The 72,089-nt window shown below is 42.3% G+C and overlaps 1 protein-coding gene across 1 annotated transcript; it reads right to left on the bottom strand.

Annotated features, from left to right (window-relative positions):
- Positions 1-47,353: 47,353 nt before the first annotated feature.
- LOC133887514 (ethylene-responsive transcription factor ERF022-like) lies at positions 47,354-48,131 on the bottom strand. The gene has a single exon (XM_062327493.1). The coding sequence runs from the start codon at positions 47,938-47,940 to the stop codon at positions 47,377-47,379; it is 564 nt and encodes a 187-aa protein (XP_062183477.1). The 5' UTR covers positions 47,941-48,131; the 3' UTR covers positions 47,354-47,376.
- Between the last annotated feature and the right edge of the window lie 23,958 nt (positions 48,132-72,089).

Here is a 72,089-nt window from a genome sequence, read left to right as displayed (position 1 = left end):
GATGGGTTGCTAGATTCACCCTCTCTTGACCCTCACATTTGATGACTTTGAGCTTTCTAGTGATGGCCCTTAGCCAGCCATCAGCCTCCAAGGGGTCTTCGGCACTATAAAAAGTTGGAGGTTTGATTCTCATGAACTTTTCCATCTTGTTCTGAGGTCCATACCCTTGGTTGTTGTTCCCTACTTGTGCTATGGCCTCCAGTAGGCGGGTTTGATTGGCCATCAATACCACTAGGTCATTCTCTTGTGGTGGGGGCAGTGGGGTTTCTTGACTACTGTGGCGGTTTTGGTGGACTTCCTGGCTAGATTGAGAGTTGACGACACTGTCTCTTCCTCTAGCTTGGCCCATAGCAACTCTCCCTCTGGATCCAATCGCACTTCTTGTTTCAGATCTAACCTCAGGGGTCACAACGATGATAGCCCCCTGACATTGTTGCCGAAGGTGAGATGATTGCCTGGATGATTCCATCTGTTCTCTGTAGATAAGAGAGGAAGCAAGAGCTGAGATGCAGCTAAAAGATAAGGGCAAACAGTATAAAAGCAAGGACAATCCTTGCCAATCACACAATCAAGAACCAACAAGGATCAACACCAAACACAAGCACCAGCAACATGTATTAAACAAACCTAGGACTATCTCTGTTAGGTCACTAGAACAAAAGTTTTTCGTTTTACAACGACAAAACCATGCTCACAGAGCATCTAACTACAAGGTTATTTGCAATAAAAGCTACAAAAGGATCTACTCCTACTACTAAGTAGCCACGGTGTGTCGTCATCACGCGTCATCTGTGGACCTGTCAGTGGCGTTGCCAGTGGCTAACTCAACAGGTGAGAGGGTCCCTGCTGGTGTCGGGGTGGAAGTGGGGTCGAAGATCCTGTCTTTGTCGTTATCACTGTCGTGATCACTAACGAGCTCACGCTCGCTAGGGTCCTCTTCCTCTGAGTCGTCGATGAGTATCACCATGTCTCCATCCTGAATTGGCTTGGTGGGCATTAATCATCCACTAGCTGCTAGAACTGGTGAGGGGCGAATCATGCTGTCTGCTATAGCTACTGCTATATGTGCTGGTAGGAGGGTACACCTGAAAGGATGATGTGCTCGGTCCGACTCGCAGGTAAACTAAAAGTGCACTTCCTAGCAGTTGTTCGGACTTGGGAACCATTCATGGCATTCTATCTATTATGATCCCTATGATGCGCCCTTACCACCTTTTGCCATCCTTCACGGTTCCTTACAGTGGTGTTTTTAGCGGCTACTGCCTGGACTTTGATCTGATCTAGCATCACATGGAGGGCTCTCCCGAGTCTCTAACTCCTTTGCCCTCTGGCGACAATCCTGGAACAACTGATAGGTCTCATTGTGCATGTGCTCCAAGGCATGGAGGTACTATGCCGTGACATCCATGGTGGTGTCGTCCTCCTCTTCCTCCTGTCCTGCATCCTCCATGGCAGTTAGGCGTGCACACCGAGCAGCTCTCTACCCAACGGCAGCTGGAAAGTTCCTCATAGGAGTATGTGCCACCTCCCTGACACGTCTCCTGCATAGGTGCTGATGTGTTTTGTAGGCTACCAACTAGTACATGTCATGGTACCATACTCCAATGGTGCTAACATGCCATGGTTGCCAGCTGGGGCATCTCAAATAGTCAAAGATTTGTAGCAAGACCCGACACTTCTGGGATCCATTCTTGTCATACTCATGCCCGGTGTACTCTGGGCGTTGGGTATATCCCAGGCGACAACAAGCTTCCCACAACAACATGGAAATGCCCTTCACTCGTAGACATCGCACTTTGTTCTAGTCTTCATCTTCCATATGCCGGGAAAAAGAGGACAGCTTAGAACCAACATAAAAGAGGTTTCAAAAAGCAAAAAATAGAAGATAAGTACAGAAACAATTTTGATAACATAGCTTTTTTGGAAACTAAACGTACACTAGCAAGTTTATCCTAAGGTTACATCCTACATCCAAGCATGGCACTAATACCGCTCCTGTAAGGACCCCAAACCCGGGTTCTCCTGTGCCTCCAGTATCAGTCCTTTGATTAAGTAGCTGATACGCACAATATAAAAGTTGTAATATCACAGTCAAACTTCATACATAGTTATTAAGGTTATAGATTACAAAAGGTTATAACCCATACTGTATATTGCAAACTTGGCCGAGAGGCCAACAAGACACAGCGAAAATCAAAATCCCAAACCACAAGCAGCTTAGGGTGCGGACAAAACTCTAGGACTATTCTTCATCCTTGCCTTCACCTCCGACGAAGTTAGCATCGGCTTCCTCAACTGAATGAAAGCAAGAATGAGTATGGAAGATACTCAACAAGTCCTATACTACTTCAAGGTGTTTGATAGATGCATAAAGGGGTAATTCAAGGATAAGGCTTTACGGTTTAGTTTTAAGCGTAAAGTAGTTTATACAGGTATCCAAATGCATCATCTATGATTGACTTTTAAACAATTTAAAAAGTTCAAAACCAGGTAACAAGCTATATCTAGGGGGTTTCTCGGTCCTGGGAGGGGCTATGTCTCACTCTGTAGTCCCTATCATCTCATCTGGTGTACCTCTAGTAACACAGCTTCTGGTAGATTGAGCCAGGAACCTCATCACACGGACATCTAGTCCACACACTTACTAATCAAAACACATGTGCCTGGAGTCTAGTTGAAAAGATTCTGCTTTCGCATGTCCATGATCTTGGATATGGCTATTCCAATAGATTTATACTCTGTAGAGGTTGTATAACTTTACCCATACAATATGCTCAGCCTCCAACTGTTGCAAGCAGAGGAGCAAATCATATCGAGATACTCCAATCACCTTTCCTACTGGGCTTCTCTACGAGATTTACCCCCAAGCGCCAGAGTCCATGTACTGAAGGCCAGTCCCCTTTTTAAGCCTAGGCCGGTAATAGCAACCTCCCAGAAGGACAGATGGCCACTTGACTGCTCGCTTCTCTTAGCCTCCTAGTATGTTGCCCAACTCAGTCCAATGAAGGAAAGTCAATTCCTACTCATTCAAGATGCATGGTTGCATGGGGGTTGCTAAGGCATGGCTACGAAATTACTCGATCCTTAAATGACCAGGGCAGGTATCTTCCAGCAACGAATACCACAAAGGTAACTCAAGCCTACAAGAGCATCCTCATCCAGAGTACTACTATATCTGCGCCTGCCAAAGCAGTTTTCACCCATGTTTACACAACTCCCACCAGATCCCACATGACATTAAGGATTTCACAACCAGCACGGAATTCATAACCATCAAGGATCCATGGTATATGAGTTATCATCAATAACTATAAATCTTATCTCCGAGGGGATGTGTTTTAAAAGCGACGTTGTAGCATCTAGGCCCCTAGGTAAGTGGTAAGTGTTTCCGTGATTAATGACAACCGTATCATTGTGACTAACAATTTATTTTGAAGAGAATCAAAAATTCAGTTCACATTGATAATTGGGTATTCTTGGTCCCCAAGGCGATTATGTGGGCGATCAAAGGACTTGTGCACCAAGATTAAGGATCTTCTAGTTCTAAGTGTCACAAAGGAGATGAAGGACACTTAAAGGAGTCTTTTAACCATACTATAAAGAGGGGCTAAGAGTAGTAGCTTGACCTAGTGAGTCTAGACTTGGTTTGATGCACACTTATAAAATTCTAGCACTAGATAGCTCATAGAAGCCCATGATTGACATGTCGAGAAGCTAGAGCTCAAGAAAGTTTGAATTGGTTGAGCTCAGAGAAAACTTACTTCATCGAATGATCCGATCTATGTGAAGTGATGTCACCAGGGCATACTGTTATCTCAAGACAAAAAACACTCTATATGCACCGGATGCTCTGACGAAGAAAGTGATGTAATCATCGGATGATTTTCACGTGTGCAAAATTGTTAGAAGTGTTACACCGGATAGTCTAGTTATAGTGTAGTGAGAGCACCGATCTATTTTCAGCAGAAGGGGGATTGCCAGGAAAAAATAAAGTTCAACTCACCAGATTATCCCATGATGCAATGATGACTGCACTAGACTAACTATTCCAGAGGCGATTCCAAGACAAGAATCTAAATCACAGTTCACCAGATGATCCGGTGAAGGTGGTGTTTACACCGGACCAATTCTTGCATAGAACAGTTTTTTGGTGGCAAAAGAAACTTCAATCACCGAATGGATCGGTGAGGGCAAGAATGAATCATTGGAGTAATATTTCCAAAGTGGGTTGTTTTGGTTGGAATGAATGAGTTCTACTCACCAGATAGTCCGGTGATAGACATATATGTACACCAGAGCTTTTCTACCACAGAAGATTTTAAGGACAAAAGAAGTTTAACCCACTGGTGATGGCAATGAAATCATCACCGAAGCATATTTTCTAGAGAGGGTTGCAACGGGAAAATTTGGCTAGTTTGTACACACAGGATGGTCCGGTGTTGGGTCGATGTTCACTAGATGATGTCATCAGACTATTTCTCAGCAGTAATAGCTAATAACAGCTGGAACAGTGAAAATGAAAGTTTGTACTCATCGGATTGTCTGATGTGAGTAAGGAGATACTCACCGGATCATCCGATGTGAACAGAAAAAGTGGGTCGTTAGGCAATGGCTATAATTTGGATCTCTGGCCTATAAATACCCCTCCACTTGGTTTCATTTCTCTCTCTTGCATCCCAGAGGAGTTCATACATTGTGTGTGTCATCAAGAAGCAAGAGAGAGCATTTGAGTTGATTTCTATGTCCCTAATTGAAGATTATGGACATCATTAGTGCTTAGAGAGTAGCAAGTGTGCATCTAGCTGTAGTCTAGGCTTGATCTTGGTCAAGTAAAGCTATTGGTTTGTTACTCTTGGTGGTTGGCAACACCTAGCCGGTCTTTGGTGATTGGTGGTGTCTTGGTGAGCTCTTAGAGTTCTAGTGGGAGCCCTGAGAAGAGCTATGTACTTGGTTTGATGCCTGCCAATCCAGAGATAAAGAAGTGGCAATCATGAGGGAGCACTTGAGTCTTGGTGACTCAAGGGGGAGCAATATCCTTGGTGCATGCTCCAACGAGGATTAGGGGGAGTGCCAACTCCTCAATACCTTGAGAAAAAAAATCTGGTGTTCTCTTGTCCATTTATTTACTATTCTGCAATTTATTTTGAGTATTTACATTCTTACAAGCTTTCAATTCTGCATTTTCTCATTATCTTTGCTTGCTTGTTCGTATAGTCGTATTTCTTTTCATCTAGGCTAAGGTTCTTATTTAGTCTAGTTTTTGGTAGAAGTTTTTAAATTGCCCAATTCACCCCTTCTTGGGCCATTCGATTCTTTCAGACGTCTCCAAGGAGACGTATTCAATCCTAAGCATGCTAGATATCAAGATGTCGTCTATCATTAATATATATAATAACAGATAATCCTATGGTGATATATATTTTGGATGATAACATTTATGGCATGACAAGTGTTGATAGGATTAACTACTACAGGCAGTTTGTAAATGCGCAATACATAGCACATGCGATATAAGTCCAGTTTTAAGTTGATCATGTAGATTATTTGAAAACATAGGTTCAATATGATCAAGGAAATAGGACTTGACTTCTCCAGAGTTTTCTTTGAATTCTTGGTTGTAGTTGAGATCTTCCTTGCTCCTGACACTTTCCGCGCAGAACTCGTAGAAATCGTGTGCTTCTTTAATCACAGCTATGTTCAACAACTGGTTATACTAGAGAAGAATCAAATAACACCAAATAAAAATCCAAATTAGCCTTAATAGATATCACAATGTGATAGATGAGTATATCTTGATTTTAGATGAATTTTGCGATAGAATCGAGGAAATCGGAGCCAAAACGGAGAAGTTATGACTCCCAGAAGATTTATTCTAAAATTAAATCGGGAAATTATGAAATAGCACTATTTATAGGTGGGACCTGGATGGGCTGGGCTAGGCTTTGGGCTGCACAACGCTGGGCTACACAATGCTGGCTTAGCAGGCTGTAGAGCTGGGCTGGCCCACTAGGGCACGACCTTTGGTGGCTGGGCTGGCCTAGCTGGCTAGCGGTGTGCTGGGCTGAGCCATGGCCCACTCGGCGAGGTTGAGCCATGGCCCGCGGCCTTTTTCACATGTGTGCGTGCTGGCACGGAGTGAGGCTACCTTGGGGACAAAAAGGTCGGCGACGAGCGATCCCAGCTAATCCGTGCCGGAAGGCTCACCGAAGACACGCTCTCACCGGAGTTCCTCGACTAGAAGCTCATGCCGGGGACCTAGGCACTACGGGAAACACAGCTAGGAGCTCATCGACGGCCGATGGTGGCCAACCTCACACACAACACATACGCACACCGGCAACGAGCAATTGCACGACGGCGGAAACAAGAGCACGGTGGCTCACGGCTACGTGCTAAGAGGGAGAGCTCGGGCAGCTATACACTACCTATGCGGACGTGTGAGGGGACTGGGAGGCTCACCGAGCGCAAGAACAGCGATAGGCAAGGCAGTGGCTGGTGACTTGTCGTAGAGATGGTGATGGTGCTGCTTAGCTACTGGCTCGGGTGGGCTCCCGTCGGGCTTTTGGTAAACAAACAGCGGCAAAGGGACGGCGACAAGGTCCTGAGGCTCCTTGGCAGCACGTGGTTGGTGGATCAATGGTGGTGAGCTACAGTGGCATACAATGGCTTGCGCTATTTATAGGGGGAAGAGAGCTGCAGAGAGGCGGTGCGCACGCATGACGTCGGGCGGACGTCGGTGGGTAGTGTCACGGCGAGGTGGCGGACAGCGGCCACCATTTTCCCCGTGGTATGTGCGGCCTGCGTCATCCACACGCGTGCTTGGTCACGAAATTCTTGGATGCCAGGGGCTTTGGGTTGCAGGAGAGAGATAGCTGAGAGAGGGGGAAGGGAGTAAGAGCACGCAACGGGACAGGTTAGAGAAGAAAGTGGCTCGCCATCCATCACAGTGGCGAGAGACAGCGAGGAGCGGTGCAGGCTCACGCTAGAGGAGATGGAGGAAAGGCGTGGGCATGCTCGTCAGATCGCCGACACGTGGACAGCCATGCAACGCGCAGTGCGAGAGCGTGCAGGAGCAGACCAACTCAGCGCGATGCGGGATAGGCTGGGAGAGCACGCAGGAGTAGGCCGATGCAGTGTGGTGTGGGTTGAGCTGGGAGAGAGCGCGCGCGAGAGAGAGAGAGAGAGAAGGCTGGGCCGGCTGCGCTTGGGCCAAAATAGGGAGGGAGAGAGAGATTGAGCCCGGGTTAAATAGGAGAAGAGGAAGGAAAATTGGATTTGGGATTAAATTCAAATATGTGATTTGAATTTGGATTGAGATCAATTCAAATAACATATTTGAATTATGATTTGAACTTGAATTTTGAGCTTCCTAAGATGATTTGAATCAAGGGATCTAAATTGGAATAGGATTTGAGCTGAATAGAACATAAGAGAAGATTTGAAATTGAGAGATATCCAATTTCAAATCTCCACACAAGGAACCATAAAAACAATTAAACCAAAAATGCATATGCTAAATTTATTGGAACGATTAATTCAGAAATTGTCTTGATGCTATTTGGAATACTTAGTCAAATAATATATTTTAATCTATACAAACAAGTATATATACATCAAATATATATTTCCTTGGTTTTGTATTGGTTTAATAATTTGAAAAAAATTAACTTAGAGTGAAATTCGTAATTAATTTACATGCTAAAACTTAGGATGTTACATTAGGCTCCTTGAGATCCCAGTTGAGGTGCCCCACCTAGCAGTATGCGTCTAATAGGCTGGACTCAAGAATACTAGTGTGGATCAGTCCACCCTGATTGTCGTAGTTGTAAACTATAGTTCCGAAGGTGATCTCAGAGCCGACGGGAGGTGATTTAAAGATGATTGCCGCCAACTCAAAGTGGTCGTAGAAACCGGTGCTGGAGAATCCGACACGGATGCACACTTGAGACATGACCGATCCTGAAAAACAGAAGAAGGCCCCTACCTGGCGCGAATTGTCGAAGATTTGTTTCTAACAATGTGTCCGTAATTAGACCGGGGTACCTTCGATATCAGGGATCGAGTACAAAACAAGACACACGATGTAGATAGGTTCAGACCCTAGTTGGAGTAATACCTTTCATCATGTATATGTATTCTCTCGAGTACAAGAAAGGTGCCTAGACCTCTTACAAGGAGTAGATCGGATCTAAACTAAACTAAAGTTGAAGTCACCGAGTATCTCCTATGGTCGTGGTACTTGCGTCGAGTTGAGTTGTGTTGAACTGCTCTAGGTTGTCGAAGTTGTGAAGTTTTGTAGAAGTTGTCCTTTCAAGGGTCTAGGTCCCCACCTTATATAGGCCCTGGCACTGCCTCTAATCCTATTGTAATCGATGAGGAGTCCTCCATCTTTTAAATCAAGGTAAGGCAGCCGAATTCAGCATGGATACTAGTCGTACTCGAGTTGGTTAATTCGATCGAGACCTTCCTAGTATGGGCTTTCATGATCTCTGAGTATACCGGGTCTCACAGATTCGGGTCCGCAATATTCGGAGTCATTAAATATGCGAACAGTGTATCCTATCCATATATGTTGTACTCCTTATGCGTATATACCCTATAGTTAGATATTCGACAATTTCAAGAGTCTACTTTCTTACCATTGGACAGAAATGGTGACCGCATAATGAATGGAGTAGGATTTAGATAGATTCCCTCCAATGGTTAATTTTTAGGGTTGGCTCTATAAATACCTCCACCACTGTCCATTTCAGGCTACTGAAGCTCTATGAAAGACCCACACTTATCTTGGAAAGTTTCATAGTCACATTTGAGTTGGTATTAAACATCAAGGTAATTAGCACAAGATTAAGAACTTAATTAGTACTAGTTGAGTCACAGTGTGAATCTAGGTAGGTGATTAGCTTAGATTCAGATCAAGTTAGTGATTCACACTTGTTACTCTTGGTGTTTGCCTACACCTACACAACTTGGCAGAGATGAGTGGAGTGGCCGCAAGCGTTATGAGCTAGAGAAGTGGTTCATGCCAGAACAGTGAAGCGCTACCATAGTGATGATGACAGTGAGCAAGACTTATGGGTAGCCGATGGAGTGTGATGAGCTCTAATGGCAAGACTCAAGGAACAGCCGACCGGGAAGCTTAGCCCTTGAGAGGGGCTCCAACGTGGAATAGGGTGAGAGTCAACTCATCGATACCATGGGAAAAGTCGTCGTGCTGAGTTTACGCTCTCTAACTTATTTACATTTCACACTTATTTATTCGTTGTTTAGTTTCAATATTTACCTTTCTTAGAATTGTCATGTGTAATTTGTAGGATTGGAAGCTGGGTGCAAAACTTTGTTGGGTTAGAGTAGCCACACTGGATAAACCTAGAGCATGTTTAGATAAAAAAAATTAATTTATATTTATCTTGCTTCTTTTGAGCTAAATAGTTTTTAGAATCTCCAATTTAAACCCCCTTAATGCATCACCGGTCCTTACAGTAGATTTAGTTTCCACATATAAGGGACTTGAAGCTTCGAAAAATTTATGTGGTTCATTGAGTATATATGCTTTGATTGCGTGAATTTCTTACTGCAAGTAGAGAGTGATCATATTTCTCTAAGAACACGGAACCAGGAAAAACCTTACTGGTAAATAAAATTTACCGAAGGTCACTGATAAACCTGATTTCTCGGATATATCGGATTTTTCAGAGATTTATCGAATAATTTCAAACAAAATTTAAATAAACAAAATTCAAATATTACCGGTAAGTTTTTTTACTGGGGTCCAATCTTTCTGAGAATGTAGAAACATTTATGAGAGATGGTTTTAAATTCAAAATTTAGATTTGCAACCTACCTATCCGTTAGAATTTTAAGAAAAAAAAAGGAAATTAAGATAGAGAGGAAGGATTCAAACATAGGATCTCGTAAAAATAAGTGATGCACTCTACGGTGTTAATTTGAGCAGATATTTCATAACTCCATGCCAATACTATATACATTTTAATATTCAAATTGATAAAAAAATTTGCCTGGTTTGTTTTTTTACCGCTACCCACCAGTAGAACCAGTAAACCGGGTTTATCGCTACTAAAGTGAACCATGCACGGAACAAGTATGGCTTTGTTTTTTTGTTGCGGGGATCTCCAATAAGTAGCTGGCTCTTTGTGTGTGGTTTGGGCTATTGTGGTTAAGTAACAGTCATCTCTTCATCTCTTTGTCACAACCGCTTGTTCTCTCGTCACTTGTTAAACGTCGTGGAATCGACTTTGCAAGGCTTTTTGTGCGCACATAGATGCCGCTTAAGGCCATCTTTAATTATTTTCTCTTTAATATTTTGTTCTATTCCTAATTTTCCTTCTTGTTCTTATTTCTTTTATTTTTTATTATTTTTAATAATTTATCTTCGAAGTGATTTGTGCAGATAAATGATAGAGTATCCCGTAGTGAAGAGAATAATCTTGAAAATCCTTTTATAAAAACAACCGTGTAGAAAAATCAATGGAATGCTAAAAAGAAAATAAAAATTTCTTCGTGAAAGGAATATGACTCGTGAAGATAATTCATTGGAAATGGTCTAATCTAGGTCGTGTTACGGTTGTGGCTTTCTGATCTAATGCTCGTGCACGGACCTCTCACGAGGTTTTGGCGACGGATCAAAGCAGAGAAGACTGCTCGCAATTTTTATGTAGTGTTTGGTTCGTGGGATGGGGTGGGATGGAGCGGATCAATCCTGTTTTTGAGCTGTTTGGTTGGAGTTCAGTGGGATGGGATGATTCTGAATCGGAGAATATTCTTCAAAGATTCGGGACGGATCCGTTCCAGAAAAAAGACTGAACGCAGCCATCCCACTTGGGACGGGTCACTGATGGTGGGCCCGAAATATAAAATGGAGTCGTTACATCCCACCACCAAACAAACATCTGATTCCGGACCATCCCATCCCATCCCTAAAAACATGAATAGAATCATCCCATCCCACCTCGCTCTCTAACCAAACACTACCTTAGTGTCCCAAACCAAACAATGTGCAAGTACAGGCCATCCAGGTACGAGGACTGTCCGGATCTACACCCAACGGCCATGGTACGGTAGGTCACCGTGCTTCTGGGTTGCCGACCACAGTGCATACCAACAAGGCAATAACTAAAATATAGAACACATGTCACCATCGAAGAGGCACGAGAATGGCATATCAGATACAGATACTCGCACCTGAACCCAGCCACGCTCCACCCAACACAGGATCTCCGAAAAAAAAGTATATACCACTCCCTCCATTTCGTTTTACAGTGCATAATAGGATTGAGAAAAGTGTTTAGAAAATATATTTTGATTATTAATTTCTCTCACAATATATTATTAATTATTACAGAATTAATATCATATTAAAAGATATGTAAAATACAAATCTATTGACGTAACTTCTGCACACTAAGCGTATACATAATTTGACTAATTATTGATTAAAACTTATAAAATTTATTTTGTAAAATCTGAATATGCTCTGTTTAAATAAATAGAGGGAGTAGTTTGTTGCTGCCGCGCCCGGTGGAAGGCAACGCTCTGAATCTCTGATTCTCTTTTAGGTGCCCAACTTTTCCACTCCCGTTCAGTCTTTCTGTCTGTACTCCAACAACTTTCAGCAAACCATGATTCAGACGAATCTGGGCCAGCTAGCAGGGCGATCTCCGGAAGGTGACCATTGCTCTTGTTTGATTAGATCGGGAGGGTGATCAATTAGTTTAATTAGATTCGCGCTATGTCTTGGTGTCGCTCTAGCTTTGTCCCTGATGTGTTTTGGTTACGGACATCATCAGCAAGTGACGTTGCTGTCCTTGTCTCCCCCTGCTGGAGAACGAGGACGACCAAACGGGGGAGATGTCCTGTTCAGTGTCCCGTGGGTGGATCAAGTCCTTTCCTATCACCTTCCTTAGGTGAAATTTGTTCGCATTTTCCAAATCGGTGGTCAAAGGAATTTGTCTGAGAAATCTAAACATATTACTACAAAATCAGGCTTATACGTCGCTTTCTCACTGTCAGTTTCTAATGAACCGGTAGTGATATGGCATCACTGCTAGTTCGTAAGTCATATGAGAAAAATCAGTCATCGTGGCTTATAAACCGTCAGTGATAAGTATTCATTATTGTTGGTCGATGGATTGAGCCAGCAGTGATGTCCTACTCCCTCATCACAATCAGTTTAATTCACCAACTGGTAGAGATAGCATAACATCATTTCTGGCTGGTTAAATGAGCCAACAATGATGCCTCCTTTCCCATCTTCTTCAAGCTCAAGCTAATAGGTAGTTCTATTAGAACTCTCTCCCCCTCACAAACTCTTACATGGCAACACCTATTTTATTCCTTCTCTCCCTTTGATTCCCCGCCACTCAAGCTCATTTTTTATCAAGAAGAAGGTCTAGATGAGCTCTCTCTAGCTATCCAAACAAAATCCATTCTTTCCTCTCCATTTACTTATTTATCTTTTCTTTACTTTTGGGCAAATGAACCTGAATTTTTCCTAAATAGCAAGCAAGCTTCTAGCAGCCTCTTGAGCTTAAATAAGTTGAAATTTTCTTAAAACCAAAGTTGATCTTATCTCTTTTTTTATTTTAATGAATTAGAAAAATTTGCCATTATATTTAAGTATGTAGCAAGGTTCAATTGTATTTTTGATATTTTATTTAATTAGCAACCTCCAATATAGAAACTTTATGTTTAAGTATATTTATTTTTCATGTTTCCTTAATGACTCATAAATAAAGGGTTGAACAATAAAAAAAATAGGGATAGCACCAACAAATACTCATCGGGCACAAAAGCATGCAAAAGGTAGCTCCTCCAACGCAGACCAATTACCGGTAGGAGATGACAGAGGTAACTTATTTGTTGGTGATTGTAAAATTTTCTAGATTTATGAATTTGGATTTACAATAATTATATAATTGTAGATGGACAGAAGATAGATGTATGATGCAAGCTGTATGAGCGTAGAGTACAAGAACGGAGTGAATTGTTTCTTGGTACAAGCCGTGGCGCACAAGTCAAATACACAGTCTCAATACATATGTTGTCTATATGTCGATTGCAAGAATAAGAAATAGTTTTCCACCACCCACTTGATACCAAGGGGCTTTATGCCTGGCTATACTCGTTGGACCAAGCACAGTGAAGCTGCAATCGTACAGAAAGAGCAATACATTGGCAGAGAAGATGAAGACTTGTGCACCGATATGTCGGCTGACTAATACACCGATATGAAGCCTACCGGAGATACGCTGGTCAATGATGATCTATAGGAGATGTTGACCGACGTCGACTCTGACGTTGACGCCGATGATCTAGAGCAGATGTTGCACAATGAGAAGGGGAACTTCACCAATAAAAGAGAGTTTCAAAAGTTCCAGCGTATAGTAGAGGACTCTAAAACACCATTGTTCCCGAGCTGTGAGAGGGAGTACAAAAAGTTACATATTGTGCTTTCACTGCTACAATTTACCGTGCTTCCGCTGTTACAATTGGAGACAAGCAATGGGTGATCTGCTACAAGCTTCATAGAGTTGTTACTATTCTTGTAGAAATTGCTTCCAAAGGAAAATACGCTGCCAGAAAACACGTACCAGGCTAAGCAGGTTGTGTGCCCATTGGGGTTGGAAGTGTAGAAAATACATGCATATCCAAACAATTGCATGTTGTGTCACAAAGAGTATGTGGACTTGGAAGCGTGTCTCGTCTATAGTGCACCACAGTACAGGCGTGACCGTGATGATGTCGATGGTGAACAAAACAATAAAAGGCCTCCCATCAAGATGATGTGGTATTTTCCTATAGTCCCTCGTTTGATGCGTTTATTCACAAATAGAAGGCATGTCGAACTGTGCGGTGGCACGCTGAGGAGCGCAAGGATGATGGAATGCTAAGACACCCAGCTGATTCTACGCAGTGAAGAAATATTGATAGGAAATAGAAGGAGCCCTTTGCAGAAGATGTGAGAAACAAAATATTTGGGTTGAGACAGATGGGATGAATCCATTCGGCAACATGAGCAGTGGTCATAGCACTTAGCCTTTGACTCTATGTATATACAACCTTCATTCTTGGTTGTGTATAAAGCGGAATTATATTATGATACCGGTGCTGATACCAGGGCCGAGGCAACCTGGCAATGATATCGATGTCTACCTGAAACGAATAATGAAAGATCTTGTAATAATGTGGAATGATGGTGTGCAAGTATGAGATGCATACAAACGATAGAACTTCAACCAACACGCAATGATGTTTGTAACAATACAGGATTGGACAGCCCTTGGCAACCTATCGGGCTAGACTATCAAAGGATATAGTGTATGTATGCATTGTTTGCATAAAACAGAGAGCTTGTGGCTGAAGAATAGCCAAAAAAAATAGTGTACCTAGGTCATCGTAAATTTCTCACAAGGATCACCCATACCGCAACAATATGAGAGCTTTTGATGCGAAAGTTGAGACTCGATCACCTCCTAAGTATCGCACTGGGAGGTAGGTATATGAGAAGGTAAAGGGACTTAGGGTTATCTTTGGAAAGGGATGCGAGAGTACACCGGTTCTTAAATATAATCTTAGAGCTCCTATGTTCAAAATAAAATCTTTTTTTTATGATTTAGCTTATTGGCTAGATTTGGTGGTATAACATGCAATCGATGTCATACACATTGAGAAGAACGTGTGTGATAGCTTGATTGGTACGTTACTAGACATACCTGGCAAAATAAAGGATACACTCAAAGCACAGAAGGACCTGAAATATTTGAAACTAAGACAGGATCTATATCCCGAAGATATGGAAGAAGGCAACAAATATCTTGGTCTCGCTAGCTACAGTTTGAGCAAGGCAGAGAAAATTGTAATGTGCAAGTGCTTGCATGGAATCAAAGTTCCATCCGGTTACTCCGCCAACATAAAGAGACTAGTAAACATGAAAGATTTAAAATTAACTAGCATGAAGTCTCATGATTGTCATGTGATGATGACACAGATACTTTCAATTGCAATTAGAGGTATTCTGTCCCCGAATGTTCGAAACCCAATCATAAAGTTGTGTTCATTCTTCAATGCGATATCACAGAAGGCTATCGATCCGACCAAGCTAGATACGCTGCAGGAAGACATGGTCAAGACTCTATCCTAGCTTGACGCGTTGTTCCCTTCATCATTTTTTGATATCAGGGTGCATCTGATTGTTCACATTGTGAAAGAGATACGGATTCTTGGCCCCATGTTTCTGCATCAGATGTACCCTTTTGAGAGGTTCATGAGAGTTCTGAAGAAATATGTTCATAACTAAAATTGGCTAGAAGGCTACATGGTCGATGGCTGGGGAACCGAGAAGATCATTGATTTCTGTGTTGACTACATGAATCTTAAATCGATTGGTGTGCCTGTATCTCGCCATGAGAGGAGACTATAAGGGAAAGGGACAATAGGTGCAAAATCATTAAGCACTAACGATCCTGTTTCATTCATGCAAGCACATTTTGCAGTTCTACAACAATCAGTTCTAGTGGACCTATATGTCGAAGAACACCAGAAGATGCTACGCACCAGAAACCCAGGGAAGTCCGATGTTTGGATTGCATAGAGCACCGAGATTATTTTGGTGCCTGGTTACATAGATAGGCGACGTATAAGCAGATAGAGTGTGCTCAGTTCATTGTGTTGGCTCATGGACCGTCAACTACAATCCTCACATTATAAGGATATGATATAAATGGTTATAAATTTTATATGAGAGCTCAGGATAATACAAGGGCAAACCACAATAGCGGTGTCCGTATAAATACCTACGGCTACAATAGAAATAGTGAGACCTATTACAGATTCATAGAGGAGATCTAGGAGTTCAACTATGGAGTGTTAAAGGTTCTCTTTTCCAGTGCCAATGGGTGTCAGACTTCCAGGGGTTGTGAAGATCGACAAGTATGATATGACTACCGTGGACCAAAACTCGTTGGATACAGAGAAGAACCATTCGTACTTACGAATGATGTTATGCAAGTCTTCTATATAGAGGAGCCAGACCCGGCTAACAAGGAGGGGCGTCACGTGGTTCTTCAAGGAAAAAGAAGGATTATCGGAGTGGAGAATGTTGTTGATGAGGAAGACTACAATCAATTTGATATACTACCTCCTTTCGGAGAGGACGTCAATCTAGGTCCTATGGAAGATACCGACAAACCTCCCTATGTATGCTGTGATCATAATGAAGGGTGAATCGTTAAGACAAAGTAGTTAAATTATATTGATTAATATGTATGAATTTGTTTTAGATGCTATTATACCTCACTTTTGTTATGGAAGCTTCAATTTGTAGTTTACGGTGGACGGTGGAAGATGTCTTTATTATTGAGCATATTCATTTATTGATTTTTAATAATGAATTAACAATAGCACAAGTTAGCACTATTCCTATGTATTAGTATTTTTTATTTTTAATGAATTACCTATCGTTATGAGCATATTTATTTTCACTTTTTAATGATTTAAAATATTTATCAATGAAATTAAGATATAGGAAGCTGCAATTATATTTTTTAATTAATTAGCAAGCCCCAATATAGAAACTTAGGTATGAACATATTTATTTTAACATTTTATTGAATTAGAAAATTGAACCAGGAAATTTAGGTATATACAAAACTTAATTTTGGTATATAGCAGGTTTAAATTACATAAATATGTATTAGGATTTTAGGTCAACAGAATGTAATAAATATAGCTAGTACAAATTCAATCGAAATCATTTGAGTAGCGCAGCAGTTTGTTCAGTCTTATTTGGTGCAGGTCGTGGGTTCGAGTCTCTACACACGAGCGAAGTTGAAACAAAATTTTCTTTCACCCTGCGGCACCAACAGTGAAAGGGGTTTCACTGTCGGTAGACATATTGGGCCGACAGTGAAACTACATTCACAGCCGGTGGACTTATTAGGTCGGCAGTGAAAGTAGTTCCACTGCAGGTAGTTCTCTTGAGTCGACACTAAAGGTACCATTTTCACTCCTAGTGGTCATACTGAGCCAGCAATGAAAGTCCTCCCCTATAAAATGGCTCGACGCCCTATGCCCTTTAACACTTAGAAATTTTTTCCCCTTCCATGTGCCCTCCACCGAAACACCTCCCGACACCGAGGAGCCCACGCCACTAGAGGACCACGAGCCCGCACCGATTAGCCTGTGCCCGCTATCCCTATCCTCCTTGAGGTTGTTGTCCTCCTCCCCGGCACCATTCCCGTCCTCCTCGATGCCCAGCCTGTGCACCCCACCGCCTAGACCCTTGTCGTCCTGCAGGTATCGATCATTCTAAGCTTTAATTTTGTGCTGCATTTGACCGATTTGAGCTCCAAGGGGGTTCTAGTGGTGATTGTTGGGGTAACTGATCGATCATGAGGACCACATTAGCTTGAAATGTTGGATTAGAGGAGGAGAGGAGAGGGGGTTCCAGTGGTGATTGTTGGGGTAACTGAATCATCTTTCTTATTTTCAAGTTTGTTAATGTTCTATGAAATGGTATAGCATCGGTACATCATTGACATATTCGAAGAGAGAAATAATGTGTGGATATTGCTAGCTGTACAGAGAGATTGGTTTATTTAGTTGTAAAGAGAGTTCATGTGTTTAATAGAATCAATCATGTGGCAATGTAAATCAATACTGCAATGTAATTACATATGCATATGACCGATGCAATATATTGGTTGATTTAGTCCAAAAGAGAGTTCAGCATGTATGGATATAGCCAACTTTAAAGAATGTGTTTTTAATATAGACTCAGGGTTATCTGTATTGTTTCTTGTTTTTCTATGTGTGGAACATACACACGACTTGTTAGTTTCATGTTCTTCAGTAGCAAATGATTTTACCTATGCTGACACTCTATTTGATTAGGCTGTGGATAGGGTGCAGCTTTTTTCAAAGTTGTTTTAGAATTAGAATTTCTTGCTCATGAATTCTGTATACATGGTCTTTAGTGTTAGTGTGGTTTATAGTATATCATTTTTGCATATTCTCTGAAATTTACGACTGCTATGACATGATATATTGTTCATCCTGTTCTGGTTGGAATCATCATTATTTTTCTATATAAGATGATGTGACTTGTAAGATTAATTTATTAAATGTTAGTACCTTTATGCCTATTTTGCTATGTAAGATGTGACCTTTTTTGTTAAATGTGGTAGTAACGTACTCATTTACAATATTATATGTGTATGCATTCTATTTACCGACTCCTTCATTGTTATCTCGCTCTTTCGACAACCTCCTCCCTCCCTCGTCGGCTTTATCTCTACCTACCTCCTTCCTCTGCTCTTTATATGTAGAATACTCAACTGCTCATTGTCATCATATGCAGAACTCCCAGGAAGGGATGGCATACCACGCCGATCCAGCCCAGGTGCTAGAAGAAAATGTAGTACCATCGTCAAACATTGAAGAAGGTAGCCCGAGCCACTACCTCAACCTGGACCAAACAGATTCATGTGGAGGCGATGAGGTAATTGATAAGTAGATGAATGCATTTGTTCTACATATTATCGTATATGTTCCTAATAGTTTTTTCACTTATGCACAGATGCTTGATGCTTTGGAGGGTCACAATAATGAGCAATCCCAGGAACGACATCGTGTCTGAGGTCCCTCGAAGATGCCTATGGGAAGATTTCTTATCACGGGGGTCTTACCAGCATGTGAGCTAATTGCACCAGAGAGAGTTCTGGGGCCATACAAGTCAGTCTGTGGGATTGTGTTAAGGATCATGTGCCCATCAGCTATAGATTGTGGATTGGCGAACGAGGTGGTCTGCACATGGTTGCCGACTCGATCAAGAATGACATCTTGTGGCCCAAGATATTAGAGAAGTTCGACTTCCCTGAAGAGGCAGATATGGAAGTTGTTAAGCGTAAGACACTAATGATCATGGGCCTTTCATTTAAGAACTGGATGGGGACACTAAACAAAAAGTATGTGGCGAAAGGTACTATGCCAGATTTACGCAAATGGCCACAACTGGAAGATCATTGGTAAGCTTTTGCGGAGTACAAGTTGTCAGAAGAAGCACATAGGTTGAGTGACGTGAATAAAGCAAACTCGAAGAAGAACCTGTACCCCCACAAAGTCGACAGTCGTGGGTACGTGAGGAAAGAAAAACAGTGGTAACAACAGCTAAATGAACTACAAGAGAGAGGTGTCATGCCTGAGACAGAGGACTGGAAAGAACGATCGACACACTTCCTTCTTGGGAGGGGTGCTTCTTACTCGTCTAATGAAAGCTTATCCTTTATGACCTCTAAAGACCCGAAAGTGACGCAAGATCTTGCAAAAAAACTTGCAAAAGCCCACGAGCAATTTGTACAAGGTTCTTTCAAGACAGACATGGATAGAGACAAGCTAGATAGGGATAGGGACGAGCTCACCTTATCCCTAGGAAACAAGGAGAATGGTGGTCGCACATGAGGCGTTGGGGTGATGGGTTGGAAATATGGATTCCCAGGCGACGTCGACAGTTACAAGAGTAGAAAGAGATCCCAAGAAGAGCGAGATGCAGAATGAGAGGTGAAACAAGCTAGGATTATAGAAATTCTTGAACAAGCGCTAAAAAAGAAGAGGCAACATAAAGAAGAAAAAATAGCACAAGAAGTACGACAAGCCCTCATGCGTAAACGGGGTGCCATTGTGAGCGAAGAGGAACGGCCGCAGCGTCTCCTAATGTTGTGCTCTCCAGCCTGGATGGTCATTGGAGTAGTTGTGCATCCATGGGAGTTCCTAGAGCTGACTCCATCACTTATGATGTAGACCTTATCATAGCACGGACACCGTGTGAACTACACATTGGTGCTAGGAACACTACCATCAAGATGGCTTCTGGTGTAGCTCATCCCGACGGCTCCTATGAACATTTGCATGGACGTCCGATATTGGAGGGCTACACTGTCGGAGGGTTAACTCCTGTCGCAGGGATCCTGAGGAACCCCTTTTTAGAGATTCGACCGGGGGGATGATTCTGAATATGTTTGCCGGAGAAATAAATGGATATGAATGCGATGGCTGGTGGGGTGGAATGATCTGATACGGAACGAAGTAAATGCACTGGGGGTTTAGAAAGGTTCGGGCCGCACGGAGGCGTAACACCCTACTCCTGTGTTGATGCTATAAATGTCCTGAGAATGTCTCTCAGGAATGTGCTAGTTACAAGAATGTCTGTCTATCCTAGATCCTGGGGCTCCTTGTTCTTCGGTTTCTATGCTCGTACGAAGGTGTTCTTCGATCTGTGTGTATCTGTTGGCTTTGGGTGCTCTTGGACTTCTCGATCTTCTCTACTTCCTTAACTTCTTCAACCGTGCAGAGCTTGCCAGGCTTTTTCTCAGCTTGAGCGCTTGTAAGACCTTTTTTCGCTTATCTTTGTCCGTACTGCCGGCTGCTTTAAATACCCGCCGGCGGTATCGTGCCCCGAATGGGAGGGCACGAGTTCCAAGGCACCATAAATGGAAAGGGTGTCATCATAACCTCTGTGCGAAGTGACGGGGGTTGAAAACACGCCCCGCGCCCGGTCATCAGTCGCCATGATGGCACTGGCAACGGACGCCGTGGAGAGGGCCCACCGGGCAGCCACAGAGCGGCCCGGCGTGCCTACCCTGTCTTGTTCGCCTGCCACAGCAGCGCAGCAGACAGAACGCCTCGGGCCTTGCGACGCTATCCTGAGGCGCGCCGGATGGCACGGGATGGGACCCGTGCATTTAATGTCCCCACGCCCTTCTGCCAGAATATGGCAGGAACTGACACCGAGCGTGGCGGGAGCAGTTGGAGGTGACAGGCCACACGCGCTCTTAAATGCGGCATCGGGCCTTTCACCAGCTGACACCTCATCGTTGGACCCCTATGGGGGCCACTGACGGAGGGACTTTCTAGGTCGTCGGGGAACTGAGTGCTCGGGGGTCACTGTTCACCTCCCTGAGCACTCTCTCCTGAGAACGCCCTTCCTTGGTCCTTGGGGAACCGAGTGCTCAGGGGCCACTATTCATCTCCCCGAGCACTCTCTTCCGGGCATGCTTGTACGGATCCTCGTGGAACCGAGAGCTCGGGGGCCGCGGCTCGTAGCCCCGAGCACTCTCTCCCGGAACTTCCTTCAGTGGGTCCTCGGGGTACTCGGTGTGCCCGGGGGGCTACTGCTCGCAGCCCCGGGCACACCCCTCTCGGTACCTTGTTCTCCTGGTCGTCGGGGGACTTGGATCCTCGGGGGTCACTGTTTACCTCCCCGTACACTTTCTTCCCGTCACTTAGTCTTCGCAGATCATCGGGGAACCCGGGTACTCAGGGACCACTGACTGTGGCCCCGAGAACTCTCTCCCGGGACTTAGTCTTTTTTACCTTGCGGAGGTGACCCCGCGGGATGGCGCCACGTGGCGGATTGCTGGCCTGGCCTCGGGATTCGGGGACCCCTGATTCCTGATTCACCGACATACACCATAGTCGAAGTAGACGAGGTAGTTGACCAGTACCGCCATATTGAGGTGGACTACCCCACAGAGGAGGGGGCGAACACTATAGGAGAGAACGAGCACGTATTCATCGTGTGGGAGAATGTCTATATAGTGTTTTCACTAGGGACAGCTCCCAAGAATCTCTACTCTCTACTACACCCCAGGCCACCATCACCTCAAAGATCTCCCTCTCCTTAACCATATCCTAAAAGAAGTCCACCTCCTTATCCATCGCCTCGAAGAAGACCATCGCTGAAGAAGCCAACACCATCAAGAAGCCAGCCATTAGCATAGAAAACAAGATCAGGTTGCATAACATCCAAGCAGATGACATCATCTAAGAAGTCAGTGGTATCTAAGAAGTTGGTGGAATCCAAGGATGTCTATTCACTCAGTGCTGTGGAAACTGAAAAGATTGTGGACGTCAGTGTCATGTCTCATTTCCATCCTCCACCACCTCCACCGAAGCCTGTTGTGCCTGAAGATGCCTTAAATTTTTTCATGAAAATTACCAAAGCTAAACAGACGGAGGTGGCTTCAAGTAAGCTGCCAACTAACTATGAATGCATCAGTAAGAAGCAGGCTAAGAGCAAACTAGGCCCAATCATTAAGGATGCTCCAAGCAATGCAAACTTCCTGGCTGATTCAAGAATAACAGCAGAGGAACTAGCACAACTTACTGTGTGAGTGGATATATCAAAGTTGGATGTTACATGGTCATTTGAGTTGAGCAAACATTTGGTCAAACCAGATATAGAAAGAAACCTTACAGCTCAAATACATCGATTACAAAAGTGGTACTTGGAGCAGTCTAGGCAGGGTTTTCAGGCATTCCCCATAAGATACAGAGATGAATATTTTCTCAATGAGGATGGCTTCTTCTGGTTGGAATTCTTGCACTTGTATGAACTGTACAAGGAAGATATCCTCGATGTGGCTATAGTCACAGTATGGACTCTGTAAGTGACTTATGCATATAATTCATGTTATATGATCTTGTACCTTGAAACTGCATAGCTAACTTCTCTCTTTCGTAGAATAGAGATCCAAGCATATGAACAAGACTTAGATAAGAAAGTAGGATATCCTAGGCTTGTGAACTAGAAACTTGTAACGAGTAATCCAGACTTCACCGAGGACTACTTATTGAAGTGTCTACTTTATCACTGTTACAAAAGATTCATACTCTTATCCTACAGCTATAAGTACGTATTTGTGCACCAGGGTGTCCTCATTTTATGGGTAACTCGATTCTAGTACTAATTTGCTATGGTGACATATTCTGCAGTTTTCATTGGATCCTCTTTGTCATCCACCCAGACTTGAGCAAGATCATTGTCTTAGACTCACAAAAGAGAGATAAGATGACTTACCAACACCTCATCGACATGCTAAATAGGTTAACTCAATTACATCTAAGTTTAATTGGTATTCATATTCATGTATAGGGCGTACACAAGATACCGCAAAAAAGAGAGTTATCCATTTTCCATTTGGGAAACAATACGATGTAAAAACCAACTTTTCGGTACACAATCCATATTCATGTCTTGCATTTCCTACCGAATAAAAAGGTTCAATTCATTCCACTGACGAATCCTTTTCTCTTGAAGTGTATAAGGCAGCCACCCGGTAACAATATCTCTGCGTTTTATGTTCTTACTTTCATGCACACATTCAGCCTGAACGGAGACACTGTTAGGTTCAATGATCTTGAGGTATAAAATAACATATCAATGCCTTCTTTTCAATTTCTACACATGGTCAAGGACTAGTTCTTTCGATTCTTCAAACACAGCGCTCCAAACTACGCACAAGTGTGTTACAACCTGCATAAATACATACCCTTCAAGAACAGATGGCCAGGTTCTTCTTGGAACATGTCTTCAACCCAAACGGTGAGTATCATGAATCGACGCATGAGGGACCTTCAGGTGACACCGTAACTTCTAGTAGAGAGTATGCGACAAGGAGAAATACTACCAAGGGGCTTGACAATGTATTATATTTTGCCAATTAACACAATATTAATGAATAACATTAATTACTATTTATTAATGAATGATATGAATTACTATGTATGATGTGAAGTTAGTATCTTCGGACGACTCTTTGACAGAATGACCTTCCAATGATGATGTGAAGGAGGAGCAAAAAGTAGCGACCAGTAAGCGTGCCAAGAGGAGGATGAGGTTGGTCCGTCAGTTGTTCACTGCTGAGGAGCAAAAAGCAGTGTCCCATAAGCATGCCCAGGAGGAGGAGGATGAGAGGCTGGCCCATCAGCTGTACACTGAGGAGGAGCAAGAAGCAGTGTCTCGTAAGCGTGCCCAAGAGGAGGAGGACGAGAGGATAGCCCATTAGTATACTGCAGAGGAGGCCAAAGGCTCAAACCGTAGAGGCGTTCAGAGGTCGGACTTCGATGTCTTTGATACGCCGATGACCCTGTAGCATAGGTGACGCTGTGGTCGATCAGGCATGATCGGGTCCTTCGCTTGACCACCATCGCCCCCCCCCCCAACGTCCCCAGACGTACATACGCCATCAATCGTCAATACGGAGACACGGTCCTCCTCGCGGGAGAGGTAGAGGGATATTGGACTAGCTCAACTCGACCGACTTTTCAAGGGTGACCTGTGAGAACTATTATGTATATATGTGTGTTTATCGATGTCTAACTTGTAATATGTGTTTATTACTATATAATGAAGGTGCTTTTATTATTGATTTACAGTAAATATATGTATCATTGTATGCATTTATTGAGAGAGACTGAGAGATCGAGGATAGAGAGGGAGTACAGAGAGAACAGAGGGAGGGAGGATCAAGGAGGGAGGAGAGGGAAAACACTACTGACTGAAACCAGTATCACTCCCGGCTGAAGGCTTCAACCGGCAGTGATGTCTTGGGCATCACTGCCAGTCAAATCCTTCAGCCAACAGTGATAACCCTCTTTACTATTGGTCCACTAAACTGGTAGTGATAGTTCTCCATTATCATTGCCCGTTATTCACTATCGGCTCTAAAACCAGCAGTAAAGAGAGTTTTGGAGCCGGCACTGAAGGAGATTTCTACATTAGTGACACTTCATTGCACATTCCTGTGCACGACGATTGCACTATCAAACATCTACCAAATACGTGTTAAGCAACGAATAAACAAAGCTGCTCCCTCCAAACCTGCCAGTAGTCAAGTAATGTTAGGCTTAAAAAGATGGTGCAGCTTGCCTCCAAGGAAGGCAGGGTTCAAAGACTCTATGTGGGAAACCCCTTTCTAAAATTAAAAAAAGGTGCAGCTAGCCCTTGAACGATCATCAATGGTATCACCTCAAGTAATGGTGAACAGCTTACCGATCACAAATTTGTCACCTTATTGGCTTATGTTCTTGTCTTGAAGAATTTTGAAGGCTTATTGCATATTCCTTTTTTATATGCTTTCTAGATTTCAGAATATCTGTCTATCTAGGTATACGTTGTTGATTTTTCCCCTACCCATTTAATTTGTTCTAGCGATTAGCTAGTAGAGATATTATAAATGTTCTCACAAGATGCTTGTATGGTACAACTTAACTCCTCGAGAGAAAAAATCAAATAAAATTGTTGAATCCGTATGCATCGTCCGTAAAAAAGACGTCAGTTTTGTCAATAAGATCGTGCAAGGACTTTGTTTTAAAAAAAACACGATCGTGCAACTACAGGATTAATAGCTAAATAAAAAGAAAGACTCTCCATTTTTTCTACATCGTTTGATCTGTGTTGTCCATGTCTCATCTGATGGCCGTCCAAAATGCATGCAAACTTTTCAGTATCCAGATGCCTGGACGATTATTGGAGCCACAAATTTGTTTAATTTGTTGCCTATGTTTTGAGGTTCTAGTCTTGAGTCAAATTTGTTGCCTCGACTAACACGAAAATGACAAATTATATATTAACCGTCAAATGATGCTGCCAAATTCTGCTGATAACGTGACATCAGTGTAATCACTAGTCAGGTACGTGTCGAGGTGCGATGAAGTTAGCTATCACACTCATAGACGTAAGCTGCCAGTTTGACAAATCTTTCGATTCCTCGATACAAAAATATGAGATACCTTTGGTTATCCAACATGGATATATTATCATTTTAATTTATTATAGTCGATGGCGTGCAGTTTCTTCTGAATGATGCGATTTTCCAAATTATCCGATCCCTCCGCTCCGCTCACAGTTACTACCTCAAAAGAAAAAGATGATTTTGAATGTATCAACTGATCGAAATACTTCCTTAAATATGTATATGGCTGATGATGAAATGTATAACTGTTAAAGTTGCATTTGCCAACTTTACTTTGGAAGCCGATAAAAGTTGTACAGTACACTATGCTTTAACCACCGCCAATTATATATCAATTGATCAGCCAAAATAGCCATTTTTTCACAATATTTAGGGGGTGTATGGCGGGACTCTAGATTAGGATTCACGTTAGATATGGACGAAGCTTTGCTAAATAGGGTGATATTGTTTTTTAGCAGCCTGATCCATGAATCACCCATATTCCTTGTGCAATTTTTTGGAACAGCCAAAATGTTACTCCAAATGTGGATCCACCCTGGAAACCAACCAGCCCATCAATTTGAGTGAAAATTACCCATTTTTGCCATCAGTACCCCTATCAGCACTTACCCCCTCCCGACTCGCCATCATGTAGTGTCATCTCATCGTGCCTGTTCGTGGCCATTGTCAGGGCCACAAGGAGGACGCGGGGGAGGATGATGAGGAGGAGATGATCAGGAGGGCGACAACCTTGTGGGTCCCAATGCAAGAGGCAAGGTGGAACAGGGTATCGAGCGCGACATTGTCCACAGCGTAGAGGTGCAGGGTGCAGCGGATACTACTACTACATAAATCCCTATATATACCGGCCCATCAATGTTGGCCCATTAGGCCGGCAGTGATGGGGAATCACTACCGGTCCATAAGCCGCGCGGGAAAAATACAATTATCGTGGCTTACAAACTGGCAGTGATAAGGGCATCACTACCTGTTGTTGGCTTGAGCCGGCAGTGATGCCCTGCTCCATCTTCACTGTCGGTTTAATCCACCGACCAGCGGTGATAGCAGGGCATTACTCCAGCTTGTTATATGAGCCGGCAGTGATGTCTTGACTATATAAAAGTTATCATCTCCTTCCCGAAGCCCGAGCACACAATAGAGAGGAGCTCTGTTTGCTCGGTGACGGCCATTTTTGTTCACCAAGTTCTTAGTGGCTTCAAAATTTTGAAGAATTCTCATGCCCTAGGTGTTCTAAGGTATGTAACTTCATCTCCAATCTATTTCTAGTTGAATTTTATTTGCTAAATTGCTCTAGATTTTGAAAAGATGGAGATGCACCTATAGCCATGATGTTTTAAGACAATATAGATGCAATTATATCTCATTTATTATACGGAAGCTTCAATTAGTAGCTTATGGTGGAAAATGTCTTTATTATTGATTTACATTAGCTATAGGTTTGAGCATATTTATTTTTTAATTAATTTAGCAAACTCCTATATAGAAACTTTAGGTACGAACATATTTATTTTTGATTTATAATGAATTAGAAAAATTAGCCATCATATTTAGATATGTTGCAAGCTCCAATTATATTTTTATATTTTAACTAATTAGCATGCTCCTATATGAAAACTTTAGGTATGAGTGTATTTATTTTGATTTTTAATGAATTAAAAAATTTCTCCATGATATTTAGGTATGTAGAAAGATCCAATTATATGTTTTATATTTTATTTAATTAGCAAGCTCCAATATATAAACTTTATGTATGAGCATTTTTTTATTTTTACTTAATTAGTCCTACAAAAGGGTTTAATAATAAAGAAAATTTCTAGGGATAGCACCAACAAATACTCATCGGAAGCGTACGTGAAAATACAAAGTCGGCTCCTCCAACCCGGGCCAATTGCCGGTAGGAGATGATGATATAATTTATTTGTTGGTGATCGCAAAATTTTCTAGATGCTATGAATTTGGATTTACAATAATGATATAATTGTAGATGGACAGAAGATGGATGTACGATGCGAGCCGTGTGAACGCAGAGTACAAGAACGGCGTGGATTGTTTCCTAGTACAAGCCGCAGAGCACAAGTCAAATACACATTCTCAATACATGAGCTGTCCATGCGTCGATTGCAACAACAAGAAGCAGTTTTTCACCACCCAGCAGATACATTCCCACTTGATGCCAAGGGGCTTTATGCCTAGTTATACTCGTTGGACTGAGCACGGTGAAGCTGAGATTGTACAGGAATGGCAATACATTGGTAGAGAAGACGAAGACTCGTACACCGATATACCGACTGACGAATACACCGATATGCCCCCTCCTGGAGATACGTTGGTCGATGATGATCTAGAGGAGATGTTGGTCGACGCCGACGCCGATGATCTGGAGCAGATGTTGCGCGATGGGGAGGGGAACTTCACCAATGAAAGAGAGTTTCAAAAGTTCCAGCATATGGTATAGGACTCTAAAACACCGTTGGTCCCGGGCTGCGAGAGGGAGCACACAAAGTTGTGTACCGTGCTTTCACTGCTACAATTGAAGGCAAGCAACGGGTGGTCTGATACAAGCTTCACCGAGTTGTTACTGTTCTTGCAGAAATTGCTTCTAAAGGGAAATATGCTGCCAGAAAACACATACCAGGCCAAGCAGGTTGTGTGCCCATTGGAGTTGGAAGTGCAGAAAATACATGCACATCCAAATGATTGCATGTTGTACCGCAGAGAGCATGCAGACTTGGAAGCATGTCACGTCTGTGGTGCATCATGGTACAAGCGTGACCATGATGATATTGATGGTGAAGGAAAGAATAAAAGGCCTTCCATCAAGGTGATGTGGTATTTTCCTATAGTCCCCCAGTCAGAGCATTTATTCGATAACAAAAAGCATGCCGAACTGTTGTGGTGGCACGCCGAGGAGCGCAAGGATGATGGAATGCTGAGACACCCCGTTGATTCTACGTAGTGGAGAAACTTCGATAGGAAATACAAGGAGCCCTTTCCAGAATGTGTGAGGAATATAAAATTTGGATTGAGTACGGATGGGATGAATCCATTGGGCAACATGAGTAGTAGTCATAGCACTTGGCCCATGACTCTATGTATCTACAGCCTTCCTCCTTGGTTGTGTATGAAGCAGAAGTACATTATGATGCCAATGCTGATACCAGGGCCGAGGCAACCTGACAACGATATCGATGTATACCTGAAACCATTAATGGAAGATCTTGCAATACTGTGGAACGATGGTGTGCAGGTATGGGATGCATACAAACGTGAGAACTTCATCCTATGCGCAATGCTGTTTGTAACAATCCAGGATCGGCATGCCCTTGGCAACCTATGGGGCCAAACTATCAAAGGCTACTGTGCATGCGTGCATTGTTTGGATAAAACAGAGAGCTTGTGGCTGAAGAATAGCTGAAAAATGGTGTACCTAGGTCATCGTAAATTTCTTCGAAAGAATCACCTGTACCGCAGCAACAGGAGAGTTTTTGATGGGAAAGTTGAGACTTGATCATCTCCTAAGCATCGCACTAGGAGACAGGTATATGACATGGTAAAGAGACTTAGCGTTATCCTTGGAAAGGGACGCGGGAGTACAACGGTTCCAAAATCTAATCTTAGAGCTCCTATGTTCAAAAAGAAATCTATTTTTTATGACTTAGCTTATTGGCCGGATTTGGTGGTTCGACACGCAATCAATGTCATGCATATTGAAAAGAATATTTGTGATAGCTTGAGTGGTACGTTACTAGACATACCTGGTAAAACAAATGATACACTCTAAGCACAGAAGGATCTAAAATGTTTGAAACTCAGACAGGATCTACATCCCGAAGATATAAAAGAAGGCGACAAATATCTTGGTCCCACGAGCTACAGTATGAACAAACTAGCACTATTGTTATGTATTACTATTTTTTATTTTTATTGAATTACCTATAGTTATGAGCATATATTTTTTCAATTTTTAATGAATTACCTATAGTTATGAGCATATTTATTTCCAATTTATATTGAATTACCTAAGTTATGAACATATTTTATTTATTTATTTATTGTATTAGAAAATTGAACCAGGAAATTTAGGTATATATTAAACATAATTTTGGTATATAGCAAGTTCAAATTTAAATAAATATGTACTAGGATTTTAGGTCAATAGAATGTTAATAAGTATAGATAGTACAAATTAAATCGAAATCACTTGAGTAGCGCAGCGGTTTGTTCGGTCTTACTTATGCAGGTTGTGAGTTAGAGTCTCTTTGCGCACGCGCGAAACTTTGAAAAAAATTTTGCACCCCAAGCCACCAGCAGGGAAAGGGGTTTCACTACCGGTGGACATATTAGACCGGTAGTGAAACAACGTTCACTGCCGGTGAAGTTATTGGGCCGGCAGTGAATGCCCTTCCCTATATTATATTGCTCGACGCCTGCCCTATGACACTTAGAAAAATTGAGCCCTGCCTGTGCCTTCCGCGACACCGCCGCCTCCTCGACACCGCCGGCTCCTCCCCGACACTGCCGTCCCCGCCCAATCCTCCCCGATGCAGCCGTCCCCGCCGCATCCTCCCCGACTTCGCTGTCACCGGAGCCCCACTGTCCCCGTCCCCGGGCTCCACCGTCCCTATCTCGAAGCTGAGGCCGCCATCTCCGTCCCCTACATCACCGTCTCTGTCCCCTACACCGCCATCTCGCTCATGCCGCCGTCGTCCGCAGTCGCCCACCTCGTCGACCGATAGAGCAAAGGTATATCCCAGATCCTCCTTGGTATTGGGTGCCTCGCCGACCACTGTCAGTTTGGAACTTGGTATTGGGTGAACTTAGTATTGGGTGAACTACTCATGTGCATCTGACTTTGGGGAGTGCATACTTTGTAGAGCATATCGAACACACACATTCTTCAGTTAGGTAGTTCTGGGTGGAGCAAGGGTGCAGATATTTGGCATTCTGAATTTTGGAAGAAAGAATTTAAGATATGCCTTTTTGGTTGTAGGAGGTGGTGATACTTGTGCTTGGCTATTAATTAGTAGAAGGAAACCATCTAGAAAAATGAATTACTGCAATTGCATGCTTTTAGTATTAAAACAAACCCAACATGTTTAAAGAAATATTGCGCTTATATTTGCATTTATAAAGCATAGACTTACTTCTGATGCCTACAATATTGTTCAATTTATTCTATTGAAGCTACATGAGGGTTTCATAATCCAATAATGAGGCAACCATGATAATAGAAATTCTAGTTATTTCATTGAAATGTTCTTAAGAGAGAAGAGATAACATTTTTTGTATTAATAAATAACACCAGTTAATCTCCTTTATGAGACATTCAGTATAATTTTAGTCTTAAAGAATAATCATTTTGTCTCAGATACAAATCTCTTCATAGCACATGTTTTTAATTACGACTGATGTTTGCTTGATGCATGCTATTATCACATTGCCAAGCATTGCATACTACTCATGTACGCATTGCACAAGGCTGAAGTCATGCATGTAGAAAACATAGAAGAAGTACAGAGGGTGACATGGTGACAGGAAAATATATATAGTGGCGATGATGATATGGCTCGAGGATGCTTCAACATGACCTGTTTAGAGAGGAAGCATTCTTCTCAAGTCAGCATTTATGTGCCAGTCCTACTAGTTCAGATAACAGCTTCTCTCAAGACAAGATGGACGCACTATCTGAGGTTGACCTCTAGAGTTTTCTTTTATCCCAACCTAAAAGAAAACTCTTGAGGTCAACCTCAGATAGGGCGTCCAGCTCGTCTTGAGATAAACTGCTCTCTGAACTAGAAGGACTGGCACATAAATGCTGACTTGAGAAGAATGTTTTCTCTCCAAATAGGTAGTCAGTACTGAATTCCTAATAAGGCCATTTGCTAGAGCCACTGTGTTGTACTATAACATGAACACTATATTTTCTTCACAGTAAAATTTTTTGGTGTTAGTGTGGTTTGTAGGATATCAGTTTTGCATATTCTCTAAATTTTAGGGCTGTTATGACATGGTATGTTGTTCATCGTGGTCGGCAAAGTGGAGTGTTCTCCAGTTGGGAGGAATGCCACGCACAAGTTAATGGATTCAAAGGAGCATGTTACAAAGGATACAAGTCTAAACATGAAGCTGTTGTGGCATACAACAGTCAAGTCATCCAAGCCAAGCTAAAATTGGCTAACTTTGAAAATAAGAAATGTGATTTCACGTGTAAAGATGTCATAATCCTAGTTCTGGTTGTAATCATCATTATTTTTCTATATAAGATAATGTGACTTGTAAGATCAATGTGTCAACTGTTAGTACCTTTATGCCTATTTTGCTTTGTAAGATGCGACTTTTTTTTGTTAAATGTGGTCGTAACCTATCGATTCCTTCATGGTTATCTCACTCTTTCGACAACCTCCCCACCTCCCTCGTCGGCTTCTCTATCTTCCTCCTTCCTCTGCTCTTTATATGTAGAATACTCAACTGCTCGTCATCATCGTATGCAGAACTCCCAGGAAGTGATCGCATCACCAACCGCCAATCAAGGCTAAGTGTTAGAAGGAGATGTAGTGCCGCCGTCAAACATTGAAGAAGTTAGCCCGAGCCACTACCTCAACCTAGACCAAACAGATGCATGTGGAGGCGATGAGGTAATTCATAAGTAGATGAATGCATCTGTTGTACATATTATCGTATAGGTTCTCAATAGATATTTCGCTTATGCGCAGATGCTTGACGCTCTAGAGGGTCACGACAATGAGCAATCCCAATCCCAGGAGCGGCATCGTGTCCGAGGTCCCTCCAAGATGCCTACGGGATGATTTGTGATCACGGAGGTCTCACCAGCAGGGGAGCCAACTGCACCAGTGAGAGTTCTGGGGCCATACAAGTTAGTCTGTGGGATTACTGTTAAGGATCACGTGCCCATTAGCTATAGATTGTGGACTGGTGAATGAGATGATCCGCACGTGGTTCCTAATTCAATCAAGAACGACATCTTGTGGCCCAAGATATTAGAGAAGTTTGACTTACCTGAAGAGACAGATATGAAAGTAGTTAAGCATAAGACACTAATGATCATGGGCCTTTCATTTAAGAACTGGAAGGGGACACCGAACAGAATGTATGTGCAGAAAGGTACAACGCCAGAGTTCCACAAATGGCCGTAACTGGAAGATCATTGGCAAGCCTTTGCGGAGTACAAGTTGTCGGAAGAAGCACAGAGGTTGAGTGAGGTGAACAAAGCAAACTTGAAGAAGAACCTGTACCCCCACAGAGTCGGCAGTCGTGGGTACGTGAGGAAAGAAAGGCAGTGACAATAATAGCTAGATGAACTGCGAGAGAGAGGTGTCACACCTGAGACAGAGGGCTGGAGCGAACGATCGACACACTTCCTTCTTGGGAGGGGTGCTTCTTACTCGTCTGATGGAAGGTTATCCTTTACGACCACCAAAGACCTGGAAGCGACTCAAGATCTTGCAAAAAATCTTGCGGAAAACCACGAGCAGTCTTCACAAGGCTCTTTCAAGCCAAACAGGGATAGGGACGAGCTCACCTTGGCCCTGGGAAACAAGGAGCACGGTGGTCACACATGAGGCGTTGGGGTGATGGGTTGGAAATTTGGATTCCTAGGCGACGTCAATAGTTACAAGAGTCGAAAGAGATCCCAAGCAGCGCGAGATGCAGAACGAGTGGCAGAACAAGCTAGGATTATGGAAATGCTTGAACAAGCGCTAAAAAAGAAGAGGGAATATACGGAAGAAAAAATAGCACAAGCAGTGTCCCAAGCCCTCATGCGTCAACGGGGTGCCATTGTGAGCAAACAGGAATGACCAAAAGTGTCTCCTGATGGTGCGCGCTCCAGCCCCGGTGGTCGTCGGAGTAGCTGTGTGTCTACAGGAGTTCCAGAAGCTGAATCCATCACTTATCCTGTGGACCTCATCACAACACGGACACCGTGTGAACTACACATTGGTGCTAGGAACATTATCATCAAGGTGGCTTCCAGCGTGGCTTATCCCCGTGGCTCCCATGAACAATTGCACGGACGTCCGATAACGGAGGGCTATGCTATTGTCGAAGTAGATGAGGCAGTTGACCAGTACCTCCATGTTGAGGTGGACTACCCCGCAGAGGAGGGGGCAAACACTATAGGAGAGAAAAAGCACAGATTCATCGCGTGGGAGAAGGCTACATAGTTTTTCCACCAGGGATAGCTCTCGAGAACCTCTACTCTCTAGTACACCTCGGGCCGTCGTCACCTCTTAGATCTCCCTCTCCTCACCCATCTCTAAGAAGAAGTCCACCTCCTCAGCCATCGCCTCAAAGAAGTCCACTGCTCAAGAAGCCAGCACCATCAAGAACCCAGCCATTAGCTCGTAAAACACGATCAGGTTCCGCAGCATCCAAGCAGACGACATCATCTAAAAAGTTGATGGCATCTAAGAAGTTGGTGGAACCCAAGGATGTCTATTCACTCACTACTGAGGAAACCAAAAAGATTGTAGATGCCAGTGTCACGTCTCATTTTCATCCTCCACCACCTCCACCGAAGCCTGTTGTGGCTGAAGATGCCGTGAAATTTTTCACGAAAATAGCCAAAGTTAAACAGACGGGGGCGGCTTCAAGAAAACTGCCGACTAACTATGAACGCAACAGTAAGAAGTAGGCCAAGAGCAAGTCAGGCCCAATCATTAAGGATGCTCCAAGCATTGTGGACTTCCTAGCTGAATCAAGAATAATAGCAGAGGAACTAGCACGGCTTACTGCAGGAGCGGATATCCAAAAGATAGATGTTACATGGCCGTTTGAGTTAACTAAACCTTTGGTCAAACCAGATATAGAAAGAAACCTTACAACTCAAATGCGCTGATTACATCAATGGTACTTGGAGCATTACAGACAGGGTTTTCAGGCGTTCCTCGTAAGATATACAAATGATTATTTCCTAAACAGGGATGGCTCCTTCTGGGTGTATCTCAAGGACTTGTATGAATTGTATAAGGCAGATGCCCTCGACGTGGCTATAGTCAAAGTGTGGACTTTGTAAGTGACTTATGCATATATTCACGTTATATGATCTTGTACCTTGAAATTGCATAGATAACTTCTGTCTTTCGTAGAATGGAGATCCAAGCATGCGGACAAGACTTAGATAAGAAAGTAGGATTCATCAATCCTAGGCATGTGAACCAAAAACTTATAAGCGAGAATCTAGACTTCACCGAGGACTACTTATTGAAGTGTCTGCTTCACCACCAATACAAGAAATTCATACTCTTACCCTACAATTATGAGTACGTGTTTGTGCGCTAGGGCGTCCTCATTTTATGGGCAACTCGATTCTAGTACTAATTTGCTATGGTGATATATTCTGTAGTTTTCATTGGATCCTCCTTGCCATCCACCCAGACTTGAGCAAGATCATTGTCTTGGACTCACAAAAGAGAGATCAGACGACTTACCAACACCTCATCGACATGCTAAACAAGTTAACTCGATCATTTAATCTTCTTGACGATTGCATTTAAGTTTAATTGGTATTCATATTCACGTACAGGGTGTACACAAGATACCGAAAAAAGAGTATCATCTACTTTCCATTCAGGAAGCAATATGATGTAAAAACCGACTTTCTGGTACGCAGGGAATATCCATGTCTTGCATTTCCTACAGAATAAAAAGGTTCAATTCATTCCATTGATGAATCCTTCCCTCTTGAAGTGTATGAGGCAGCCAGCCGGCAATAATCTCTGCGCGTTTTATGTTGTTACTAACATGCACGCATTCAGCCCGGACAGAGACACTGTTAGGTTCAATGATCATGAGATATGAAATTAATAACATATCGATACCTTCTTTTCAATTTCTATATGTGTTCAAGGACTAATTCTTTTGATTCTTCAAACACAGCGCTCAAAACTACGCACAAATGCATTACAATATGCAGAAATACATGCCCTTCAAGAACAGATCACCGGGTTCTTCTCAAAACATATTATCAACCCAAACGGTGAGTTTCATGAACTGATCGTGCCGTCCACGCGTCACAGATCTTCAGTTGACACCATTCCTTCTAATAGAGAGTATGCGACAAGGTGGAAGGCTACCAAGGGGCTTGACAACGTATTATATTTCGCTAAATGACATGATATTAATGTATTTCATTAATTACTATTTATTAATGAATGATATGAATTACTATGTATGGTGCGAAATTGGTATCGAGAGGATGGCCTTGCAACGATGATGCGAAGGAGGAGCAAAAAGCAGCGGCCAGGAAGCGTGCCCAGGACGAGGATGAGAGGTTGGCCCGTCAGCTGTGCGTTGCGAGGAGCAAGAAGCTGCGTCCTATAAGCGTGCCCAGGAGGACGAGGACAAGAGGGTGCCCCGTCAGTGTGCTATGGAGGAGGCCGAAGGCTCAAAACGTAGAGGCATTCAGGCGTTAGACTTCGACACACCGGCGAGTCTGTAGCTTAGGGCGATGCTACGGTCGATCAGGCGTGGGCGGGTCCAATGCTCCACCACCATCGCCCCCCCCCCCCCCCCCCCGCGTCCATGGATGTACACACGCCAACAGTTGACAGTGCGGAGACGCGGTCCTCATCGCATGAGAGGAAGTAGAGGTACAGGTAGAGGGGTACTGGACTGGCTGAACTCGACCGACTTTTCAAGGGATGACCTATGAGAACTATTATGTACATATGTGTGTTTGTCGATGCCTATGACTTGAAATATGTGTTCATTACTATGTATTAATGAGGTGCATTTATTATTGATTTATATTAAATATATGTATCATTGTATGCATGTATTGAGAGAGAGACAAAGAGATCGAGGAGTGAGAGGGAGTACAGAGAGGACAAAGAGAGGGAGGAGAGGCAAAACACTACTGGCTGAATCCTTCAGCTGGTAGTGATTTCAGGTTTATCACAGCCGGCAGTGATTTCAGGTTTATCACTGCCGGCTGAATCCTTGAGCCGGTAATGATGCCTTGGGTATCACTGCCAGCTGAAGGATTCAGCCGGCAGTGATAAGAACCTTCACTGTCGGTCCACCGAGCCGGCAGTGATAGTCCATGACTATCACTGCTCGTTGCCCACTACCGGCTCCAAAACCGGCAGTGAAGGTGGTTTTGAAGCCAGCAGTGAAGGGGGTTTCTGCAGTAGTGGGAGGAGGAGCGACATGAGCTCCGCGTGCTCTCTAGCGGAGGCCACATGGAGGAGTGTGTTCCCTCTGGCCGTGGCGGTGGCCTCAAGCTCGGGGGCGGATGGGTCTGTGAGGAGCACCTTCATGAGTCGCTACTTGTCTCACGCCACCGAGGTCATCGGGGTAGGGCAGGATGCAATGGTGGTGGGCATGGACGGTGACAAGGTCTTGGCCTCCGGCGAGGCCATCGTATGCTTGCGTCAGTGCAGTTGGGGAAGGGAGTGAACATCGCAATCAAGAGTAGCATGGATAATTTACCCTAAACCTCTTCATTCATGGATCTAGAGCCTACCTGCTAGTTAAACACCTACACTGATAGCTCCAGCTCCACTGATAAATCTGCTCTATTGTAGATCTGTAGTGCAAATCTTGAGCTAGAACCCTACCAAACAGCCCTAATACTGAGAACATCAAAAGGCAAATGATTGAAACATGTGTTCTAAAAAAAAGTAATAGGTGTTAGACAGGCAGTGGCAAGTCGACAAGCTTCTAGCTCACCCAGGTAGCCCTGACATATACACAAGAAAAGGACGAGAAGACAAATGCGGAGAAGAATCCTTTATGACAGGATGTCATGAGAAGGAGGTAGGACCAATGCTAGATGGTGAGACTCGATGACTACTAAGGTTTACTGAACCATGTCTGGGCTCCCAAGTCGCCTAACCAACTACCAATACAATTGTCCACCTAAGGTTGGCAATTAGACCTGTGGGCTCAGGTAACCGCAAGTTCTGCGTCTGACAGGTTCAGGTTTGGGTCTAAATTTTTGCTCACGGGTCTAGCAGGTTGGGTACCTGAAAAGCTCGGGTTTCTGAACTCACTCGCGGGCCGAATCGGGTACCCGTGAAATCTTGCACAGGCCATTCAATTTTCACTTTCCACCTAGCTAGCCAGCCCATTTATCACTACCATCCCAACAAACCAACACTCTCTCCGTCTATCTTTCTCTCCTCGGTTTGGACTCTAGGACAGATGGGCGTCAGACCCCTACGCCACCATGAGCTACCACCACCCCGCGCAATCGCCAGCTCCGTCCCTCACTAGTGCCTCCCCATGTAGTCGCAGCCACCACACATTATTGACGCCATCACCCGTCTTCACCACTGCCGCCACGCATTGTCGCTGCCGCTACCATCCCGCTACATGCCAGAGCTACCACATGAAGATGCGACAGTCGCCCCATGCCGCCACGAGCCGACGCGTCGTTGCTATTGCACCGCCCTACTCTGCTTTGCTACACGCCACCGCTGCCATGGCGGTACGTCGTTGCTATCGCGCCACCCTGCTCCATTCTGCTACGCGCTAGCTGTAGCGAAAATGACCCTATTAGGCCATGATTGTGATTTTGATGATTAATGATAACATAGTCAATGAGACTAACATGTTTGTCAAGAATATATATTATAGGTCTTATGGATCTAATACATAGAAAAGCCACCGCAGCCGGGACAAAGTTGGACTGAATTGGAGAAGTCTCAGGTAGATTTGCCTCACCGGATGATCCGGTGTTGTGGATGTTGAGCTCACCGAAGAATATTTGACAAAGGGGAGAGAGGCCTGAAGACCTCACCGGAATATCCAGTGATTAGCAAGTGTGCTCACAAGAGCAATTCTTCCAGAGAAGAGTGTCATGCTGAAGAATAAAGGCTAAGTCTCACCGGATAGTCCGCTGATCAAACAATGGCAACACCGGAGTGTTTTTGTCTAGAAAGCAAAATGCAACAATACACCAGATAGTTCGGTGATTAGAGGAAGATACACGCCGGAGCATTTCCACTAGAAAAGATTGAAGCCATGGAAGATCGAAGATCAATACGTCGAAGATCCGGTGATGAAGAAAGGCTACACCGGAAAATACACTGGACAATGAATAGTGCAAAAAGGTAGAACGAAGTTCAAGGCATGGGATAGTCCGGTAATGAAGTGATGTGCACTGGATGCTTTCACCAGAGCAATTTACATAGAGAAGAAGAAAAGGCTCGGATGGCTCAGGATAACTCACCGGATAGTCCGGTGATTAAGATTAAGTATACACTAGATTATTCGGTGTTCACAAACGTTTAAGTGGGATTCCAACAACTAGTTTGTGAGAGTGTACTCACCGGATGATCTGGTGTTGGTACTATTGTCCTCACCAGATCATCTAGTGTTAACAACTTTTCTGAGCCATTGGGTTAAAGGCTAGCACACGGGTTTGAGGCTATACATACCCCTCCACTCAGTCATTTGAAGGTGTGGCATGCTGCTGAAGTCTAGAGGAAGCTCATACACACTTGAGAAGACATCCAAGCCACCAAAGTGCTTAAAGTGATTATCTAAGGCAATTAAGTACAAGATTAGATAGTGTTTAGTGCTTATAGGCCTTGTGTCAGTTGTAGCTAGGTGCTGCAGCTTGAAGAAGGGATCAAGGAGTGATCCTAGCTTTTACCTTTTGGTACATCGGTGCCTTGGAGTCTTGGTGACTCGCTGGCATCTTGAGCCTTGGTGGATCAAGCTTGTTGACCCTCTGACTTGGTGTGGAGCAGCGGCAAGACAAGTGTATGGGGACGCAGAGACCCTTGCCTTGGTGACTCATGCTCCGAAGTGATCACGGTGGCAAGGGACCGATAGAGAGGCTAGTGGTGAGACCTGGCCTTGGTGTCTTAGTGGCTCATCCGGGTGGAGGCATTGTTTTTGTGACTTGATGGAGCATATCCTTTATGGAGCTCTAACATGGACTAGGGTGGCATTCATGCCATCAATACCATGTGATAAATATCCTTATACCAAGTTTACTCTCTCTACCTTATTTACGTTTCCGCATTTACATTCTTGCAATTTACCTTCTTAGATAGGTTGCAAGCGCTTTGATCGGTAGAGTAGACACACTAGATAAACCTAGAGCATATTTAGATAGAAATTATTATAGGTTTTATCTTGTGTAGTTTTTTGAGTCGAATAGATTCTAAGTGTCCGAATTCACCCCCCTCTTAGGACGTCAATTTGAGCCTTAGTCTCATTATGATCGGTTAGGCTTCACCACCTAGTGAGTAGTGGCGTCCGGGGTTGGGATAGATTTCCATAGTGCTCCACTTTTTGGTGGCACAAACTTCCCACGGTGGAAAATTCTAATGACTTGTTATTTGCAAGCCGGAGGGTTAGATGTTTGGAGAGTCACCGAGGAAGGGATGAGATAACGCATCACCAACAAGGAGAGGTAATTAGATGCATTGGCAAAGAGTATCCTTTTATCATCTATATGTATTGATGCATTTAATCGTGTTTATTCTCTCACCAATGTACATAATATTTGGACTAGTCTCATTGAAATACATGAAGCCACAAAGGATGTGCGCAATGAGAAATATCATGTGCTTGTTACTAAGCTCAATAGCATCAAGCAAGTACCTCATGAAAGTGCTAATAACATGTACTCACGTTTGAATATTCTTGTCAATGAGATCAATGGGTTAGGTTTGACACCAATAGAGGATGATCAAGTGGTGATAAGAATACTTCAAGCTCTTTTTCCAAAGTACAAATTGATAGTCTCAATCATCTAGGACAACAATGACATCAAGAAGATGACTCCAAAACAAGTGCTCAGCAAGATTACCGCCCATGAGATGACAATGAACATGGAGGTGAAAGCTCCCACCTCATCCAATACCAAGAATCTTACCCTCACAAGCAAGCAAGCTCAATACTCACATGTGAAGGCAAAGATGAGGAGGCAAGAGCAAGAATCAAGCTCAAACGAAGATAATGGTGATCAAGATAAAGAGAGCGATAAAGAGAATGATCAAAGCACATCAAGTGATAATGAAATTAATCCAAATATGGCCAAGCTCTTCTCAAGGATAGAGAAGAATATGAAGAGGATCAATGCTAAGATTGATCATCCTATCTCCATAGAAGATCTGGTCAACACAATTGATCACATCAAGAAGGAGAAGAAGAAGACTAAGAACAAGAGGGAAACAAGGGAAGAGCCAAAGAATTTGTAAGCATAGGGAGATGGGTGAGTGATGATGAATATTCAAGCTCAAGTGATGAGAACCTCACCATCCTCCCCTCCAAGAGAAGCTCTTCCTCAAGGTCATCATCACACAAGTCATCGTGTAAGTCATCACACAAGTGCCTCATGGCCAAAGTTATAGATAGCGATGTAAGTGATGATGAATCCGATGAGGATTCTCCCTCCTATGATGAACTTCATTTGATCAATGAGCAACAAAGGGCTCTTAAAAAACAATCAAAAGAGCTTAAGAAGTTCAATGCGCTTGATGACATTCATGCTACCTCTGTTTCTAATTATGAACAATTATTCAGCAAATTCAATTTGCTAAACAAGGAGCATGATGAGATTAAGGCTAAATTTGAGTACATTGAATCGCAAATTAAGGTCCCTTTGAGGCAATCTACCTTTCTACTTAATTTCAATCCTAAGTTATATGCTTATACTTCTTGTGATGATTTAATTGCTTTATCTAGCTCACCCTTTTGCAATAAGATTTGTATTGAGAATGTTGTTGTAGAATCATCTAAAAAACTCATTTCACAAGATAATGATGAGGTTAATCAAGAATTGGAGAAGCTCAAATAGGACTTGGCGAGTTTAAAGGGCAAATTACATGTCCAACCTCCTATAGATAACCGTGCTTTTATGGTGAAAAATCTTGCGGAGGGGTCCACTGTGGCATGCTTCAAATGCCATCAAAAAGATCACAAGTAATTTCAATGCAAGCAAGTGAAGAAGAAGACCAAGGAGAAGAAGAAGACCAAGGAGAAGAAGAAGAAGATAAATCTCTCCAACAAGACCTTCAACCTCTACATCAAGCCTAACTACATGATCAAGACCAAGAGCAACCACTACATGCTCAAGAAGAAGGATAATGACAAGGTGTTTGCACACATGGTTGGGAGAAAGGACTGGAGGTGAAACTAACCCATTTGGGTGCCTAAGGAAGCATCAATAACATGAAGGGCCTCTAATCGATTTGGGTTCCAAAGAAGACTCGAAGCCCAAAGCAGCTATGGGGATTTGGAAACTTGGCTCATAAGATGAAGTGAAGGTTCAAACAAAAAAGTCAAGTATATAAGTTTGGGTACTTTGATAAAAATTATGATCATCCTATACTCAAATCCCCATCCAAAGGTAAAAGAGGTAAATGGTAGCTAGACTTATGTTCATACATTTTGTTTTTTGCTTCTAGCTTATTTGTCTCGTCTATGATTGCATATGCTTATTTGAATTTATTGCAATGCCTAGTGTAGGTTTTCATATGGTAGGTTGCTTGTGTTTATCTTTAACCTATGAGCAACCTACATGGTTTATTTGTTGTGGGTTCATTTTATAGTACTAGTTTTTACAATTGGTATCTTTCATGTGCTATGATCCAATCTATATGATAAATCCCTATTGTTATCAATAACAAGTGCATATATCTCACAAGTATTTAACAGTTGTATGCACACATTTAGGGGAAGTTTATCCTATAGGTTGTAATTTTGAGACTAACATCTGTTGCAAGTTGTATCTCCTGTAGTCTCATGGAGCAATCAATATGTCCCCAGAGGTATGCAATGCTTCAATTGGTATCATTATCAAATCTTTTATTCATTTAAACTACCTCCATGTATAATATAGCTTAAACTTTCTATCTTGACATATTGTCTAGTTATGCATATGTTTTTTCTCAACATATGTATGCACATATATAGGGGGGGTTTAGCCTATATTATGTGAATTTAATAAATTATGATCCATGTGCATTTGTAGTGATATCCATACAATTGGTATCTTTTTAATTGGATCATGATTTGTGAAGCTCTCTCCCATATGCTATAATGTTTTTCCCTTTGAGTTCAACATGTGCATATAGCCTTTTTGGAGATTGTTGACAAAGGGGGAGAATTTAATGAACAAAGCAAGATGCAAGTTGAAAGATGAACAATATGGAGGAGATTATAGCAACTAGAAACATGTCTAGAAGTGCCAAAGTTGACAAAAGAGGAGAAGAAGAAGCTCTTGCATTGGTCTATTAAGGGAGATAATGGCGATGGAGAAAAGAGGAGCCACAACAAAAGGGGATTAAGTGGTAATAACATGCATCCAAACAATGTGGTAAGACTTTGTGCTCGCTTTTGATCTTTACATTTGGTATCATTTATTATTTACCACTTGCTTTGGTTGTGTTGTCATCAATCATTAAAAAGGAGAAGATTGCAACGAAAACGACCTTATTAGGCTATAATTGTGATTTTGGTGATTAATGACAATATAGTTAATGAGACTAACATGTTTGTCAAGGATATATGTTAGTAGGTCTCATGGATGCAATACATGAAGAAACCACTGCAGCCGTGACAAAGTTGGACTGAATTGGAGAATTCTCACGTAGATTTGTCTCACCGGATGGTCCGGTGTTGTGGATGTTGAGCTCACCGGAGCATATTTGACAAAGGGGGGGAGGCCTGAAGACCTCACCGGAAGTTCCGGTGATTAGCAAGTGTACTCACCGGAGCAATTCTTCCAGAGAAGGGTGCCGTGCTGAAGAATGAAGGCTAAGACTCACCGGATAGTCCGGTGATCAAAGCATGGCAACACCAAAGTGTTTCTGTCCGGAAGGCAGAATGGAACAACCCACCGGATAGTCCGGTGATCAGAGGAAGATACATGCTAGAGCATTTCCACTAGAGAAGGTTGCAGCCGTGGAAGATTGAAGATCAATATGCCGAAGATCCGATGATGAAGCAAGCTACACCAAAAAATACACCGAACAATGAACAGTGCAAAGAGGCAGAACGAAGTTCAATGCATCGGATAGTCCAGTAATGAAGTAATGTGCATTGGATGCTTTCACCGGAGCAACTTACATAGAGAAGAAGAAAATGCTCATATGGCTCAGGATAACTCACCGGATAGTCTGATGATGGAGATGAAATATACACCAGAGTATCTAGTATTCACAGAGGCTTGAATGGGGTTCCAACGGCTAGTTTATGAGAGTGTACTCATCAGATGATCCGGTGTTAGTACTATTATTCTCACCGGATCATCCAGTGTTAACAATTTTTCTAAGTCATTGGGTTAACGGCTAGTGAGCGGGTTTGAGGCTATAAATACCCCTTCGCTCAGTCATTTGAATGTGTGGTATGCTGCTGGAGTCTAGAGGAAGCTCATATACACTTGAGAAGACATCCAAGACACCAAAGTGCTTAAAATGATTATCTAAAGCAATTAAGCACAAGACTAGAGAGTGTTTACTACTTATAGGCCTAGAGTGAGTTGTAACTAGGTGCTGCAGCTTGAAGAAGGGATCAAAGAGTGATCCTACCTTGTACCTTTTGGTACGTCAGCGCCTTGGAGTCTTGGTGACTCGTCGGCATCTTGGAGCTTAGTGGTTCAAACTTGTTGACCCTCCAGCTTGGTATGGAGCGGTGGCAAGACACATGTACGGGGACGCAAAGGCCCTTGCCTTGGTAGCTCAAGCTCCAAAGTGATTACGGTGGCAAGTGATCAGAAGAGAAGCTAGTTGTGAGACCTTACCTTGGTAGCTTGGTGGCTCATTCGGGTGGAGGCATTGTCTTTGTGACTTGGTGGCTCAAGAACCGTGACCGGGTGCTGATTGAGAGCATATCATTTGTGAAGCTCCAACATAAACTAGGGGTGATAGACATGCCATCGATACTATGGGATAAACATCCTTGTGCTAAGTTTGCTCTCTCTATCTTATTTACATTTCCGCATTTACATTCTTGCAATTTACCTTCTTAGATAGATTGCAAGCGCTTTGATCGATAGAGTATGCACACTAGATAAAATTAGAGCACATTTAGATAGAAATTGATATAGGTTTATCTTGTATAGTTTTTGGAGCCGAATAAATTCTAAGTGTCCTAATTCACCCCCCTCTTAGGATGTCACCGATCCCTTCACCAGTGTTGCTACAAGCAGATACCGCCGTCGCCCCATGCCGCCACACACACAGCTGCATCCTCCACACGCTCCCATCTCGGGCCCTCGCAACCTCCGCCATCCTGAGCGCCATCACCGCCCCCGTCTCCACTAGTGGACTGGTCAAAGATTGAAAATCTGATGGGCACCAAATGGGTGCTGGTTCGGGTGCTATTTTTATCCATTTTTTATATCAGGTTTGGATCAGATTGAGGCTGTCGGATTTCGGGTCAGGCATGATTTTGCTCCACCTAGACCCGACCCGACCTATTTTCAACCCTACGTCTATCAAACCTCGCCGACTAAACCCTCATAGTGGTGAACTTCCGCTACCTAGCACATAGAAATCGCGTAGGTGGCCCCCTAAGGCGGTTCTATTTGTAAGTGAAATGTGGATATTTGTTAGGGGTGTATATGGAATGGCAAACATATTTTACTCTGCAATATGAAATGTTCCTTACATTTGTGAACAAAACCATTCAAAAATATGTCTTCTAGATGGATAAAGGGAGTATATATACACGAAGCACATGTATACTAGTTACCACTGCCTAGCTAGCATCAGGTCCAAAACTAACATCAAAATTCGCAAGGTTTCCTTAAACACAACAAGAACAATTAAATACATTGTTCTTACTATCGTTGAAGAGGATATATAATCAATATTATATATTCTATAAATATCGTATATCCATAAAAAGTATATGAGAATTGTCTGTATTATTCTACTCAATCCAGAGCTAGTCGTGGCCATAATAAAGTAGGTTATGGAGATAAAATACAAGGGAAACTAATTGTACCGAATAAGGAAGCTATCCCCTAATTCGGTAAGAATTCCAAAATATTCCGGAATGTAGCAAATTAAATAGACTACGCCCGGAGGAGTCCAGATATGTCACACCGTAGTTCTCCTGACTATATAAGACATGAAAAGACGCACATCCAAGGACAAGCAAAGAGAGAAGTCAATCCAATATCAGATCAATCAGAAGTCTTTTTAACACAATTCTCTCCTTCAAAGTTTCAAAATCGTGAACGTCAAATTCTGTCTAGTTAGATAGAAGACCAATATTTATTGAAGATCCATGATAAAAGTAATCCCCATCCAATTAGATCTTTAGCAATAGGAATGCAAAAATCCATATAGTTTTTAGATTTAAATCCACACACAACCTCTTTTATATTTTATAGTCTTAAGAATAATCAGAAAAGATAGGATGTAAGAATATTATTCAATTCATATTCTTGAACTTGTATAAATCTGTGTCATAGCTCATGAGTGATAATATCACTGTTTATTCATATTCTAACAATAGGCAATCGAACATGCAGAATCAACCACCCCAAGAACCCAAGCATTCCTTTCCTTCGGAACTTGTACTAATAATGTTAAGGGCCATCGATCGACATGATAATTAAATAGTGGAACACGGTCGAATTAAGCCCCCCATCCTTACAACAGTAACCAGATGCATGCATTATAATAGCTACCTAGTACTACTACTCTTGTCAGGGAGACATGCCAATCTTTATGCCTGATCCCGTGAGCTGAACTTGGACACATGGGTTGACCAGGTCCACCTTTCTTACATCATGGGGCAGGTACGTGTACGAAACAGCAGAATAAAGTGTACGTGTCCTACTCTTAGAGATCGTCAGGAATCTTCAGTCAGTCAGTCAGTCTCCTGTGGTCCTCATCATCAGTCGTTTATAACCTCCTGTATTATCCGAACAGACTTGCAATGCACACTTTTAAGCCTCTAACTAGCGGAAGGAAATTTTATGTAATTTGGTTTTATAAAAAAAATTCTTTTTTATATATTACATGTATTTTTTATTTCTCTCACTTGCATATGTTAATCGTTGAATTAGAGAAGAACAGTATAGATCACGATCTCGTAAGAATTTTCTGGTAAAAGATCTTATAGAATTTTCTACCCTAATCAGCACACGTCTACCACCCTGTTTTCTAAACTTTTTTTATAATGAAAAATGTAACGTGCGATCTTGTAGGCTGTTAAATAAAAAACCAGTGAGTGAAGCTATGTTTCGAAGATCGTGTCCATGACCTGAGTGATACTTGTTTGTGAACAACGAGGGTAAACTTGTGGGACTGGAATCCCTCAATGGTAAGAACAAATGACGCCGAGCCGAGCATGTTGTACCTGAGTGAATTGTTCTAAAGGGAGGAATCATGTAGAAGAGGAGAATGTGTGGCAAAACTTGATATATGCATGAAAATCACCGCAAATTATTGGCCGTCATCTTCACCGTTCATTGGATGGAAAATGACTAAGAACGAGTTCGTTGATCCAAATAATAATTAACTCTGACAAGACATAGAAACCCCTTTAATTCTGTCGGATAAATTACTTTCCAATCATATTCTTGCAATTGCATTTTTCAACCTCTCTCTTATTCATGAGAGAGAACAAAAAGTTTTACAACATGCTTATCTTTTTTTACCCACGTGAATTGCACGTGCTAGCTAGACCTCTTCTAACTACGAAGAAATGGCATACTGACAGGACCAGAAGTTCAGAAACAAAAAAAAAAGGATCATCAGAACCATGATTGCACTCTGCAGGATACCTAATTTTACACTCTATGGTTTTGGGAAGATTAATGGATTCCAGTATTTCACACCTCTAAACACCAAAGGATGTGAAGATGCACCAGCTGGTGGGCCCGGGATTAGCAATTCCATACGGATAGGTCCCACAGAGAGCCCTGGGCCCACTCGTCATTGTCCGCTACGTTGCACTCCCAGACAGGTGGGGCCACGAGCATGGCCTCGGCCAGCTCAGCCCACATGTTGGGCGACTCAGCCGCCAGCTCGTCAGCGCCAAGCAGGACGTCCCATGCCACGCCGCTGAGCAGGTCGGGGCCGCCTCCGCCGCAGCATCCGCTGCCGGCGGGTTGCATTAGGAGGTCTGGCATGAACCGGACCTGGGCCGCCGCCTCGAGCGCGGCGGCCCGGACGTCATCGGGCTCCGCGGTGGCGGGGCGGCGGAAGCGGTGGACGAGTTCGGGGAAGTTGAGCCGGGCCTCCCGGCCGCGCAGGCGCAGCGCCGCGACGTCGTGCGCCACCGCGGCCATCTCCGGCGACTCGAAGCTGCCCAGCCAGATGCGCGTCTTCTTGCCGGGCTCCCTGATCTCCGACACCCACTTGCCCCACTTCCTCTTCCTCACGCCCCGGTACTGGCCGGCCACCTCCCCGGCCGAGACGCAGGCGGCATTGTCCAGCACCACTTCCATTGTTGCAGGGACCAAGCTTCTTCTTCCTCCTCTTGTTTTTGCAAGGAGTTGATGTTGCAGCGACGAAGTTAGCAACGGAAGCGAGCTTGAACCGTCTCAGGCTCTCAGCAGGAAGCGATTTTGCTTGTGCAGTTATAATGTAGTGAGAAGAGAGGGTTGGTGTTGGGATTGGGATCGAGGTGCATGTGTGCATATATATATAGGGAGAGAAGGAAAGAGAGAGATAGTGAGGTGTGCAGGAGTGAAGAGGAGAGAGAGAAGGGAGGTGTGCTGAAAGCATGGATGCATGCATGGGGAGGAGGACAAGCGAGGTGATGTTCGAGCTGGGGTGGAGACAGCTGGAGCCTAATACGTGTCCTTTTCCGATTTTATTTTTGTTCAGACGTGCGTATATATATGAGTGTTGGAATATAGAAACATGAGAGAGAGAGAGAGGAGATTGTGCTATATAGATCTTGCATAATCCACCGGCAAAAGGATATCAGAGATGTTGGTTTGCTTTAGCGCCGGGGGGGGGGGGGGGGGAGCTTCCTGGATAGCGCAGAGGTCTTGGGAGGTTTTCGATGTGGTGTACTTGTCATTCTTAATTTGTGGTATTTGCGTGATTTTTTTGTGGCGCCTGAATTCTATATGTCTGGGACTGTAGAAATTGGGTAGAAGTTGGGTTTTGTAGCTCTTTAAACTAAAGCAACCAGTATTGGCAGTTATCAATATTATATATTAACATGCTAAGAATCGACGAAAGCTGAGGGCACTGATCACTGTAGCTACGAAGCTCCGCCGTCCACGTGGCCCTGTAGTTGATGGTTGTGCCTTCTGACCAGCCACTGTCGTCTCGCAGTGCGACATGTGGCGCACGTCATCCTGCAGCTCACTAGCTAGCAGTGTATGTTATATTTTTTATTTATCTCTTAATTTTATTTACCGTATAAAAGTGGACTAAATTTTTTAAATATTTTCATAAATAAACTTAGATCTCACTACCAACTAATTTTAATTAGTTTGATTAAAAAATATACGCCAATATTTAATTAAAATTCTAAAAAAACTTTACTTTTATAACTTGTACCTATTTTTAATGCCTCAAATAAATTCTAATTTTTTGGAAAATTCACCAATATTCTTCACATGTGATATACTAATTTTTAAAAATATTTCTTACCCTAGGTTATTTGCTGAAAAGTGACTTCCTTTATAATGCACTATATATATATATATATATATATATATATATCATTTCATGTGATATTCTTGGACACCAATGCACTATTTGTGTACCATCCGCAAATCATTGACTCGCTAACAAGAGAGGTCATTGTTTGTGTGCCATATGTGCAGCATCATATCAAAGGGGATTTTATGCGATATAGCACAAGTATTGGACCCTTCCTAACCTATGATAAATTTACAACATATAAACAAAATTATACACATACGATTCCAACAAATATACATAGTCATATAATACACTATAAGATCTTACATCCACGACCGACCGAACAAATTGAACAAAGTACAACAACCTAAGCACAAGTTGCCTTGGACCATTCAGCAGGTGTAGGTAGGTTGCTCCAAGTTTACATAAGCCCCCCTATTTCCTACAAAATTGCATAGTTAGACAACAAACCAATATGTGTCTTATGTTTTGACCCTTAATTTGTTACATATCGTATTTCCTACTAATCAAAAACATCTCGAACACTACATTTTGATTAGAACAAACATATTGACCAGATCCAATGGGTCCTGAACCCATCAATCCAAACCGTAACTAGGTGGATCAGGAGAAAAAAAATATTTAAGAGTATTTTGATTTTTAAGAAATCCTAGTAAATGCCTAAAGGAATATTAGTTATACTGATAAATTAAATGAAATAATCTCAAATCCATTAAAAACTTCCAAAACTAAAAAAATTATACTAATTTTGTTGGGCTTGAATTTCTATCGTCTACATTTCCAAATTTTGTGCATGTATGAAATTGATACTGCTTTTCCTATAATTAACTGAATATGTTAAATATTGAAAAATTCATATCTAAATTCTAAGATATCCAAAATTAGTGAACACAATTTTTTTTATATTTCTTTTGTCATGCTGTTTACAGGAAAAAAAAGTTCAATCATGAAATGCACGACGGACATGGCATAGCGCGATTTCCATCCCTATTTTTAAATCTTATTTTGTCGAACAACAACATTACTGTAAATGTACTGCCCAAGTATTATCTCCTTTGCTCGAACCAAGTACTAAAATCCCATGGGCATGCGTAGGCGCACCAATCAACCTAGTATTTATTGCGAACTCCAATGTATTTCTGTTTGGCATGCTAAGCACTCATCGTGAGTAGTGCAGCCAAGCAGGGGCTCTTGCACCTCTTCTTCTTCCTCTTCCCTCTTTTTCTCCCTCTCTCTTTTATTCTTCCTCTCTCTCATCCATAGAAAAAAAATGTTGAGCGGCTCAGGGGGAACCCATTTGGCTGGGAAGTGGTAGGGGGGTTGGAGACCCCCTAGCCCCTCGTTAAATCTGCCCCTGTCCATCATATTATACATGGATTTATAAGATAGGGGAGTGTTAATTATTGCACTCTTCTCCATAGCTCGTCTCCAAATCTTTGACCATGAATCCATAAACTTTGAACTCAAAATAAACCAAGATTTAAACACAAGTCTATTGACTTTGAACTGGAAATAAAAGGATACTTCGAACACGAATCTATGAATGTCGAATTATAATATATGAAATTTGATCACGAATTCATGAACTTTGAACTCAAACAAACTTTGAAATAAAGGAATCTTCCATGCCCTGTTCAAAAGTTATTTCTACAAGATTAATATTTTAATGAAACTTATTAACATGAACCATCATTGATAAGGGGCATATCATTAGTGGTTTTTTTTCCGAACCGGCAGTGATAAGTGTCCAATATATATTTGACATGATCGTACCTATCCTAAGCGCCCGAGCTGAACAGAGAGGAGATCTATTTTTGCTTGATGCCGACCATTTGTGTTGACTTGTTGCTTGGAGGCTTCAAAAATTGGAGGAATTCACACATGCTCTAGGTGCTCCAAGGTTAGTAATTTTATCTATGTTTTATTTGTAGTTAAGTTTACCTGCTAGATTGCTCTAAGTTCTGAAAATAATTGATTGTTTCATGGTGATGAATTTTGAAGGAGCCAGAGCTCCCATTGAACTTTAATTTAGAAATTGGTTTGTATTTACCTCATTGTAGATATATGGAGATCTCTTAGATCAAGATATAGCTCCATTTTAAGGTTTGGACCTAGTTCAATTGTAGTTTATGGTGGATGAGCTCATAAGGGAGATTTGTTTTTTTAGATTGTTCATATAGTTAATAATATAGCTAGGTTATTAATAGGTATCTAGATAGATGAGTTACCTAGATCCTTTATATGAATTCACATTAGCTACGTATGAGCATATTTTAATTATAATTACGTATCATTACATAATCTATTATCATTATTAATTTAGTGAAACTTAGATAATTAACACAATATTATATGATCAAGTATTAATTATTAAAATTAGTTCTTAATTTTGATTGTTCTTATGAAATATAGATAGATTATTGGTTTAATGGATATTAATTTTTATTTTTTAGCACTATATTAGTATTTGATGTTTATTAATTTAATGGATTTTAATAAGAACAATCACAATTAAAACTAATTTTAATAATTAATACTTGATCATATAATATTGTGTTAATTATCTAAGTTTCACTAAATTAATAATGATAATTTAATGGATTTTTAATAATGAATAAAGCAATACATGATCATTTATTTATTTAGTTTATTATAATTAATTATAGATGGAGCAGAGATGGATTTAAGATGTGGATCGTCACTCCCTAGAATTCATTAATGATATTATTGCTTTTCTAAGAATGACTATGGAGTACAAGTCACACTACATAGGTTGTCCATGCGTTGATTTTAAGAACAAGAAATAATTTTCTACTATAGAGCAGATTCATTCACACTTGATTTGAAGGGGTTTTAAGCCTGACTATACATTTTAGACCAAGAATGGTGAAGATAAGATTATACAAGAAGGGCAAAACATTATCCAAGAAAAAGAAGACAACGATATGCCTGCTGATGCAGGATATGGTTCTAATACAGAGGTTGGACGATGACAACGAAGATGATCTAGATCAGATGTTGCATGATGGGGAGGGGGACTTCACCAGTGAAAGACAATAACAAATGTTCTAGCATATGGTACACACGACATAAGAAACCAACATTAGTGACACCGTATTAGCGACAATTGACTAGAACCCGTCACTAATGACCTATTAGTGGACCCGTCACTAATGTCACCCTAGGCTGGGACCTGTATCAGACCCGTCACTAATAACAGATCATTAGTGATGGGTGAGAAAATCACCCGTCAGTAATGACAACAGTGACGGCTTGTGATGACACCGGTCATTAGTGACGAATAATAAAAACACCCATTACTAATGATTTTTACATGAGTGATGGGTGTTAAAAAAACATCCATCACTAATGTGCGGAGTTATGTGTGAATGTTAGCTATGGACCTGAACTTTCTATCTAATTCGATGAAGAGCTAGCTCACGTCCATCGCGCTAGCCTTATCTCCTCCTCTCATGAGCTCTCTCTATCTCTATCTCTATCTCTATCTCTATCTCTCTCATTGGAGGTCACGTCGCCAGATCTGCTCGAGGCCACCGCACCACAGGCCCCACCATCGACAAGATTAGCTCGAATCCTCCACAATGCAGGCCCCGTCGACCGGATTGGCTCGAAGATGCCGTGATGCAAGCCACCGCCGCTTCGCTAGAGGACATGGTCGCACAAATCTGTTCGAGGCCACCATTGCTTCGTTGGAGGTTGCGGGCTCACAGATCCACTCACAGTTGCTGCCACTTCGCTGGATGTCACCATCGTTTGGATCCGCTTGAGGTCGTCATCACACGGATCCGCATGAGGCCGCCAACGCATCACTGGAGGTCTCCTGGATCCGCTCAATTTCGCCACCGCATCACTGGAGGTCATCATTGCTGGATTCGCTCGAGGCCGCTGCCACTTCACTAGAGGTCGCCATTGCTCCGATCCGCTCGAGGAAGTCGCCGCTTGGCCAGAGGTCACCGCAGATCATATTTGCTCGAGGCTGCTGCCGCTGCCTTGATCCACTTGAGTGCACTAGAAGGGAGAAGCCGCTGATGCCATGGAGGGGAAGGGAACCAGGGAGGTCTGGGAGGAGGAAGGAGGAGTGGGGAGGAGGGAGGAGGCATGGGAGGGTACAACCAGGCGTGCACGACGGTGGTGGCCAAGCATCCACTGCACCATCCAGGCATGCATCCATGTGTGCGTCCACATCGGCGACCAGTCGTTCATCCACGGTGGTGACCAGGCATGCATCCACGACGACTTCTGTGTGGATGAATCATTGTTCATGTCTGGATGGATCATCTATGTACATCGAGCAAGATTGTTCTATGTGGATGAATCATTGTTCATGTCTGGATTGTTCGGTCTGGTCAGCTCGATGCAGAGGCTAGCTTCATGTAGCGGCTCGATGCAAGCTGTTTCTTTTTTTTTGTTTTTTAATTACTCATTAGTGACGGATCTGGATCCAGACCCATCACTGTTAACGGTCATCAGGTCTAGATCTAGACCCGTCACTGTTAACGGTCATAAGTGATAGGTCTAGATACAGACTCATCACTAATGTGTGTCATTAGTGACGGGTCAAAACTCATCACTAATGAGTCCACATTAGCGATGTGTTCAGAGTAACGGGTGTTGCACCTATCACTAATGAGGGTTATGACCCATCACTAATCTGTATTTCTGATGTAGTGACATGACTTAAAACACTAATGTTCTCTAGCTGCAAGGAGTGCAGAAAATTACATACCGTGCTTTCACTGCTACAATAGAAGGTAAGCAATGGTTGTTCTGATAAGAGCTTCACATAGTTGTTACGTCTCTTATATGGTGTGCTTCCAGAGAGTAACATGTTGCCTAAAACCACATAACAAGCCAAACAGATTGTCTGTCCATTGGAATTTGAAGAATAAAAATATATGCATATCCAAATGATTGTATCATGTATCAGAAAGAGTATACGGACTTACATATGTGTCCGGTGTGCAAAACATCAAGGTACAAGCGCAATGCTATTGTTGGGATGAACCGTAAGAAGAAAAGATCCTACTAAGGTGGTGTGGTATTTTCCTATAATCCTCCACTTGAAGTGTTTGTTTACAAACAAAAGGTATGCTCAATTGAGAAGATGGCACGGCAAAGAGTGTAAGAATGATGAAATGCTAAGACACCCTGCTAATGAGTCTCAGTAGAGGAACATCGATAGAAAATATAAGAAGCACTTTGCATATGATTCGAGGAATATAAGATTTGTATTGAGTACAGATGGAATAAATCTTTTCGGCAAAAAGCGATATCTTTAAGCATGGGAGGAAGTTTCTTAAAATAATGATCTCGTAGAAAATATTAAAAACAGGAGTTTCTTAAAAAGTTTGGCTCATTTGTATGAAGCACAATTAAAAATAATTAGAAACGGATAATTTGATCTCAAGTTAGTAATTTTTGGACTACACATAAACTATCTGGGTGAATTGTGTGGCTCTCCATCATCCGAGGAGGGTAATATTTAATCATCAAAATCTACACAACATGACGTTTTGACCACGTACGTGCACAGAAAACTAGATCCATATATAAACAGACCAACCTTGTTATTATTAGTCCAAAGAAACCTTTGTAGCACTTTCAAACAGCTGTAAATACAGTAACATTAACAATTAAAAAACTTGATGTGGTTTCACTTACCACTCAACACGTGGCAGACCAAAGTCTCTCCACGTCACTCACCACACCTTCTAGAATTCTCACATGTTCTTATTTGACGTACATATATTAGGGTCACTCTTCGCCTGATTCTCAGGTGGGACTACAGAACTGGACATATGCACATAGCTAAGCGAACGGGGTCTCTTTGATTATTTTTAGCACGCGGTAAACCTTACCGTTGCGATTCGAGAGATACGGCATCATCGGAGGTCTCCTCTTGAGGATCCGTTTTTCGGACCGACATGTGGTAGCTTTTTATCTCTCGTGACTCAGTGATATTTTTTAGTTTTTTTTAAGATAATGGATCGAAATATAACTTCTGTATCTCTACTAACAAGACGACAAGACGTAATTAAGCTACCACCAATGTATAATTAGAATGATAGGTTTAAGTTTCGTAATTAAGCTTTTTAACTTGTTGGATGTGATACTGAGCTTGCTGATGGAGCCCCCGAAAAGGAAACAATGTTCAAGACAGAGAAAGGGCGTCACCATCGCATGATGCGGTTAGTGCTGGAGAGGCTGGCTTGCATTAGGGGTGGGAGCAGTGGCTACTAGCTAGCCGGAGAAGCGAGAAAGCATGGGGAGAAAGAAAAAAATAAGTAAATTTTAAAAATATATAATTATTTTAATATATATTAAAAAACTACATCTTCTAATGTTTATTTAAAAATATAATTATTTTAACATATTTTGCAAAAATTATAATTTTCTCATCGTTGACCCACCTGTCATCATCTAGCAACAAAAGGGCTCACGGTTAATCCTCTTATTACATGCTACAGAGAATAACCGATAAATCCACGATAAAAAAGTTATAGTTTTATACAACATATGTTAAAATAGCTGTAGATTTTTAAAATAAACATCAAAAGTTATAATTTTCTATAATATATATTAAAATAGTTATAGGTTTTTAAAAAAAAATGGAAAGTGAACGGAGAGGAGGAGGCTGTGGCAACACGTGCGGCATGGTTTGACCCTGGCATGATAGCTGTCCGTACGCCTCCCACCGCCGGTGTGGGCCACCGGCCACCGCTGCAAATATTGCAAGCAGTTTCAACTAATGTTGCGTTCATTTTGACAACTTGCCACAGCTCCACATTGGCCCTTTCACCGGCAGCTCCCAGTTCAGCTTGACTGTATTTCAATTTTTAAATCTGGTTTATATGACTTACCTCGTGTCTACCCAAAAAAAAAAAAAAAAAACATTCGTATCTACATATGCGCAATGTTGTTATAGTTCCTGTGGGGGAAACTATTCATCAGACACTCAATGGATAACAATGTATTCAACAATTGTAAGTATAGTTGATTGATTTGTAAAAAGACTTGTAAATGTGTGCACCAAGGTTAACAATTTTTGTTAGTTAACAGCGGTTATGAGCCATACCATTGGGGCCCGGTAAAACCAAAAGTGGGTCAAAAAATTCGCCCTCATTCGACCAAGCTTATAAATAGTGTAAGTAAACTTGTAGATATGTATAAATTCAACCCCATTCAAACTAAGGCATCGCAGTACCGACCGCTCCCATCACCCTGCTCACATCTCCAGTACGGGACGACTCCATCGATGACCACCTTGATCCCATCGCTATTCTTGGCGCCTCCCCAGTCTTCATCTCCAATATGCCAATGTAGTTGTCCATATTCTTCAATCTTGTAGCCTTGCATAGTAGCCTCCGGTTCTTCATGGTCTTTACAACTGACTGCTCCAGCACTTATATCCCCTTCCATGTCTTCCCCTGAAAACAAAGAGAGTTTCTTAATTTCCAAACATATCACAAACTAGCAGCAGTAAACATATTCATCAAGATATGCTCATTAACTCGTACCATAAATTTATTACTCTAGCCGAAACTGTTCTTCTAAAAGTTAATTTCAAATTAACCCCAATAAGTATATATGATTGATTTGTGACTTGTAGTGTCCAGTAGATAAAATCTTTTAGGTGTCCGATGATAGCTTGAAGTTGTGTTGAGAAAATTAGGATATTAATCAGCTAATTATTGTTGTAACAAAAAAAATCAAATGAGCTTTACGGAAGCACTAAAAATGTGAGGGAATCAGGACACTAGAGGCTGGATTTGACCAAGGCCGGTCCAGGAGGGGGCAAGTGGGGCGGCCACCTTGGTCCCTTAAAATCCAAGGATCGCTCTCATATAAATATATATGTATATTACTTGTGACCTAACAAATAACGGTTCAAATTCTAATTGACTGGTAGCCACAATTACATAATCGTGCATGTGCTTTGGCCTTTGACTGACCCAAAAGAAGCATCCTTGCTTCTTTGGTTCCTTCATATCAGGTTAACACTAGTCCAAATTAGCAACCCTCTGGTGTGCAGAGAAGTCGATGAAATCGCTTCCTCTCATGCAATCCTGCCTGCTTCGTTCGACAACGATCAGATTCAGTGACAAACATAGTGACGTCAACAACTCAGCGTAAACCATAAAGGCCCTAATTGTGACTCGACAACTTGGCGATCAGCGTTCGCCATTTGATTACCCCAATTATAATGTTTCCATCCCCTCCTTTTCTGCTAAAACGAAGGTATACCTAACGCCAGACCTGACGTATGATCATCTTACTCCGGTTGTCTCTAACCCAAGCTTTAAGGTTGCCCATCTATTGTAGATTTGCAGTAAGCCATCAATTGATGGGTTGGAGATATAAATGCTTGCGAGTTCCATGTAATAATTGGTAAGATTTCTTTAAGTTAATTCGTTGCGTTTATAGCTTCGCACTAGTTTTCAACCGTTAAAGTAATTTTTTTCAATTTTCAATATGTTCTTGATATCATGTCTTCTAGAAAGCATGCATCTAGTAGCAAAAAAGGAAAAAAGAAAAAAGAAAACGAGTAGATGAGTTGGTAGAATCACAGAACAAAGCCATTGATAATTTTTTGAAGAGTAATACGGGTAATTCAAGGAACTCGGATTAGTTGGCGATAGTTGTTATGGAGGAACAAACTAATGGGAATTCAGAAGATCAGGACCCTGTAGAAGACAATATTGATATCAATGTGGATGATAACAATGTAAGTGGTCACGAGAACATATGTAATTAATCCGCTTCTGACTGTGGTGTCAGCTGAAATAAGCCTTTCAAAGTTGAAATTATTGAAGAACTATTTGTGTGTATAATTTCCCTTTAAGACGTCCCGACTGAATATTGGTACATGGAGCGAACATAGCCCTCGTAGGGCATATATGTGATTTTGATGATTAAAGACAACATAGTCATTAGGACTAACATATTTATCAATTATATGCTTTAGTAGATCAAATGGATGTAATACATGAAGATGCCACCAAAACTGAACTCAAGAAAGATTGAATTGGAAGAAGTCCCAAGAAAAATGTTCTCACCGGATGGTCCGGTGTTGCAGCAATTGTACATGCCGAAGCATTTATTCAGAAGGGAGGCTTAAGGTGTTGAACTCACCGGATGGTCCGATGATAGGAACTTGGCAATGTTGGAGTGTTCTTTTAGAAGAAGGTTTAAGTGTTTGAACACGCCGCATGGTCCAACGCTCGGTATTGTATACGCTGGATGGTTGCACCGGAATGATTTTTCCAAAGAAGGTTTCAACGGCCAGTTTGGCATGGTTGTACACGCTAGATTGTCCGGTGCTTTGAAGATCTACATGTAGAACAATGAACAATGAAGAAGTGGATCAGTCAGCTCGAATGTACACATCGAATGGTCTGATGATAGAACTGGTGAACACGCTGGAGAATCCGATGTTCACATGTTCCACGAGTGGGATTTCAACTCCTAATTTATGGAGAATGTATATGCCTGATGGTCTAGTGAGTACAATGTTGTTTACACCGGATCAATCAGCGTATGCAGAAATGTTGAGTCATTAGAGCAACGACTAGTTCACGAGGTTGAGGCTATAAATACCCCTCCACTAGATCATTTGAGGGAGCTGAAGTCCACAGAAGTTCATAGACACTTGAGAAGACATTCAGGCACCAAAGTGCTAAAAGTGATCATCCAAGGAAATTAAGCACACGATTAGGGAGTATTAGTGCTAATAGGTCTAGAGAGAGTTTTTGCTAGGTGTTGCTGCCTAGAGAAGGGATCAAGGAGTGTTCCTATATTGTACAAAGTAGTACACCGGTACCTTAAAGTCTTGGTGACTTGTCAGCATCGTGAGCCTTAGTGGTTCATGCTTGTTGACCCTCTGACTTGGTGTAGAGTGGCGGCAAGACTCTTGTATGGGGATGCGGAGACCCTTGCCTTGGTGGGGATGCGGAGACCCTTGCCTTGGTGGCTCAAGCTCCGAAGCAAAGAAGATGACAAATGACTGGAAAAGAGGCATGTGGTGAGGTCTTGCCTTGGTGGCTTGGTGTCTATTGCCACTTGAGGTCTTGTTGGCTCAAGGGTCATGACCGGGTGCCATCTGAGAGTTATAGCCTAAGTGGCTGCTCCAACATAAACTAAGGATGGCGTTTATGCCACCGATACCACGGTATAAAAATCTCTTGTGCTAAGTTTTCTCTCTCTACTGTCTTTATATTTTCACATTTACATACTTGCAATCTACCCTTGCGTGTTTACCTTCCTAGAGTAGTTTGCTAGGGTTAGCTATAGGTTACAAACCTTTTAAACGGTAGAGTAGACACACTAGATGAACCTAGAGTACATTTAGATAGAAATTGATATAGGTTATCTTGTGAAGTTTTTGGAGCCGGTTAATCTTAAGTATCCTAATTCACCCCCCTCTTAGGATGTCACCGATCTTTTCAATTTGGTATCAGAGCCAGGGCTCGTACATTTCACAATGATACGCCAATACAAGTGGCATTTGAGCTGTGTTCTCATTTTGATCGGTTAGGCTTCACCGCCTAGTGAGTTGTGACATCTGAGGTCGGGATGGATACCGGTAGTGCTCCATGTTTTGACGCCACTCACTTCCCCATTGAAAAATTCTAATAACTTGTTATTTGCAAGCTAAAGGGTTAGATGTTTGGAGAGTCACTGAAGAAAGGATGAAGCAACATATCACAAACGAGGGGCAATTCGATGCTTTAGCGAAGAGTATCATTTTATCATCTCTAAGCATTGGTGTATTTAATCGAGTATATTCTCTTACCAATGCTCGTGATATTTGGACTAGACTCATTGAAATATATGAATGCACAAATGATGTGCGCAATGAGAAATATCATGTTCTAGTCTCTCAACTTAATAGCATTAAACAACTTGCCTATAAAAGTACTAATGACATGTACTCACATTTGAATATTCTTGTTAATGAGATTAATAGGCTATGTTTGACGCTAATTGGAGACAATCAAGTGGTGAGAAGAATACTTCAAGCTCTTCTTCCAAAGTACAAGTTGATAGTCTCCATCATCTATGACAACAACGACATCAAGAAGATAACTTCAAGCTAAGTACTCGGCAAGATCAACGCCCATGAGATGACTATGAACATGGGATTGAAGCTTCTTCCTCATCAAGTGCTAAGAATCTTACTCTCACAAGCAAGCAATGTCATTGCCCATGCATGAAGGCGAAGATGAGAAGGCAAGAGCAAGAGTCAAGCTCAAGCAAAGATAATGGTGATGAAGATGAAGAGAGCGATGAATAAGATGAACAAATCACCTTAAGTCATGAAGAGATGGATCCTAAGGTCGCTAAAATCATTTCACAAGTGGAGAAGAACCTCAAGAGGATCTCCACCAAGATTAATCATCCAATCTCTATGAAGAACTTGGTCAACACAATTGATCATATTAAGATAGAGAAGAAGACTAAGAACAAGAGGGAGATAAGGGGAAGAGGCAAAGTATTTACAAGCATAGTAAGATGGGTGAGTGAAGATGAAGATTTAAGCTCAAGTGATGATAGTTTCACCACCCACTCCTCTAAGAGAAACTCTTCCTCAAGGTCATCATCACGCAAGTTGTCATCACACAAGTGTCTTATAGCTAAAGGTATGGAAAGCAAAATAAGTGATGATGAATCCGATGAGGATTCACTCTTCCAAGAAGAACAACTTGATTTGATCAATGAGCAGCAAATGGTCTTAAAGAAACAATCTAAATAACTAAAGAAATTCAATACCCTTAATGAAATTCATGCTACCTTTGTCTAATCATAAACAAGTGTTGAGCAAATTTGAATTTCTAAATAAGGAGCATAAAGAGCTTAAGGAAAAATTTGAGGATATTGAACCTCAACCTAATGTCCCTTTGAAGCAATCTACCTCTATCTTTAATTTTAATCCTAAGGTAGATGCTTCCACTTCTTATGATAATTTAATTGATATATCTAGCTCACCCCTTTGTAATGAGACATGTATTGAGAATATTGTTGTAAAACCATCTAATGAACTCATTGCACAAGAAAATAATGAGCTCAAGCAATAAGTGGAGAAGCTCAAGAAGGACTAGGCAAGGTTAAAGGGCAAGAGTCATATCCGATCTCCTTAAGATAATTGTGACAACATGGTGAACAAGCTTACAGAGGGATTCACCGTGATATGTTTCAAGTGTCATCAAGAAGGCCACAATTCCTTCCAATGTAAGCAAGTCAAAAAGGAAACCATAGAGAAGAAAAAGATGATGAATCTCTCCAAAAAGACCTCCAACACCTACAGCAAGCCCAACTACAAGATCAAGATCAAGAGCAACCACTATAAGCTCAAGAAGAAGGATAATAGAAAAGTGGTCGCACACATGGTTAGGAGAAAGGACCCGATATGGAACCAACACATTTAGGTGTCGAAGGAAGTCATCACTAACATTCAGGGGCAATAATTAGTTTGAATTCTAAAGAAGACTTGAAGTCCTCGGGTCATTAGAGATTTGGAGATTTGGCACACAAGTGAAAGTAAAGGTTCAAGCAAAGAAGTCAAGTGTACAAGATTAGGTCCATTGATGAAGATTATGATCATCAAATACCCAAATCCCCATCCAAAGATAAAAGAGATAATTGTAGCTAGCATTTTTGTTCATGCATTTTGTTTTGCATCTAGTACCTCTATCTTGTCTAGGATTGCATGTGCATATATCAATGTATTGCAATGTCTAGTGTAGGTTTATCATATGATGGTTGCTTGCGTTTCTCTCTAACCCATGAATAACCTATATGGTTTATTAGTTGTAGGTTCTTTACATGATATGTTTCTTCAATTGATATTCTTTATGTGCCAAGAGTCCAATTTATAGAATAAATTCTATATTGTTATCAATGACAAGTGCATGTCTCTCACAAGTATTCGACACTTATATGCACACATTTAAGGAGAGCATATACTATGGATTGTGATTTTGAGACTAACATATGTTTCAAGTGATATCCTTTGTAGTCTCATGAAGTACTCTACATATCCCTGGAGGTATGCAAATGCTTATTTGTCTATTAGTATCATTGATGTGCATATGTTTTTCTCTCATCATATGTATGCAAACATATAAGGGGAGTTTAGACTATATTATATGATTTTCATGAATTATGATCTATGTTCTTTTCATTTCAATTGGTATCCACATAACCATTTTATTTGGATTCCTACAAGTGGTATCATCTTATTGGATCATGATTCATGAAGATCTCTCCCAAGCGCTCCAACATTTTTCCTTGGAGTTCAACATGTGTTTGTAGGTTTTTTCAGATTGTTGATAAATGGAGAGAATTTTGATGACCAAAACAAGATACAAGTTGTAAGATGGCATACCTAGGGGAGAACAAGCAATGGAGCAAGATATCTAGGGATGCCAAAGTTGACAAAGGGGAGAAGAAGGAGCTCTTGCATGGGTCGATCAATGGAGATAGTGAAGATAGGGGGAGAATTGTCTCCATGGCTGACACAACAAAAAGGGGATAAAATAAAGATAAGAATAAGGTATAACAAATATGAGATCTTTCCCTTATAATTGCTATCATAGTTTGTTCTTATTATGCATCCAAGCAAGTAGGTAATGTCCTGTGCCTTTTTGCATTTGGATTTCAATTGGTATATTTTAGTATTTTTTTTCTCTTGTTTTGGTTGTATTATCATCAATCACCAAAAATGGGGATATTATAGTGAACATGGCCCTCGTAGGGCATATATGTGATTTTGGTGATTAATGACAATATAGTCATTGGAACTAACATATTTGTCATGTATATGCTTTAGTAGGTCTCATGAATACAAAAATAAAAAAGCCAAAAAAGCCGAACTTTAAGAAATATTAAATTGGAAGAAGTCCCAAGAAAAATGTTCTCATCAGATGATCCAACGCTTCAGCATTTGTACACATCGAAGCATCTGTTCAGAAGGGATACTTAAGGTGTTGAACTCATCGGATGGTCCGGTGATGGGAAGTTGGCAACGCTAGAGTGTTCTTTAGAAGAAGGTTTAAGTGTTTGAACACACCGGATGGTCCGCCGCTCGGTATTGTATACGCCGAATGGTTGCACCAGAATGATTTTTTTAGAGAAAGTTTCAACAGCTAGTTTGGTGTGGTTGTACACACTGGATGGTCCGGTGCTTTGAATATCTACACGCCAGACAATGAATAGTGAAGAAGTGGCTTGGTCGGCTCGAGTGTACATGCCGAATGGTCCGGCAATAGAGCTGATGAACACGCCGGATGTTCTGCAAGTGAGGTTCCAACAGTTAGTTCGTGGAGAATGTACATGCCGCATGGTTTGGTGAGTACAATGCTACTTACATCGGATCATCTGGCGTATGTAGAAAAGTTGAGCCATTGGAGTAACGATTAGTTCATAGGCACCTCAGAAGACATCCAAGCCACCAAAGTGCTAAAAGTGATCATCTAAGGAAATTAAACATAAGATTAGAGAGTGACTAGTACTAATAGGTCTAGAGAGAGTACGTTGTTGCTAGGTGTTGTTGCCTAGAGAAGGGATCAATGAGTGTTCCTACATTGTACCAAGCGGTACGTCGACACCTTGAAGTCTTGGTGAATTATCAGAATGGTGAGCCTTGGTGGGTCATGCTTGTTGACCCTTTGACTTGGTATGGAGTGGCAAACTCTTGTATGGGGATGCAGAGACTCTTGTCTTGGTGGCTCAAGCTCCGAAGTGAAGACAGTGGCAAGTGACCGGAAGAAAGGCTTGTGGTGAGATCTGTTGGATTGATCTCAGCTCTAATGGTCACATATCCCAACTAACTACCAAGTCCAAGGGGGTCATGTTGCCCTCATCCCGCGCTTTGTTCGAAAGCGCAACCAACCATTCGTTGCGGTCTCATCTTGCGCTGTGCCACATAAAAAAGGGTGAGCCGACACCTCATGGGCTAAGGTTCCTGTGAGGTTTAGCCTACCCCACACAACCTAAACCCTAACGCGATCATAAGGGTGTAGCAGCGAGGCGAAGGCCGCCACTGGACTTCTCTAATCATCTTCGTGAAGCTCTACATCACACCAGTCACACCTACGACCACTATGTCAAGCCCACGACAACATCACCGACGATCTATATGGCTCCGATTCTCATCACCAAGCACGACCATGCCTACTTCACCAATCCACATCTCAGATCACTAATGGCGTCTCCGAACACAGGTACACATTCATGCTTCCGCAATTATGGGTGCTTGATTTAGAGCTAGGCCATCATGTTGATTAGCTAAGGTTTAGACCCAACAATTAGTATCAGAGCAACTCTAGCCTCTGATCAAGTCCTTTTAGACCTAATTAGATCAAGTTCATGTTCGGATGATGCCTTTTAATGATCAATTAGTCATGTGTGATCAAGTTTATGTTTAATTGATGTGTATTAGGCTCGGCTCGTGATAATAGGCCCATATTAATCAAGGCTTAGCATTGTTGTTATCAATTAAGCATGATTAGGCCCTAATTGCTTCTGTTTAACGTTTAATTGATGTGGATTAGCCCTAATTAGCGTCAGATTAGACTCACATGCTCATGAATTCGGGGTTTTAAGGCTCAGATTAGATGTATTTTTTTTGCATATATGTGTGTTCTTGCATGCTTTTTGCTCGGTTTGGGGAGTTTCAACTTGGGTAAGCATGATAGGAGGAGTATTGGGGAAATCATGAAATCCTAAGCAAAAACCTTAAGGAACCCCCAATTCCCTCCGGAAAGTCAAAATCCCCAAAACCCTAAATCCCCTTTTGGCCCTAAATCCCTAACCCAAGGAACTCAACCAAACATATGCGGGACATGATGTTTATGTACCCTTTTTGTGCCCTATTGTCGCCACCGGAGCCGCAGTGTTCATCCTCTCCTGTGGGATCCCCTTCTTGTTTGGTTTCATCATCGCGGGTGTGGTCCTCTCCATCCTTGTGTACATCTTGTGGATGAATCTGTGTCTTCCTCGCGTGCTCATCGACATCTTCACCGGAGTCCCCCTCTTTCGCCGCATGCATCGGGTGCTGTCGCAGACCCACCGATGATGCCGCATGTGAACTCCGTCGCATGCATGCGCTAGCGGTAGATCTTAGGCAGCGCCTCTATAGCTTCACTCTGCCTCTCCTTTTCTCTCCCTCTTGCCAACGTCGTTGTGCCACCAGATCTCTCTCGCACGGCCACCGCTCTCTCACGCGTAGTGACATCGGAAAGGGAGTGGGGGAAATGAATTAGGTTTAGGGTTATGAGGGTGTCGCGTTTTTGTTCTGGGTGAAATTGCCGGTGGACCGTTCGATCGCGATGGATAGCCAGGATGCGTCGCGGGGGCACGGGGGCCTTTAGGCTGAACGATCCTATTGGGTCGTTTTCTTTAAGTTTTGGGCTTTTACATTTTCTAAGGACATATCCAGTGAATTTTTAATGTTAGCCACTTATGCACTAGATCATGGCCTAAAATTAATGATGATTAATGCAAAAAATCACGATTAATTCTCTGGACAAATTGGAACCAACGAGAAGATTTTTTCGGAGAATTTACAATCAATTTATGTAGGTTCATAATTACCTTCTTACCAAAGTTGAATTCAATTATGCACCATTTTATGTGTTTAATCAAATTCTTTTTCGCTTTCTGCCCAACGGTGATACGGATTAGAACTTTAATTTTTGCATAACTTTAATCAGACCAACGTAGGGTTATTTTCATGTGAATTATTTCTTTATGATAAAATTTCTAATCTAACCCATTTTTTCTCTGCAACTCTTAACACTTCCTCTATTGCCGCCACAATTGACGACATAGAGTAACTTATGGGGAATAACTTTCCCACTTAGAAAGCTAAAGTTACAATCGTCTTTAGTATTTTGGACCTTGACTATGGACTCAGGGTTGATACTACCACTGCTCCCGTCATTAGTGTGGAGAATTATGATAAATTAAAGAAAACTTATGATGCACTTTCTGAGAAGTGGGAGCGGTCCAACCGTATGTCACTTATGATAATGAGGAACTCAATATCAGATGCGATAAGAGGAGCAATTCTAAACTCAGAAAAGGCTAATCCGTACTTGGCATCTGTGGAGGAGCAACTCAAAGACACCTCTAAGGTTTATGCTAGTACACTGATTTAGAAGCTACGAAAACACATCATGATGATGACAAACATGACTGCTAAACTCAAGGGTATGAACATGGAAATCTCTAAGGGTTTTCTTGTCCACTTCATTATGGAATCTCTTCCTCCTGAGTTTACTCATTTTAAGATAAACTACAACACTCAGAAGTTGAAGTGGATTATGAGCAACATGATCGTGATGTGGGTCCAAGAGGAAGAGAGGGTGAGGGCCCAAAAGAAAGACTTTGTGAATCAAGTTAGGAGCCCCAACAATAAAGAAAATTCGAAGGGGATTTCAAGTCTAAGAAGAAGTTGCATTTCATCTCTAAGCACGACATGACAACACAGAGAGTGCCCAAGGCACCTGCTCCACCTGCTCCTACCTCTCAAGAACCTAAGGATGACGGATGCCACTTCTACCACAAGAAGGACCACTGTCGGTGACATGGGAACTAGGGGTCCCCGAGTCCCGAGGCCAGAATGGCAGAGTGCCACGTAGCGCCCTCCCTCAGGGGTTATCTCTCCGAGGTCCGAGAAGATCAAGTTCCAGGAGAGGGTGCTCGGGGTCATGAATAGTGATCTCCGAGTACCCGAGTTCTCCGTTGACCCGAGAAGGCCAAGTTCTGGGAGAGGGTGCTCGGGGCCATGAACAGTGGTCCCCGAGCACCCGAGTTCCCTGATGACAAGAGAAGTCAATTCCGGAAGAGGGTGCTCGGGGCCATGAACAGTGGTCCCCGAGCACCTGAGTTCCCCGAGGACCCGAGTAGTCAAGTTCTGGGAGAGGGTGCCCGGGGCCGTCAACAGTGGTCCCCAAGCACCCGAGTTCCCCGAGGACCTGAGCAGTCAAGTTCCAGGAGAGGATGCTCGGGGCCGTGAGCAGTGGTCCCCGAGCACCCGAGTTCCCCGAGGATCAAGAGAGGGCATATCCAAGAGAGAGTGCTCAGAGCTGTGAACAGTAGTCCCCCGAGCACTCACAGTTCCCCGAGGGCCTGAGAAGTCCTTCGCCGATGGTCCCCACAGGGGTTCAGCGGTGAGGTGTCAACTGGTGAGAGACCCGATGCTGCCTATAAGAGGGCGCGTGGCCTGTCACTTCCAACCACTCCCGCCACGCTTGTTGTCAGTCCCTGCCACGGTCTGGTAGGGAGGCATGGGGACATTTAATGCGCGGGCCCCATCGCGCATCATCCGGCGCGCCTCAGGATAACGTCGCAGGGCTCGAGGCGCAACACCTGCCGCCCTGCTGTGTCAGGCTCGCTCTGACCGGGCGGGCACGCGGCACTGCTCGGTCGCTGCCCGGCGGGCCCTCTCCGCTGCACCCGCTGAAAAGCGGAATGATGACAACGAAGACCGGACGGGGGCGTGTTTTCAACTCTCCCTGTCACCTCAAGCTGCAGTCCATGATGGTTGCTTTCCATTTATGGTGCCTTGGAACTTGTGCCAATCCTTTTTGGGCACGCCACCCGCCCCGACCGGGTATAAAAAAGGGGCGGGCTCCCCAGAGAAGGGGATGAGTTTTTAGAACACATCGGACGGAGATCGGTCAGGGCACATCCGACGAAACTCCGGACGACGACGACGGAAGAAGCACGAAGCTCTAGACTTAGACAAACATTCTTGTAACACAGCAGATCCTCAGAGAGACGTGTTCAGAGCATTTATAGTATACACACAGGAATAGGGTTACGCTCAGTGCAGCCCGAACCTGTCTAAAAATGCCCTGAGCCTTTACTTCCTCCTGCATCCGATCATCCACTCCACCTGCATCTTATTTACTCACATTTATTTCACGTACAAGGCGGACTCATAATCATCCCCCCGGCCGAATCTCAAAGGGGGTCCCTCCGAATCCCCGCTTGAGGAGTTCACCCTCTAACAACCACTATCAGAAAGACTGTGTTAGTTTTCTTAATTGGCTCGCAAAAAAGGGTAATAATTTAATAACATTCATTAATGAATCTCTTTATGCTAATTTCTTCCTTAATTCTTGGTGGATTGACTCTGGTGCCACTATGAATGTTACCAACTCATTACAGGGATTCGTAACCACGAGAACATTAGGAAAGGAGGAGCGAAGTCTTAGAGTGACCAATGGGAAGGAAGGTGAAGTTGAAGCTGTCAGATCCCTTCCATTAATTCTTGATAGTGGTTTCACTCTTAGACTGAATAATGTAGTTTATATTCCTTATATGAGGAGGAATCTCATTTCAGTTTCAATATTAGACGATGATGGTTTTAATTGTAATTTTGGAGACAATAAGTACATTCTTAAGTTTAATTCAGATGTTATTGGTCTTATCATCTGACAAGACAAACTTTATATACTTTCTCTTAATGAATCCTCTATGTCTATGAATATCTGTGATGTAAGCCATAAGAGAAAGAGAAGTACAATTAATGAGATTTTTTTCGAAACTATGGCATTGTCGTTTAGGCCACATTTTGAGGGGGGAATGGAGTGTCTCATTAAGGAAGAGATTCTCTAGCCCTTAGACTTCTTTGACTCTAATCACTACATAGATTGAATTAAAGGAAAATACGTTAAGCAAATAAAGAGGGGGGCCACTCGGAGCATGGGATTATTAGAATTAATTCACATGGACATCTGTGGTCATTTTCCTGTGACATCGGTGGATGGTTTTGATTCATTCATTACCTTCTCTAATGATTTCTCCCATTACGGCTATATCTACCCTATTAAAGATTAATCTGAGTCACTCGATAAATTCAAGATATTTAAGGCCGAGGTAGAAAATCAGCACAACCTAAAGATTAAAGTAGTGAGATCGGATCGCGGGGGAGAGTATTATGGGAGATATGCCCCTTACGGGCAAATACCTGGTCCGTTTACCATATTCCTTCTGGAAAATGGCATAGTAGCCCAATATTCTACACCTGGTGAACCTTAGCAAACTAGGGTAGCTGAGAGACGTAACTGCACGCTCATGGACATGGTGTGAAGTATGCTCAGCTATTGTAGTTTACTAGTTGGACTATGGATAGAGGCACTTAAGACAGCCACACACATTCTTAATCGGGTTTCCAGTAAATCGGTTATAAAAACACCTTTTGAATTATGAACTAGGCGAAATCCCTCTTTGAAGTATTTGTGTGTGGGGGGTTATGTAGCTGAATCTAAAGTTTTTAATCGACATATCGGGAAATTAGATCCTAATATAGTTAGTTGTCACTTTATTGTATATCCCAAGAAATCGAAGGGGTATCACTTCTACTGTCTAGACAGGATCACTAAGTTTGTTGAAACAAAACACACTGTATTTCTTGAGAACAGGGATCTAGAGCCTACAGAAATTGATCTTGAGGAAAAGCGAGTTTATGTCCCTACTTTGTTGATTCAAGAGACCTACATCCCTGTGCCTCAGGTGGTTGCACCTTCAGTAGAAACTAACGATAGTGCACCCCCCTCTTAAGGTCTCTGAAATTCCTAACAATACACTTAACAATGAGCCTCAATAGTCCCTTGCAGTACCTAGTTCTGGTCCTGCAATGCCTAATGAACCGATTAGGAGATCACAGCGTAACAGGAGATCTGTCATCTCGAATGATTTTGTTGTCTATATGAATGAAGATGTTAATAATATATGGAAGGCAGAAGATCCCAACTCATATAAAGAGGTCATGATGAGTGAGCATTCATCTGAGTGGTTTAATGCTATAAAGGATGAATTAAAGTCTATGAGCGATAATGATGTGTGAGACCTAGTAGAAATTTCCGACGGAGCCAAAATAGTAGGCTGTAAATGGGTCTACAAAATAAAGTATGACTCTAAGAGGAATATCGAAAGGTTAAAAGCAAGGCTTGTAGCTAAAGGCTTCTCTGAAAGATAAGGGATCGACTATAATGAAACTTTCTCTCATGTATCCAGTAAAGATTCCTTCAGAATAATTATGGCGCTTGTAGCACATTATGATCTAGAGTTGCATTAAATAAACGTAAAAACGGCATTCCTTAACAGTGACTTGGAAGAAAATGCTTACATGGCTCAACCAGAAGGTTTTGTCGTGGAAGTCACAAAACATTTGGGATGTCATCTTAAGAAATCAATTAATGGTCTAAAGCAAGTTTCTAGGCAATGGCATTTCAAGTTGATAAAATTATTAGAAGTTTTGGCTTTAAAGAAAATGAAGTTAATAACTAAATTTATGTAAATTTTAAAGAGAGAAAATTCACCATCTTAGTTCTTTATATCGATGATATCTTGTTGGCTAGCAGCGATAAGGATATGTTGTTTGAGACCAAGAAATTTCTATCATCTAATTTTAATATGAAGGATCTCGGTGAAGATACTTACATCCTTGGCATTGAGATTCACCGAGATCGGTCCAAAGGAGTATTAAGTTTGTCTCAAAAGACATACATTGATAGAGTATTGAAGAAATACAATATGTATAAGTGTTCTGCCACGCCTGCTCCTATTATTAAGGGCGATAAGTTTGGGACATCTTAATATCCGAAGAACCAATATGAAGCTGATCAGATGAAGTCAGTTTCTTATGCTTCAGCTATCAAAAGCATTATGTATGCTCAAGTATGTACACGCCCTGACTTAGCTTTCGTGATCAGGATGCTTGTCAAATATCAGTTAAATCCAGGACCAGACCACTGGAAAGCCGTTAAAAAAGTCTTCGTTATTTGCAAGGCTCTAAGAACTACATGCTCATATTTAAAAAATTTAATAACCTCAAAGTTGTTGGTTATTCGGATGCAGACTTTACAGGGTGTGTGGACACTAAGAAATCCATGTTAGGTTATATCTTTACCCTCATTGGAGGAGCTATCTCGTAGAAAAGCTCCAAACATACTTAGGGCATTGTCAACGATGCAAGCTGAGTTTCTAGCATGTTATGAGACTACAAGACAGGCTATATGGCTAAAGAATTTTATCTCGGGATTAAGAGTGGTAAATAGCATTTCAAAGCCACTTACACTGTACTATGATAATCAACTCGCAGTTTTCTATACGAGTAAAAACAAGTCGAATGGTGCTACCAAACACATTGATATTTAGTATCATGTTGTGATATATAGAATCCAGGATCAAACAATAAGTATAAAACATATAAGTACTAAGTCAACGCTAGTGGATCCGCTCACTAAAGGCTTACAACCCCATATTTTTCGTGATCATATTGCCGGCATGGGGTTATGAAAAGCCTATGATTCTGGATTAAGAGGACCATTAAGCAAACTAACTCCCATTAAACAAAATAAATTTCTATTTTAAGATGGAGTGGTGTACTATAGGTATTTAGGTTTCAGTGGTATTTCATTAGCTATTATAACACTTTGCCTTGGTGTGCTGTTTCATTAAGAGTGGGCTTATGATGTTAGCCTTACAATCAAGGGGGGAGAATGTTGAATTGATCTTAGCTCTAATGGTCACATATCCCAACTAACTACCGAGTCCAAGGGGATCACGTCGCCCTTATCCCACGCTTTGATCGGAAGTGCAACCAACCATTGGTTGCGGTCCCGTCTCGCCCTGTGCCACATAAAAAGGGGAAGCCGACACCTCACGGGCTAAGGTCCCGTGAGGTTTAGCCTACCCCACACAACCCAAACCCTAACATGATCACAATGGTGCAACAGCGAGGCAAAGGCCGCTGCTAGACTTCTCCAATCATCTCCGTGAAGCTCTGCATCACGCCGGTCACACCTACGACCACTACGTCATGTCGGCGACAACATCACCGATGATCTGCATGGCTCTGATTCTCATCACCAAGCACGGTCACGCCTACTTCACCAATCCACATCTCGGATCACTAATGGCGTCTCCGAACACATGT

Source organism: Phragmites australis, chromosome 12 (genome assembly GCF_958298935.1).
Source record: "Phragmites australis chromosome 12, lpPhrAust1.1, whole genome shotgun sequence".
NCBI classification, from domain to species: Eukaryota; Viridiplantae; Streptophyta; class Magnoliopsida; order Poales; family Poaceae; genus Phragmites; species Phragmites australis.
This window is presented reverse-complemented; position numbering and strand designations above follow the sequence as displayed.

Excerpts from the sequence above, each read along its gene's own strand:
- LOC133887514 (XM_062327493.1), bottom strand. The coding sequence starts at position 47,940 with ATGGAAGTGGTGCTGGACAATGCCGCCTGCGTCTCGGCCGGGGAGGTG.